Below are 72,089 nucleotides of genomic sequence, written 5' to 3'. Positions count from 1 at the left end.
TCCTGTGGGAGCTTTTCCAGTGCTAGTAGGGTGCTGCTCCCCAGGGTGTGATGTCCTTCAGAAAATACACTGAACTGAAGTCCCATCTGTCTGAGGTGGTGGCAGCTCAGATGGGTATAACAATCTCACATCACCTATTGAAAAGGGAAGGGAAAGTTCCCAAACATTCTGCCCAAATGTTCTATTGTATTGTAAATGCCTTCTTGGGTTACTAAGTTTCTGACTTCATGTCCTTCAAAAATGAGGGAAGGGGAAGTTCCCTAATGTTTTGCCCAAATGTTCTATTGTATTTGAATACCTTCTTGGGTCCCTAAGTTTCTGACTTCATATCCTTCAGAAAAATGTATATTAATGCAAATGACATTCTAGCAACTTTCTAGGTTTACTGCTTTAGTTCCACTGCCTCTCATTATTTTTGTTTTTCTCCAGAATTCTTGAGTAAAGAAGTTTGCGAGGTATGGTGGTGTATAGCACTGAAGATGTTACTGTGTGAATGCGCTAAAGAGTAAGTGTCTGTGTGTATCTGTGTGTGTGTGTGTGTGTGTGTGTGTGTGTGTGTGTGTGTGTGTGTGTGTGTGTGTGCGCACGTGCATGCGTGTGTGTGTGTGTGTGTGTGTGTCTGCGTATGTGCGCACGTGCATGCGTGTGTGTGTGTGTGTGTGTGTGTGTGTGTGTGTGTGTGTGTGTGTGTGTGTGTGTGTGTGTGTCTTTGTGTCAGTGTGTCTGTGTATAGCTCCTGCTCCCATCCCTCATAACCAACACTCTACTTCATTCACCCTCTCCCTTCCTTTCTCAAATTCCAGATAACAAATTCTTGCCTGCCTCTAGTACCTAGTAACTCCTGACCCTACTCCATCTAACTACCTATCCTCATTCCAACTGGAAAAAAAATATATATATATATCATTTCCTTTGATTGAAATACTTTTGATCAGTCTGTTTACCTCTGTAATGAACCTGCAATCTATGTGTGTATATTAAGCTTAGTTTGTTTACCTCTGTAATCTTCATGCAATCTATGTGTGTATATTAATCTTTGTGTAACATGTATTTAGGAGCTTTTAAGAGTATATTAAGCATAGTTTGTTTACCTCTGTAATCTACATGCAATCTGTGTGTATATTAATCTTTGTGTAATATGTAGTTAGGAGCTTTTCTCCCCAGGACTCCATTGAAAATGGGTTCATTAGGCCCAATGGACTATCCTGGTTAAACAACTGCAAATAAATAAATAAATAAATAAATAAATAAAATCTTAGACAAATAAAAATATGCAAACATTATACTAATTCAGCTAATTAAAATATAGTTATAGCTGACACATATACTAAGGGTAGAAAAGAGGCATGTGTTTCTTATTACAGTGCAGTAATGGAACATATTTCGTGTACTGCTCTATAGGTACATATTTGTTAACACCAGAAGGGTCCTGATTTTATCGGCAATGCCTACCAAGAGGAAAAATCTACACGTTTGCTCCCCAACTCCACCCCCATCCATATGTATATGCAAATTTTGAGTGCTGCGATTTTGGACCCCAATTATGGTTTTGGAAAACATCTCAACAACAGTACATTTCAGGAGATTGTTTGGAGGGACATGACATCATTATTTTTATGTTTAATTTCACAGAGATGACATATTTTCTTAGGTATTTTGTATTGCAGTGATAAGTAGTCAGGTAAAAAATGGCAACAGTGACTGGCAGCAGATTTCAACAGATATCCCTCAAACAACATCAAACTGTATGGATTTGTGTGACATATAACCTCCAATACTTGCTGCAGTAAAATCTCCAGTCCTGACTCTACTCTGGATACTAGCTTCAAATCCTAAATACTATAGCTCTCACTGAACCCTCCCAGACTCACTCAGTGACCACTGTCATGTCTGTGTCAAGAGATTAATAAACCACAACTGCAAAGATCAACTTCTTAACAAAATGACGTAACCTTACCTACTTTCAAACCTTATGTTTTCAACAATGTTCTTCAATACATTAGTCTGGCCTCTTTACCTTACCGCTGGACTATGCTGAACTTAAATTCAATTCAGTGTTTCTCAATAGCCTAAAAACTTTCAAAAACTGTATTACTTAGATCCACAAATAAACCATAAAAAACCCCAAGAAATGTTGGTCCACTTTTAACAAAATCTTACACCCTAGAACTCCTACTGCTCCCAACCCATAGCTCTCCCATGCTAACGTTTAACAAATTTAACTCCCATCTATAGCAACTTTAACACAAAACCCCATACAGACTCACAGCAATCCTGATGACGCTCCCACTTCCAATAAACCTCTCTTCTCCTTAAGAACTGTCTCTCCTTCATACATAAAACATCTACTCAGTAAGCTCAAGCCCTGTTCACCGTACATTGACAACATACCTACATAATATCTTAAGCTTGCAGCTACTTCCATTGCATATCCATTTGCCATCTTGATAAATCATCTATCTCATTTCTCTGGACAAATTATTAATATTATACCTTTTCACAAAGGTAGCAACTCCTCTGAAATAACAAACTTTAGGCCATAACAAACTTTAGGCCTATCACTACCTTATCCTCTCCTCTCTAAAATTCTAGAAAAGTATATACATCAGCAAATCTTACAAAACTTTTTCAAGAAAAATTAACTGACCTCTACCCAACACAGTTTTTGCCCATACTTTAGCACAATAACTGCCCTGGTTGCCTTCCTAGATATAATCATCAAAGCTAAAGGTAATAATAGCTTGGTCTCTTCTGTGTTTCTAGATCTCCCAAAAACTTTTGCTACAATCTCTTACTCCAAATTACTCTCTAAAATGTCTGCACTTGGTGTGTCTTATAGAAAACTCAGCCAGTTTGCTAGTTACCTTTCTCATTGGAAACCATCTGTAAAATGGTTCTATACATACTTCTCTTTTCTCCCAGTTAATATCAGTGTTTATAAAGGTTTTATACATTGACCTCTTCTCTTTAATATCTTTATTAACAACTTATATACAGGCTCCAAACAGGTTATCCTCATCCAACACCAATAGCTCAACCATGATCTGTCATCTCCTCAAACATTATTCTGCACTAATAATCCATTACTCAAAATGCCTTCAACTCCATGGAACACTGGCTCTGTGAAAATCAGCTCTTCCTAAATCCCAATAAAACCAATCTATTACTATTTCTCCCTTAATCTCTAACACCTCTCAAAAAATTTTCAGAATAACTGCTCTCAGTCATAGAACTATAGAAGTCATATATCATACAAAGTTACTAGGCAATACAATGGATGATCAACTGAAATTTGATCTTCATATACAAAATTATATAAAAACACATCAAAAACATGGTATGCTCTACAGATCCCAGAAATTCCTCACTAACTCCTCCAGCATCACACTAGCAAATACCTGCCTTCTGTATTGTAAGCCTTACCAATTCTTATCAATATTCAAATCTCTCTCATTACAAAACTATAACTATGTTATAACAAGGTAGTTAGATTTGCAACTAATATGTCATATAAAAGTTGTCATTGCTTTGCTCTGAAAACATTAAAGTAGCTTTGAGTTTCCAAATTACTTCAAATACATTCAATTTCTACTTGCCCACAAAGTGATATATAATCCTTTTCACTGTCCATTTAGTAACCATCAGTAAGATTCTCAAACAGTAAATTCCTAAATGTTCATTTAGCTCATCTGAGAAACAGATTCTTGAAACCCATAAACTTACAAAAAAAAAAAACATAGAATATAACTTACTTTCCTATATGGTAGCCAAAACCTGGAACAAAATTCCTACAAACATTAGATCAGCACCTACAAGTCCCATTTTAAACAAACCTGAAAAGAGTACCTTCTCATCTCCATAGTCTGTACTTGCCTTTCTCCAGTTCAAGCCAATCCTTTTATTTTTCTCTTCCTACATTCTCTCTTACACACTCTCTCTCATCAAATTTTCTTACACAATCCTTCCTGCTTTCAATCTGTTATACACCCACTATCACTCTTCCTTTTCTTAGTACCTACCTTTACTTATCTCTTATTTCCTTCTATATCATCATCTTTAAATCTCTTGTCCTCCACCTTCCTTTGACCTTTTTAAATCTATATTATTCTCCTTACTGTTTCTATAGTTCCTGTGCCTTATTACTTCTACTCTCACAATATATTCATATATGTTTATATAATTATATATCTTTATCTATCACTATATCTATCTATATGTATGTATGTATGTATATGTATGTTTTTGCCTGTCTCTAATTTTTTTCCTCTGTTGATCTCCATGTTTCCAAGATTTTATAGCTATATATATATATATATATATATATATATATATACATATATATATATATATATATATATATATATATATATATATACATATATATATATTCAGGGAATATTTTTTCTCCACTCGTATCTTTAAATTAGTTACCATTTGAAATGTCAGGACCCACAAGACTGAGTTCTGAAATACAGAGAGGGTTGGGAGGGTGGCCTAATGGTTAAGGTATTTGCCTTACAAGCACAAGATGCAGGGTTTGAGTCTTACAAGGGATAATTGGCTAGGCTTAAAATGGCTCGCAAGGGCAGTTAGCTTAGTACTAATATATATATATATATATATATATATATATATATATATATATATATAGAGAGAGAGAGAGAGAGAGAGAGCTGTATTTGTATTATGTGTTATGGAGCTCTCCCCTCCCCGGGCCTCCACTGAAAATGGGATTTATGTGCGGTTGGACTTTCCCAGTAATGAAATGCCAAATAAATAAATAAAATGCTTGTGTGTGTAGGTGACAAAAAAAAATCAAAAGCTACACAAATTCCAGTTACTGAATGACACAAGAAAAGAACATTTACACTCTTCAATAAGGCAGTTTTAACTTGCTAGGAATGGGTGGAATGCACCACTTCACTCCATCTTTTTAAAAATAAAATTCAGGCAATATTTTTTCTCCACTCATATCTTTAAATTAGTGACCATTTGAAATGTCAGGACCCACAAGACTGAGTTCTGAAATACAGAGACTGAATGGCTGAAAGAACAGACTTACATATACCAAGTCCAAGATGTCATTACTTGGAATATTCATTTTTCTCCGAGGTATGGTGATCTTGGATTTAAACATTTGGGTGGGATGCAGGGGTGCTTGCCTTCTGCAAAAAGAAGTTTAAAGGAGGAGAGCAGGTTTCCAGATTTACTCTTCTCCCCTGCTTTTGGCCTTTTATTTATGCTTGTCAGCACTCAGCATTTTGAGTGCCGACATTCAATAGGGAGCCTTTTTAATTGCATACTATCTCTAGTTACTGCATGCACATATATAATTTTTAGAGTTCAGGCAAGCAAAAAATTTAATGCAAAACAGACCTGCTCTCTCAGTTTAATGGCTTATCAATCACATTTTAAATAAATGTGAGTTTCCATGGAAAATCAGATAATTGTTTCTTTACTTTCGGTGTGAGGGTTTTCTTGAATGGCTGCCAGTGTCTTTGCTGTTAAAATTTGAAGTACAATTTTAAAATTAAATCCAAATCTCAGTGATTACATAATCATTTCTGTATGGTACCTAGAGAGAGATGCATACGTTTTTTTTTTCCCATCCACCCATCATGATCATCATTCCTTTGTCACCTACTGTTCAGTTTATTTCCCCTCTTCTTCTGGAATCTTACAATATTGGGCTGTAAGAGCTGCTCTATCAGCTGTGTCACACACACAAACACATGCATATACACAAATGCACTCGCACACTCACACACACATGCACACACACACACACACACACACACACACACACACACACACACACACACACACACACACAAACACACACGCGCATGTGTGCACGCACACACAAACACATGCACGAGCATGCACATACACATACACACACACACACACACACACACACACACACACACACACACACACACACACACACACACTCTGCCTTGGTCTTTCTCAAGTCTAAGAATTCAAGCTTCACTGCATGATTTTTGTTTTCTTATACACTAGTATTTTAAAATGTCTCTCAAGAAATGGAAGATAAGTGATATAGCTAGGTACAAGTGTATATTAATGCACTCTGTCTGGCATCATTAAGTTATTACCTCAAAAGAAAGGGCTTGTATTAGACCCTAAGCCAGAGCAGCAGTATTGTAAACTCTAAAATGGCAGTCCAATAAAAGGGATCATGCTCTTGTTAATGAGTGCTGTCTGTTTCCATTTATGATATCTTCATCTCTGTACTATCCATTCTGCATTATACTACTTTTAGACTGGATCCTTCTTTTCTAGAAACCGTATCTCCAGTCATTTACCAGATCTTACCTTGCCTCTCTAGATAATGTTTCTAGCATATTTCAAGGAGACAATGATTTATCCTGTCCTGTGAAATGCTGAACTTGGTCATGATAATCTGGAAAAGTTATAGCCCAATCTCAAACTTACTTTTGTGGATAATATTCTTAAAAAAAATTAGTATCTTCGCCTGGAATTGTATTTAAGAGATAATCCCATTAGTCCTACTTTCCAGCCTTGGTGCTGGGAGAAACAAGTCTGAGATGGCAATAACAAGAGTTTCTAGTGATCTTGTTCTCCTGAGATGCCAATATCATTAATCCATTTTGGTCCTGCTGTTTTTGTCATTAGTGCTTGATTAAGTGGGACATTTTATCGTGCTGCACCGACTGGGACATAACTGCAGAATCTGTTGCTGATGGTATTACAATAATTTAAACTGGCATTTGCATAGCTTCATTTATCAAAAGCACTGTTACTTATTTGTTTTGCATTTGCATTAAGGCAGGATTTTGTTTCATTTTTTTTTGGTTAACTTTTTAAAATCTTGCCTTGTTATCTATTTTATTATATTTATTCTCTAAATGTTGCCATGTTATTTGCTACTTGTTTTGTTGCTTAGATTATGTTTGTAAATGACTGTGTATGGGCATTTAAATAAACCTAATTATGAATTTGGCCCATACCCTCCTTCCTTGACTCTCTGCTCATCAATTATGGTCTAATCTATAAGTCCTTTTATTCCTGGGTGGGAGTCCTATTTGTTCAATGGGACAACAGACATGTGATCTACGTGTGGGAACTGTTATCTGCATGGCAGGAATCAGATTTTTTTTTTTGTTATATTGTGTGTCAGCCCTGCACATTTTCATAAGATTCTGAGGGGGTGCATAGAATGGAGAAGTGCTATACTGACAACACCTCAGCATATGGCACAAGCAAAGTCCTGGCCTCTTAAAGCCAGAATCTCTGCATGATCCCAGTCTCCAACAGTGGTTTTATCACAGAAAGTGAATTGGAATTTTTCACATCACCTGTAGTTGTCTGTCTAGTGTGCCTGCTTAACATTCTTCATTCATTATCCTATCTTCTCAGCTTTTACAAATTTCTGATGATCCACATTCTCTCTGTCTTTGTTTCTGCTAGGGCATTAAGGACATCCACCCACCTAAACAGCAGAAAGTAAAGTAATCTGTGTGGCCTTGAAAAATGTCTCTGTTCTGTATCAATGGCATTATAGCTCCTCTCAGAAAAAAATCCATACAGTAATTGAAATCAAGCACATAAACAAAATGAGAGAAAATATATTAAATAGTACAATTTCTTTTCAGTTTTTGAAAAAGAAGAGGGAAAGCAATCACAGATAAGCTGGGATCTGGAATTGTTTATTTGTTTACCATGCATTGTTTTGAACTGCATGATTCTAAAAGACTTCCACTCAGTATAAGTGACCATTTACAGTGAGAGGAGGCTGAGAGCAGGTGTGTTGGAATCTGGCCACTGTAGTAAGGACAACTTACCCATAAGCTATAACTAAGGCTACAGAGTGTTCATGTTTTTGGTGCATTGGCAAAATTCATACCTCTTGACTGTCCCACATTTTTAGGGACATCCCTGACATTGACTCAGATTTTATCTATGTCCCTCTTAATGTTGACTTTTGGAGAAAAGGTGATAAATTACACTTAATAAACAATGACAATAATTAGATTTATAGACCTGTTTTGCTTCAGTAAACATATAGCTATTCACAGTTTTTTATTCTGTCAGGTTATTGGAACAAGTCTTGAAGTCTGTCCCTGGTTTTGGACATTTACCTTCCCCAGTGTTTTGGTTCTGTACAGTTTCTGCTGAAAAGCAGAGATGCATGGGATTGCTGGTTCTGTTCTTGGGCATGCTACAAGGATGGTATGGGTCCTGTTTTACTTTCTAGTCCAGGTGTCACAGTCACACTTGAACATGAGACACACCACATTTTTTATATGGTGCTTAGCAGACTTGCTTATGGTGCCCTATGCAGGGGGTTTGTCTTTGAAGGAATGTTCACATCTCTCAAGAGACCATTATTTTGGTGTGCTTTTCCTTTAAAAAGGGTTGGTTGGTTTACATGCCTTCCTTGGGTGACAGCAATGATGCTTAAGGGTTGGATACATGAGTTGGTTTTCAGTGATATGTCTCTCATCCGTCCTTGAATTTTCAGGGACTTCCCTGATCATAAATCAAAATTTAGCTCTGTCCTTCCTATCTCCTTTAAACAGGTGTCTTTTAATGAGAGGTGGTGGATTTCACTTAATAAATAATGACAATAATTAAAGTGACTTATTTTCTTCAGGATATATATAGTAATCCATATTCTCTTGTTTTGTTAATGTTTCATCGTAATAGGCTATGTTTCAATGTGAAGGCAAAATAAGGTGTCCTGTGTAGTAATGTGTCAGCATTCTAGAACTTCGCAGCAACATGTTATGCAGTCTTATATGGAATTTTGGTGCCATCTCCTAAAATTCAGGCATTCATCACCATTAGCTATATTTAGTGTAGTATTATAACACAACTTTACTTTAATGAAGTTAATTTTTTTTCATTTGGGTAAAGTTGGAAAGTATGGAACAAACTTTCTATGTTTTGTTTAGTTCTTTCTTCATTGCAGATTTTTAATGACAGATGGCTATGCCTATTGCAGGAAGTCCAAGGTTTGTCTTCTGACTTGTAGGCAACACAGAAGATGGTACAAAGGCAGAGCAACTGGAAGAGACTGGTCGCAAAACCTAATGTGCCCATCCTTTCCAAGAAATGAAGAAGGAAAACAAACAGAGATGTCTTAGGCCCGAAGGTTCAATGGTGGTAGATGCCCCATCAGAAATTTAAGGTAATTATGCAGGAGGTGCATCAGATAAATGGCTAAATGATAGAGGTCAGTCTTCTGAAAAAGGCATAAAGGAGTTTATAAAATCCTTGAAAGATGAAGGTAGGGCTAACTTTATTTGACCTAGCATTAGAGCGGAATTTTGGTAGCATGCCTTCTTTCTCATCTGTAGGGCTAGGAAGGGTAGACATGGGCCAGAATTCATTTTCACCTCATGTAACCTACAGAGTAGGCCCAAGCCTGTAATTTCTTCAAAGGGTGTTTGTGTGTCAGACTCGGACATCATCATTATTCAGTTTTTATTGCTCATGGCCACGTTAAATCTTGCAGATCCCTCCTCCCCAAGGTCACACAATCATGACGCATGTCCCAGCAAGAGTTAAATAAAAGATTCTCAAATGTGAACTTGTGGAGATATTTGATTTGGTGGATACAGAAGGAATTCAGTGCATTATTGATCCTGATAATTCTAATAACAAGGATTTGATGGTGGCTCTTGCAGCTTTTGGAAAAAATGCAATAGTAAAAAGCTAGGATATGTGGCCTTTAGGCTTTGTGGTCTTCATGGGAGTGATTATAGAAAAGGATGCAAACCAGCACCTCAGCAATCAGCAATCCACTACCTGGATGATTTTTGATTGTGGGTGAAAAACAGAAAGGGGCTCTGGAGGGGATAATGGTATTCAAAGATTTGTGCTAGCTTAGGCTTTCCTTTGGCCCATGACAAGTCAGAAGGGCTTGAGTCAGGTCTTAACCTTTTAGGCTTAGCCCTTGATAAAATCAATAGATTTTTTTAAACTTCTACCAAGCAAATTACAGCAGGTTACGCATTTCATTTGGAAGTTTTTGGAGGTCAGAAAGGCCTGCATGGTGGAAATCATGCAGCGTCATTGGCTATAGAATTTTGTCTGTAGGACAGTTTCTCCAGGCAGGACTTTCCACCAGTTCATTTTTGAGTTACTGAGAGGAAACAAACCGGGTTCACCTGACCTGAAGGTTTAGAGAAGACTTCCATCTGTGGTTCACATTTTTGATCCAGTTCCATGGTGTGTCTTCTGGCAATTTCCCTTGGACTTTATCCAGAGACCTAGATCTTTTTATGATGTTGCAGAAGGGTTTTACATGGAAGATTACTTCCAAGGTAGCCGGTTCATGGAAAAATGGCTTGAGTCATGGTCAGACAATAGAAAGGGGGATATTACTTACCTGGACATGTTTGCTAGATGGGTAGCCACTCTGGTGTGGAAAGATAAATTATGCAACAGCAGATTTTCATTTTATTCAGACAATACTGCAGTTGTCCATGCCCCCAACAAACAGTCTTCCAAGTCCAAATGGATGCACTGTGTCATCAGGCTTTTAGTTTCATTGAGTTTGAGAATGAATTTGACTTTTCTAACTTGTAAGTGCCTGGCCACCACTGTCTTGTTGCTGATAGCTTTTCCCATTTTCAGTTCAGCAGGTTTTGGTGACTGGCTTAGCATGCGGAATTGATTGCCACTTCAATAACTCCAAAAGTCTAGTTAATTGGAGAAGAGTAGCTGTATTGTTGTTGGCAATTTGCTGGGCTAAGAGTACTAGGAAGGTTTATTAATCTTCAGTGCAGACTGTAAACTGATTTTATAGGTCCTTGCTCTATTACCAGAGATCCTGGGGATTGCCTATCATCCTACTTTTCCTGGTTTTTAGATTCTCACTAGGAAATTCTCCCAGCATGCATCATATTCCTCTCAGTGACATTTAACTGGCTGGCACACTTTTTCAGCCCTAAGGAATTTTCCAGTCATTGGCTGTCTGGCAGGTTGTTCAAAGGCTGGCAGACTATTTGAGGGGCTTTGAAGGTTTCCAGAAAGCTGATAGGGAGGCACACCCTTGTCATTACTGTTCTGGGACTGTGTAGCATAGTTAGTGATTTTCATACCTTATCTATGATGGTTGTTTTTTCACTTGCTTATACACAAGTGCTTTCCATGCTAGTGAATTATTAAATTACCTTTGCTGGGAGGATCTTGTGATTCACAGTAAGTTTATTTTGAAATAAGTTCAAAAAGCCAAAGTAGAACAAGCTGGTAAAGGCAACAAGTACATATAGATAAGTTGAGGTGGTTGGCCACTTGCCCAGTTCACTGTTTCAAACTACTGAACAAGATCAACCCCAGAGACTTTCAGTCAGGCCTGGTCTGCACTTGGTAGGGTGGGAAACCTGTCAGGGTCCCAGAAGTCAATATCCTCTTATGCAAGGCTATTAAAAGGCAAGGCATACATTCTCAGGGGTATTCACCCTCTCCTGTAGAATAGACCGTACTTTCAACTTATCCATGGAGGGCCATTGAGCTAAGGTTCTGCAAAGACTAGGAAGGTAGATGTCTGATGCCTTCTTCTCAAACATCAGGCACTAACCCCTTGACTTTTATTTCAGAGAATGACATTATCTAGATGGTGGAACATTCGTGCATCAAGACAGCTGCAGTTCAAGCTTTGGTTAATTTGGCTGGGCACGCTGGTTTTTAAATCATAACAAATGGGTCGTTCATCTTTTTGGTTTTTCGGGACTTTTATGGTTTCAGTTTTGGGAGATTTGGTGTCAGCTTATAACAAATGGAAGATTGACCATGGTTATGGTAATCCTCTGTGGAGGAAATGTCTTGATCATTTTTCTGAAAAAAATCCTACTAGACAGAATCTTATCTGATCTGCACAGGCTTTATTTTATATCCAGAAGTAGTTTTGTTTAGGTCAACAACTGTGCAGATAATCCATTGAGAAGGATCTAGGAGTTCTGGAGCAAAAGTGATGTCCAGACATTTCATTAACCACAGGGTGACACATCTGGCCTGCCTAATCACATTTCAATTCATTCAGCACAAAGACAATCAAACATTGGACTGTGATTTTTTTTTTAGTATAGGTTTTGATTTGTTTAATTTAGACAACTCCATGGCCATCAATGATTTTTTTTTGAGTTCACTGTGTAACCTACCTTAGGGAATTTGGTTGTTATGGGATTGAGAGCCACAAGCATGGGAATGACATGTAGGCATGCTGGTTGGTGGCTGCCTTTTGGTTGGATTCAGTTTAACCAGTGGTCATGGGAAGAAGTGTTTGGATTGGCAAGCAAGACATAAAGGCCTTTACAACCAGGTCCAATGTAGCTTGTGTCATGCAACTGGACCTGTAATGCTTATGTGTAACAGACTTAGTGACTCAAACCTGCTCAATGGTTAATGGTTATTGGCTGTTTTTATGATATAGTTCCATATAAACATATGGTGGCATCTTTAATGTTGTCTGTTGTATTGAATAAATGGTCACAACATTATTACAGTATGGTTATTGTTTCAGCTTTGAGGACAAGGATGACTTACCAGTGAGTCTCTTTCTCTGCAAGGTGGGTCTAGAGGGTGGGTCTTCGGTCTCCTAGCTTTTAAAGTTCAAGAGGCTGCTGTCAAGGCACTTTTCATGAACAGTTGAAAGGGCCTCCAACTCAATCCCTCAAAGACAGGTTTTTTTCCTCCCCCCCCCATTTCCCCCCCTGTTTGTGCTCAACAACCTCATCTTGACAAGCATGTTGGATTTAGTTTAACCAGTGGACATGGCAAGAGGTATTTGGATTGGGAGGCAAGACATAAAGGGCTTTACAACCAGGTCTGAGATAGCTTGGGTCACGCACCAGGACCTGTAATGTTTAGACAGAACAGGCTTAGTGATCCTAACTGGCTTAGTGTTTAATGGTTACTGGCTGTTTTTTTTAAATGGTTATATATGAACATACTGTGGCATCTTTAATGTTGTCTGTTGTATTGAATAAATTGTTGCAACATCATTACTGTGTGGCTATTGACTCAGCTTAGAGGATGCCGAAGTACATCCCTTAAACTGAGAGCATGTCTTTCTGAATCAGGACAGATTTGCACTGAGAGCATCTCTTTTGGAATTTGGACCAGTGGATTTTTCAATTAAGTCATTTGTTACTGTATTGATTGTCGGCAGGCTATTTTCTTTTCTTTAAGATGTTGTGAAGTCATAGTTGTTTATAGTATTCTTAAAGTAGATGGAGCATGGGGGCTTAACTCCTCACAGGAAACAGTCATTATTTTAATCCAATATATGCTCAGATGAAGAATTTCAGCAGAAATTTGTTTTTGTTTTGGTAAATATAAGACAAACAAACAAAAATACAAATAGGTTCATAGGAGGTTACTAGACTAACGGCCCTAGAGCCCTTAGAAGCCTAGCCATATTTATCCCAAGTTGCCATAATTGTCGTGGTTAGGTGAATAAAGTTCAGAAGTTAGAGTCTATGGTAGTTAATACTGACTTCCTCTGTAAAGGAGGGACATGGGCGCTGCCCCTGGAGTGAATTTGTGGTCACTGATCTACTGATCTTGGTTGTGTTTGAAGAGGGTTAGGGAGGAGCTTTGTTACACATGAATTTGGAATCTTGTTCCAGAGAAGTGGCAGTCTCTGGGAGATGTATCTATCTCTCCAGCATGACCTGTTCATGTCAGATGCTAGGTTAAGATCCCAGGAGCAAGTAACTCTCATGCAGTTTGATTTATGAATGTGTAGCATTTCCATCAGGGCTGGATCAGAGACTGCCATGTAGACTATGCACAGGTCACTGCTTAGTAACCTGTATGAGACAGAATACAGTGACAGGGCTTTCAGTCTTTCTGTAAGACTTGTTTTGTGTAACCCTGTAATTTCTTGATGAGAAAACTCTGTGGTCTCTCCAATTGTTGCAGGTGTCTGGTGAGGTACAATCAAACGGGAGCACTGAACTCAATTATTGGTCTGATGAGGGCTGAGTATAATGGAATTAGAACATCCTTAGCTCTAGATGTGATGCCTTTACTTATAACATGTGCCACTTAGAAGGATTTCCTTACTACTGTGGATACGTGGTGGTCTAAGTTTAGATTGCAATCAACCTGATCATGTACCACTGGGTCTACACTTAGGCGGTGCTGTCTATAATGTAATTAGCAAAATTATCAGCTTTCCCAACTGGAATACTAATGCTTTTTTTTTTTTTTTGCATTTAGCTTTAGTCTGTGGCTTTGGTACCAATCCTTTGTCTGTGTTAACACTGTCTGCAGTATATCAACATCATTGGGGGACTCAGTGATGGCTCCCAGTCTGCAATCATCAGTGAACTTGGTCAGTCACAGGCCATCCATGTTTGCCTGGACTTCTGAGAAATAAATTCTGAACAGTAAGGTGCCCAGCACAGAACCCTGTGGTACACCACAATGATTCTTTTCATGGCCTTGCAGATGAAGCTAGTCAAGCTTATGGGCCTATAATTCCCAGGGTCGGTTGATGGTCCCCCTTTGTGCAGAGGGATTACTGTTGCTGTCCTCCATTCTGCGATAACAGCCAGTTCTTAGGCTGTGGTTAAACAGGGATCCAAATGGGTCTGCTTGGTCATATTTTAAGTTGTTTAAAAAGCAACCTGGGAGGTTTTTGGCCTTGGAGATCACTAAGATGATCTACTCTCTTGAGATAATAGGTTGAGGAATGGAAACAGGTGTACTTTGGGGGGTGATTGGAGGGGATAGAGGGGTGGAGTTTTCTCCAAATCTTTCATCTAGCAGGTTGGCTATTACCTCTGTCTGAGTATGGGTGGTGTCATCCACAACCAGTTCAGTGCATAGCTGGTTATTCCCTTTTAGATTTCAGACATAGTTAAAGAATGCCTTGTGATTATCCTTAGCTAGAGAGGCTATTTTTATTTCAACATTAGCTTTGGAGGACTTGAAGAGATCTCTAATTTGTTTATTTAAGTTAGAGTGGGATTTTTTTCCTCTGCCGAGCCAGTTCCCTCTTGTTCTTGTACATTAGTTTTTTTCTCCTGTTCTATAGGCTGTTTGTACTAGGGGTCCACCAGGGTGGCTTATTTTTTTGGCAAGACCTGGTTTTAATCTGGTCAAGTACAGTAGATTCTATACAACTACTTACGTGGATATATAGGGAATTAGTGTACTCCTCTACATAGAAGTCCATGTTATCTGCTTTTGAGGGGGCTTTGAAACTTTTTATTTTTCTTAGAAAAATTCTTAAGCATTTTTGAGCTTGATGGGGTACCTGGTCTTATAATTACATTGAAGAAGACTGATTTATGGTCTGATCTTACCAGGGACGACATCACATGGGGGGGTGCAATGCTCTCCCATGTTAGTGATTACTACGTTCAGGACATTTGAGCCTCTTGTGGGTGTGTTAACTAGCTGTTACAGAGCATTTGCATTGACAATTACTAAGAACCTCTGAGCCAGAATGTTTGTGGTCGTGTATGTTTCCCAGTCGATGGTAGGATAATTAAAATCTCCCATGAGTAAGGTGTTGGGATGTATGGCAAGTGTCTCCAGTAAGTCCAGGTATGCGGTATACTTTTGCATATGAGGTCTGGTAATTATCTCATAAAAATCAACATTGTTCAACATTTCATGCATTAAACAATCATATTCCTGTCTATCAAGTAAAACAATCCCCCCACCTTTATCAGCTGGTTTAACTACTAAACTAACATCCATGATGACTAACATGATTTTTATGAGATAATTACCAGACCTCATATGCAATCAATGGTTGCTTTAGTTAATAAGCAATTAGAGTCTTTATTCCAAATAGGGTTATTGACAGAAGATCTTTTTAAGTTTCTTGGGGTATTTCATTACACTGTCCCTATTATACAAGGTCTACCTAAGCTGCATAAGAACTTGATTAGACCCCCTATGCGTCCTATTGTTGCAGGCAGGGGATGGTGTATGGAATGTATTTCAATATTTCTAGAGAAAAATTTTAAACCCTTAATAGATAATTCAAGATACGTTCTTAAAGATACTGAGCATTTCCTCTGTGATCTGTATGAAGGTACTAATTGTGGCATGTTGAATATGGAATATCTGTTTGTCACCCTTGATGTTGTTTCATTATTCATAGTAATACCCAATGATGAAGGGCTTGCTTTTTTGAAGGAACAGTTGATGAAAAGCAGTTTATACAGTATGAATGAAATTCAATTATACATTGATTTGATGTCTATAGTTCTTTTGAACAATGTATTTTTATACAGTGACCAGATATATTGGCAGAAGAATGGTATGGCGATGGGTAGTGCTTGTTCGAATAGTTATGCGAATGCTGTTATGATGAAATGGGAGACAGAATTCTTGGATGAAGGGACTTTTAAAGAATCAATTATTTTCTATAGAAGGTTTGTTGATGACCTTTTTATTTTGTGGAGAGGCTCTGTTTCTGAACTTATGAGTTTTGTTGAGTATATTAACAGCACTACCCCTTTTTTGAGGTTCACTCTGAATTATTCAGATGCTAGTATACATTTTTTGGATGTGATAGTGGAAAAGGACAGTTCAAATGTGATATCAACTAGATTATATAGAAAGGATTGTCATGTTAACAGTCTGCTATCCAGGGATAGCATGCATCCAGACTATGTTTTTAGAAATGTAGTCCAGAATCAGTTTTATAGGGTTTCTAGATTAAGTGTAAAGAACAGCGAATTTGAAGAGCAGAATCTTAAGACCATTGATGAGCTTACAGAGAGAGGTTATGATTATGGACTGGTGGAGTATAATGCTACTCAAGTTACTAAATTGAGAGAGAGTAGGGCCAAACCCTATTTTTCAAAAAGATTAGATTGTGGTGATGTCAAGAGGGCTAACAATATCAAGGTGTGTATTCCCTACTCCAGAGATGTTAAGAGGTACACTGAAATTATTAGTCAACATTGGGATATTTTGTTAACTGATCCGCAGTTATGTGAGATTCTAGGCCCCAGACCACAGTTCACATTTAAGAATAAGAAGAATTTAAGAAGAAGGTTGTGTAATGTCAAGGAAGTTAAGTATCCCTTGCTAACTCCTGGCACTAGACCATGTGGCAAATGTTCACAGTGCACGTATATTAATAAAGAATGCTTCTTTGTACATCCAGACACAGGTAGGGTATATGATGTTAGGGTGCAGGCTGACTGTGAAACCATGCATGTGATTTATTTAGCCAGCTGTATTGCCTGCAAATGTTTTTATGTAGGCAAGACAGATCGTACCCTTAAGGATAGAATAAGAGAGCATTATTACCATATAGGTAAAGGGACCAACACTAATGCTTTAGCCAAGCAAGTACAAAGTATGGGGATACAGCATAAGTTTATGTTTATGGTTGTTTCTAGGACTTATGAGAGTGCAAGAGTGGGTGACATTAGAGCCAGAACCGAGGAAGTAGAGGCTAGGTGGATAGTTATGCTTAGAGCTAACTATGGTCATGGTTTAAATGAACATGTGCCTTTGAAGCCAGTTCTTAGAAAAAGGGCTTTGCATAGGTAATTTTCTGTTTTTTTATTTATTTTTATACATATATATATTTTTTATTATATTTTATACTATTTTTTATTATATATTTATATACATAATGTTATATACATGTCTCTTTCATAGGGTGTATGTTTTATTAACTAGTTTATATATATGTATGCTTTAAAGTTGATTTCAAGGTTTTCTTTCAAAATTAATTAGAGTGCATCATGTGATTAATTAACTTGGCTATTTAAGGTGTGTTCCCCTGTATCAGCTTTACACCTGAAGAAGCATTTTGTGAAAGCGCTAGTGTGTTGTAATAAAGCAGTTCTGCACAGATTTGTTTCCTGGTATCTTTCAAGTTTACCGTGGATTCTGGAGCCTATTCTCAGCAGCTTTGTGTGTATTTTGTTCTTCGTTTTTTATAGTTGCAGAGGTTTCTGGTGCTTGGCCTTTTGTGTTTTTCATACTTAAGTTCTTGTCTTGTGAACTAAAGACCTGTGGAATATAATTATCCTACATATATTGTGAAATCCCTACTTATTTGGGACCTGAACTAAGATATAGACTTTCTAGACATTGTTACATTGACTTTGACTGAATGTAACAGTCAGAACAAAAATTCAAAAAATTATTTCATGCTTCCACAACATATGCACTTCTTAAATCATTGTGTACAATCTATAATGATTTTGTTACCAGCACACAGATAGCAGGTGGGTTCTTTTCTGACTGCATAATCTGAAGGATCTCCTTAACTGGAATATTCAGTCCTAGTGTAGCTAGTATTATTGTGTCACAGATCCTGCTTCTCCAGTTCGGTTCTCAGCTGAGTTGATTTATGTTTGAGTCTACACATTCTACCCATGTCTGTGCTGTTTTTTGCCAGGTGCCCTGTTTTTCTCCCATATCCCACAGACATGTCATGGGTAAATTGATAATAATCTAAGCTGTCTTTGTGCCATGTAACAGTGCATGTGTTTTTCCTGTGATGGTTTGGCACCCTACTTAGGATGAGTTTCTATGGGTTGTACCCAATGAGTGCTGGCATAATCTCCAGTTTCTCCTTTTCTTGTATTGGATTCAGTGGTTAATTGATAAACAGACAAATGAATGACTATGATGAAGCAAATACTTGAGAGACAGAAAATAATTCAACTGTATCCATGACAACATGGCAGTGAAAAAGGTTCCATTCAACAAATCTCAGTGAAACATCTGACTTATTTTCTAACACTCTTTAAAGACTTTACTTTTGTTCTAATGCATTTAAGATACTGATAGAAGTGTGCATTCTTGCAGTGAAACACACTCCTTTGTGGACTGCCTCCAAGATATGTGTAATAAGAATGCAAACTTTTTCAAACTACATCATTTTAAAGTTTTAAATCTATATGAAGAAGAGTTAAGTTTGACAGCATACAGCTCTCAGAAATAAATATGGCTGCTCAATTTTTTTATTTGTCTTTTGGGTTTCTAATACCATGATGGGAATAGACCCGATTCCTAAATCAAAGTATGATTAAATTTCATGAAACTGTTACTGTTTCAATCTTTGATGTTAGCCAGAAGTGCTCTTTGCAGCACCCACAATGTGCCCAGTAATGACTCCTGCAATTTGCAAGGAGTTACATGTATCGGTAACATTTCTAAGAAGGATTGTAAATTGTGTTTTATAAGACCCATTGCTCCTACTACTAGTGGAACTGTCTGGGTATCTTTCTTCCACATTGCCCTTGTTTTTGCCTTCAAATCCTAATATTTTATGACTTTGTGTCTTTCTGTACATAAGACACTGTAGTCACTGGGTATAGCAATTTCAATGATAAATGTTACTTTTGTCTTCTTTTCATGGCCTACTACATGTGATTTTCTTGCATCTATTTTTGAATTATTGGTAATGGATGATCCCAAGTGATATAAACTTCATTTTCTATGATGTTTTGTAGCTCATAATGCTTGCACAATGCAACAGCCTTGCCACATTATTATGCCTTTCAGTATACCGTCCTTCTGCCATTAGTATATCACAGCCAACAATACGATGTGTGATGGTTTCCATTCTGTTTTACAAAACCTACATTTGTCTGTTTCTCCCACATATTCAATGGACTTTGTAAACCAATGTGTACATAGTCCACTATCTTTGACTGGCGATATTAACCTTTCGTCTTTTGGTTTAAATTCATCTCTCCTTAGCTATTCCTGCATTCAATCCTGATCAACCTGAGATTTTTCTAAGAGTATTCTATACTTGCAACTATATTTATGCATTCTACACATTTCTTGCCTTCTCATCTGGTCCTTCACCTTATATTCTTTCTTTTGTTTTTTGGCACATTCAGTTGCTGCCTGATTTTTATTTACTTCTGGTTTAATTTCCATTTCTGCTTGACACTGATATCCTTCTGCTAAACTAAGCAGGGAAGCCACCGTAGACTTATTCACCTTATGTTTCAAAACTTTAACTATGTTTGGGTCATGTGAGGTCAGCAGATATGTATGCAGTTCAACTGTTGCAGCTCTATACATGTAATCAGTTTCAAGGAGGCTTATACCTGCGTCAGAACTGGGACTTTATAATATTGGTATGCGCTGATTATTATAAATAATTTGATGAGCATGAAGCATCCTTCTTGTTTTCCTGTCTAGCCTATCCAACTCCTGTGGGCAAGAGTCAATCACTCTAAAACTGTAAGTTAGAACAGGAAGAGCAAATTGCTTTATAGCTTGGACTTTATTCCTAGGGGCCAATGCTGTTTTCAGTATTAATTCAAGTCTTCTAAAATATTCCTTACAAAGTTGTACTCACATTGGTTCATATTTTATTGCTGATCCATCTATAAGTTCCAAATATTTATACACTTTCTCTTGCTCAAGTTCTTTTATATCACATTCCTGTCCCAAACTGTTGTTTTCTTGGTACTGCAGCTTTCCTGCTTTAAAGGTTTCTTTTGCATATTTGTCAAGACCAAATGACATTCTTATATCATCTAAAAATGTTTTGACAACTTGCAGTTGTGCTTTCAGTTCGGGTCTATATTATATTGTCGACAGCTGAAAATGCTGACTTTGAATTGTTTGACACCAAAATGTCAAACTACAAAAATAGCGAACAGCCAAAACACCGATTTCTTTCCAACGGAAAGAAATCGGTTGGCCAAACACCAATGGCACACATAAACAAATATATTGAAGTGAGGGGGCTTTGCCCCCACACCTCCCAACATGGGGGCTGTACCCTCCACACCCCCCTCACTAAATATTCTAACTCTGAGACCGCACTACACTCAGGGAAAGGGCAGGTGTCAGAGAATGGCCAACCGATTTCTTTCCGTTGGAAAGAAATCAGTGTTTTGGCCATTTGCTATTTTTGTAGTTCGACATTTTGGTGTCGAACAATTCAGAGTCAACATTTTCAGCTGTCAACAATATAGTATAGACCCTTCAGTTCCTCATCTGATGAACTATACAGTTTTAAATCATCTACAAAATGAAGATAAGTCTTTACACTGTTGTTTTCTAGGAGCCAAATTGTAGTCATGACCTAATCAGTTAAGTAAACAACTTAATGGGTTAAGAGCAAGACAAAACAGCAGCAGTGACAGAGAGTCACCCTGGAATATCTCCCTTTGAATTTTTATTCCTGGAATAATAATTTGTCCTTTATCATGTCTTAACTGTAAAGTGGTTTGCCACTGTTTCATGTCCACTATAATGTAATCAATCAGTGTAGGGTGTATCTTATACATTTTAAAGCAATCTTTTATTGATGAATGTGGGATACTGTTAAATGATTTTCTATAGACTATCCGTGCCATGCTTCGATTCTTCCCCTTTTTACAATTCTCCATTATGACTTTATTTAGCAACAAATGATCCTTTGTTCCATATGACTTTCTTTTACTACCCTTTTGTTCTATTGCGATGATTGAATTTTCTTCTAAATGACTATAAACTCCATTGGCATCAATTCCAGTGTATAGTTTATATGTCAACAGAAGGCATGCTATTGGTCTAAAGTTTTTAAGGTAGCTTGCAGGTTCACTCTTGAGTAGGAGTATTGTTTTTCCTATTGATAACCAGGCTGGTGTCTGGTTAGAGTGTGCTTATAAATAGTTCTTACTCATGGCTAAACCTTTATGTAAAGATGCTAATACCTTTAGCCAAATGTGAGGTACTGTATCTGGGCCTGGGATTTTCCAGTTAGGAGCTTTTCTTAATGTTGTTTCAATCTCTGGTTGTTACTTCATCCCATTTCATATCCTGTACATTTGATCATCTTATTATTTCTTTTACTTCTTTTATCCATTTAACATCTTTGTTATGTTCCACAGGATCCTCATGTATATTTCTCCAAAATGTATCTATTTCTTTTTTTGTTGGTGCTTCAATTCCTTTTCCCTTGTTTCCCATTTCCCTATAAACCTTTTTTGGGTTGTTAGTAAATTGCTTATTTTGCACTTTTCCTTTATATTTATCTGCATATCTTCTATGTTTTTCTACCTGTGATCATATTTTAGTTTATTATTTGCAATAGTACATAATAGATCCTGGTCTGTTCCAATCCTGTGCATTGATTGCATCATGTTTATCTTTCTGAGTATTTTTGTTGATATTTTCCCTCTTCTGTACTCTTCTAACTTGACAATTCTTGACTTAGTTGCTTTATAGTTTTCTCTAGTCAATACTTCCAGGATGGCATTCGATTTCTCCACTTCCTTTTCCTTACCACACTGTGTTTTTGTGGTAAGATTTTACCTGTTATTAATTTAGCTGCACATTAATATATCCAATTTACTTCTATTGTATCACATAAATCTCTATGGACAGTCCTATTTACTCTGTTCATTTGTTTTATCAAACTTCTAACTTGTTGGGTTTTATTGACTTTCTGTAGCCTATTTCTTTCATTGATCCCAATATGTCTGTCCATGTTTATTAAATCAAGTAACTCTTCTATTAGATCATTTTCTTCTAAACCGAGGGTACATTCTTCATTCTCCATTTCCTGTGAGCATTCAATAGTAAGTTCCAGAGTATCTTCCTGTGAAACATTATCTTCAGTTTCATCCTGTGTCATCCATTACCCTGTCATATGGGAACTCACTGGCCTAGTACTCCACAAAATTGACTGCATCAGAGTTGCCACAGGTTCTTGTTCCTCCCCTTGCTTTACAACTCTAACTGAACTTTTGTACTGGTTTCCTATGGAAGGCTCCAAAGTATCTTCATATGGCAACTGATCAGCTGTTTCCTGCTCCAATGGTTTCTCCTTAATTTTGGGATCCATGGCTCTATCCTGGTGTGATGTTATCTGAGTTAGATTTTCTACACTAAATCCTTCACTTCTCAGGTAATCCATAACCTCAGTTTCTATTTCTTTAAACTTCTTCATTACTAATCATCTTTTCTACTTTTCCTCTTTGTTTTCTTATTTTTTGTATTGTAAACATTTCCACGTCAGGATGCTTTGGCCAGTATTTCTCTTCAAATATCTTTGGTGCTGCTCTTTTTGTATTTATTAGTTTTGCTTTCTCCTTTGCATAGATATTGCACCATATTAAATCTCTTTTTCTTTCTCACATCCATATTTCTTTTTATACCTTTCAAAAGCCTCTAGATTTTGTTCTTTATATTTCTGCACTTCCTCAGTTGCTTCCTTTTTCAAACAGCCCAAGGTTTCTTGGTCTCTATAATGTTTTTTTATAAATCTGTTGTATTAATGAACACAAATTTTTATTTGAACCTTCTGACAGTTTTTCTTGTGGAAGCATTTTTCTTTCCTCTAATTTCTCTTAGTCTTTTTGTATATCTTCTGTCTGGGAATAGTGGACTTCTTGCATAATATTAACAATACATAATTTCTTTCTTATCAACAATAGTCCATTATATTGCCTTTATGACTCTTTTTTGGCCTATCAGTTTTTGTGATTTTTGTGGACTGTTACTTCCTTCTACAATGTGGGAGGCATCTTCCCTCTGAGCCTGGCCTAACCCATTGTAAGAATGTTTCTGTGTCTTAAAGGATTCTACACTGTCATTTTTTTCAGTCTTGGCACCAGTGCACCTAATAAAATTTGGCACTTTTTTATCCTGGGTCTTGTTCAACCAGCTATCTTTTTTTTATTTTTTAACCTACTTCTATCTATGATATATGCTATATAAGATACAGTCTATATATCAATATTGTCTTGGTGAGATTTTGTGAAAAACGAGGTCCACCTCATGAAGGGAATCACCAAGACTTGAGGATGAATTGAATTCCAGCAATACTACCCTCCTTTGCTTGCTGACTTATCATCTCTTCATTCAGACAACTGGCTGCATCATGGGCAGCCTCACGGTGTAGTATAACCTCCTTTGGTCCAATCTTGCAGTCTCTAATATTACTTCTGAAGAAGGTCCAGTAATTTATGCTTTATGTTTCCAAAACACCTGGAAAAGACATTTTATACTTTATGGTGTCAAGCTATCCAGTTATTAAACTTGAGGTTGATAAAAATAGGCTAGAATGCATTTGTCTTTTACCATACCAGATGTTTACAATAGAAGTAAGCAAGGGTTATATTGACAGGAGTTTCCCCCTCACTGAAAATAATACTTGCTGCAATGTCATCAGAAAGATCAGTGTTGCTATCTGTAAGTGAGATTGCAATTGATTGCCTTTACCGCCCTCCTCCTAGTCATATTCGGAAAGAGATTTGCGTACAACAGTGAAAATAATCATCAACACAAGCATGTCTTTTCACGAATAATAATAATAAGAGGTTTGAATTCCTTAAAATCCATCTGCCACATCCTAACACCAGACACTACTATAACACTGTAGTGATGTGATGAAGAAGAGCAATGCTAATCATCATAATGAGGATGACTATAATATAAAAGGGTCCTGATGCCATTGGGGGTCTATATTACCAAATTGAAGCTTTAAACAGGTAAATACCACAATGTCAACCCATAATGATCGAAATAGCAAAAGTACGAATGGCCACGTCAGCGATTTTTTTCCCAGGGAAAAAAAAATTGCTCGGCCGACCAAAACCCAAATACACTATCAAACCTTACAAAAGTGAGGGTGAAGCATCCCACACTCCCTGATGTGGTATGTCCCCCACACCCTCCCATCTAAATATACCAACCCTGAGATCACTCTACAGTGGAGAAAAGGGCATATTTCTGATCACGGCCAAGCAATTTTTTTCCCCCTGGGAAAAAAATTGCTGAAGTGGCCATTCATACTTTTGCTACTGTGATCATTATGTGTCAATGTTGTGGTATTCGCCTATTTAAAGCTTTGATTTGGTAATACTGCCATTTCCACAGTATTTTTCCATATAGTATTACCTATAGAGACAGTTGTTAAAGCAAAGTCTGTCAGTGGAGAAAGTTGAATCAACTAAGATGTTCTTTGCAGAAGCTTTTCTTATTCTTGTCTATTTATACTCTTAGTTTCCCTTAACATTTTCAAGTCAAAGATATATCTGTGCATTCCCTTACTCTGTATAATATTTCATCTTATTACTTCTCATCTTAGGAACTGCTGACACAAATGCAGATGACATTCAGATCATGACTAATTGACTACTACACATAAAATAAGGCAACAAACTCAGACACGCAACAAACACAGACACCGCACATACACACATGCACAAGTATGCAAACACACAAACACACACACACACACACACACACACACACACACACACACACACACACACACACACACACACACACACACACACACACACTCGTGCACATTCACACACATTATTATTATTATTATTTACATTTGTTTACCGGGAAATTCTAAATGGACACAGGTCCTTTTTCAGCAGAGGTCTGGGGAGAAAAGCTACACAAAACAATAAATGAGCAGCAGAGTACATGAAGAGCAATTGAGTATACATACAATAGCAAATAATACATACTCCAACAAACATTAAATATACATACAATATGAAATATAGTAATGAACAGATATACCAATATCTAGCTAGAGGCTAGGAATAAAGGTAGAATGTATTTAAAGATAAGACTAAGCTCAAATGGATACTGTTCTAAACTCATATACATAAATCTTATATACAAATATTGCACTAAACTCAAACAGATATAAAACAGATGCTCCACACAAAGGTGGAACAAGCTATAAGGGCTAATGGGATAGAAGGGGAAGACAGAGGCGTAAGAGAGGAGACTAAGTGGGTAGTATATGTGGTAGTGAGAGAAAGCTAGGTGCAAGTCAATTGGATATGTATTTGGAGTTGAGATGAGGTGAGGTAGTTAAGCATGTTATAACAGGTCTGAGAGATTGAGTGAGGAGGGAAGGGGAGGGTAAAGGGTGAGCCAGAGCCTGCAGAGGAAGGACTGTAATGATCAGAAGGTGTGAGACATGGTGGCTAGGGGAGGGTAGAGGAAGGGGAGGTAAAAAGGAGGGTTAATAGTCAGGATTGGTGCATGGGCATAACCAGAGACTTTTTAAATGAGTTTTCAGTGCAGTCTTGAAGTGATTGCAAGAAGGTAGATTGGTAATAGATGGGGGGAGGGGGAGATTGTTCCATAATCTGGATATGACACAAGAGAATAGTGCTTCTTCTGCTTAATTCTTGGGTTTGGTCACTAGTAGATTTTTGCTCCTGGAGCGTAGTGGTCTATTGAAGAAGTAGGGCTGGAGAAGGTTTTGAAGGGATGGGACTTTAAGAGGATAGTTTACTAACTTGTAGGTGAGAGAGAGTTGATTCAGGTGAAGAAATTGAGGGAGTTCAAGCCAGTCAAGTTCTCTAAGTGAGATACAGTAGTGGCTGTGATAAGATGCACCAGTGGCAAACTTAGCAATTTTATTGTAGCAAGCCTTGAGCTTGTTTAGGTCTATTTGTCTAAGGTAGGTAAGTATAGGAGAGGTGTAGAGTAAAGTGGAGATTAGGTGAGAATTGGCAGCAGAAATTCCGGCTGTCTGGGTGAGGAATTGTTTGTTTGTTTCTGTACAATGCACCTAGTTTTTGTGAACCTTTTTTTATGGTAAGAGAAATGTGAGTGTCAAATCTGAGATTGTTATCAGTCTCAACACCAAGGAGTTTGATGTGATCTGTTGGGGAAATGACGGTATTGTCTTTGGCTAGAATATTACAGTGGGCGATAATCGGGTTAGATTTAGTGGGTTGGAAGATAAGGAGTTTAGTATTGCATGGGTTGAGTAATAACTGGGCATTAGATATCCAGCTTTCTACAGATGAAAAGGCTTTGTGTGTGATTTTTTGAAGTTCAGGTATAGTTGGGGCTGAACAGATGAGGGTGGAGTCATCTGCATAGTATATAAGAGAAGCATGCTTAGTGGCTATGAATAGATCACTGGTGAAGAGTGAGATTAGTAGGGGACCAAGCATGGAGCCTTGGGGAACTCCGAGTGTTACAGGAAGTCGAGGAGATAGGTCATTATGCCAGAAAACTGATTTTTGGTGGCCAATTAGATAGCTGTGTAATCAATCAGTAGCTGATTGGAAAAAGGATAGGTTAGTGAGATCAGAGATTAGTGGTTTGTATGTTACCATGTCAAAAGCCTTGAATAGATCCAGAAATATAGCAGAGGAGAACAAGCCATTATTTTTATGATGAAGGGTAGCGTTAATGAAAGAGAGCAAGCTTCCCTATTAAATAAGCAAATGTTCAATGTCTCGAATGTCACTTAATCGACAGCTAAATGTCGAACACTCCAAATCCCGAACAAACAGAACAGCGATTTTTTTTCCTAGGGAAAATAATTGCTGGTCTGGAAAAAAAAAAAAAGCACAAATACAAAACCCCACACCCCCCTACTTAAATATACCAACTCCAAGATCGCACCACAGTGGAGGAAATGGCAAAGTCCCAAAAACGTCCCAGTGATTTTTTTTTCCCCTAGGAAAAAAAATGCTGTTCTTTTTGTTCGGGATTTTGCCTTTTTGACATTTAGCTGTCGACAAAATGACATTCGAAACATTGAAAGTTCAGTTGCATAATTGGGACCTGAGAGCAAGGTGGTAGTAGTGCTGTGGTATGGTGTGAAGCTATGGTGAGTGCTGGAGAGGAAGTTATTAGCTAAAAGGCAGTCTAAGACTTGAGAATGGATGCATTTCTCAAGTATCTTGGAAAGTGGAAAAAGGATGGCTATGGGGCAGTAATTGGAAAGTTCAGTGGAGGAGCCACCTTTATGAAGGGCAATGATGTGGGATATTTTCCACAGTGTGGGGACATAGCTTTTTGATAAGGACCGATAAATTAAGATAGATACTGGATAAGCTAGGGCTTCTGCTGCTGTTTTTAGGTATTCAGAGGGGGAGATTGTCAGCTGCAAGTTTTGTAGGCTTAAGCTTCATTATAAGTTTTTTTTACATAGGAGGTACATATTGATGAAAAAGAAAAGACTGGGGGCAGAGTATTTGGTTTTTATGTAGGGAGGGTGGGTAGTGGTTGTGTTGTTTAGTCAAAGACAGAATGGTTTCAGTAAGGTGTTTATTGAATGAGTCAGCAACACTGCTGGAGGAAGGGGGAGTGGTAGGTGGGAGGGGGCTGCTTTACCTGGGTGGAGAATGGCGTTTATTGTGGACCAGAACTGCTTAGGGTTGTGATGGGAGAAGTTTAGGGCAGACTGATAGTATTGAGTTTTATCTTCTTTTATCTGCTTTTTGACTTTATTGCACATATCTAGGAATGACTGTCTAGAGTAGGGTTTTTTTGTTAAGCACCAGTGCTCCCAGGACTTAGCTCTATTATAAAATAACAGAGTGGGTTTATTTAGAAAAAAATGTGAGGGACTAAAATGCAAATTCAGGAGCAGCAGAAATTAAATAAGAAGAAATGAAAAGTTTTTTTTTTTTGTTGAAGGAAATGTGATTACTAGAAAACATTGTGTCATTAAGGATAGAAGGGAGTTTGCTTTTTTTGCATTTAAGAGTGTCTAACTTTGCAGAGGAAAATTCTCAGTTTAATGCATTAACCTCTTTTTGAACTGTCTTTATGTCCACTCTGCTGTACATTTTCCCATGAGATAGGCTACCACACCTTATGCTTCAGGGGAACAGCAGCTAAAGTGAGGGGCAAAAGGTATCACAAGTACAGCATTTCTATACTGGAATCCCACTATCTTCACACTACAACTGCAAACCCTGATGGACTTGATTTGCTTTAGACAATACTAATTATGAATCTTCCCCGCTAACAGAGTAGTACAAAATATGTAAACTACTAATAGGTTTTGGACAGTGGTAATAATAACAATGGTTGCATTTCACAATGCCTTCTATCACAACATGACAAATGTTGCATTTAAGTATAATTACCGCAAATTAAATACAATGACTATAATGAGTATTACAGAAATAAAGGCTGTCCTTTTTCCTGACAGGAAAACCTATTAGTGAAAGCCTGTTTACAAGGAATTAATGTTTTTTTTTAACTTGTTTTCTCTACTTGAGCCACTGCAGGTCTATTGGTTGATCCTTATTGCTTCACTTTCGCCTCTTTTTAGGTACTCCTATAAGTCCTTTTTTCATAAACGTAGTCATATCCATATGTCTGGTGTGCCTCCTGAATACATGCAAAACCTGCCTTGGAGCATAATTTTGAGATCTATAGAGCCAGAACACAATTCAAAGAATAGTGGGGGCCAGCATGTGGTGGTATCAGCCACTCCCTCTTCCCCATTATAAGTTAATGTGTCCAACAAAAAACAGTTGGCCAAGGCTTGATCAGATAAAATGACTATTAAACCACAAAAAAAATCTGACCAAATGTATTTTTCATAAATTCATAATGCAATCTGTAAATCTTTTCAGTTGGGGTTTTCTGTTTTTCATTCTTGATTGAATGTTTTAGGATTTTTTTATTCTGTGACTTGTATTATCATGTTAACTTAATCATGTTTTGTACTGAGGGTTAAGTCAGAGGAGTGTTTTACATTTATTCTGAAGATGTTCTTGTTAGGATGAAAGCACTTAATGAAACATGTTTTTGTGGTGGATTAGTATTGCTTTTCCCTTCTCACATTTCTTCTGGAGGCAATTGTTTGGTCAGCTTTATGTGTGGTTCACAAATCAATGTATGCAATAATGTCAGATGTTCTGCCACTTACCGAAAGGGTTTCTGCTATTGCTGGTCTGTATAACTCCTGATTTCCACTAGAAGTTGCACAACCACCATGCCCTTTTTCCACCCTCTTCCAGGATAGGACAGGAGGTTGCTGGTGTATTGCTCCTACCTGAATTGATTCTCCATTCCCAAATTCATGTCTCTAGCAGCTCAGAGAATGGCCCTCTCTTTACAACATCGAGCTGACTACAAGTAATGAACAATTTCAGAGCAATCCTGATGGAGTGACTCATTTTCTGGCATGTCTCAGGGTTATATGTCACACTTTCATGTACTAATTATTTGAAATCTCTAAATCGCAATTTGCTGAAAATTTGAGTAAAAAATTACTCCAGTGATGGTTTCTCTACTAATTGTTAAGTCACTTGACTAGTTGTGTGTACATAGGAAATGTGTACATAATTTTACAAAGAAGGAAAAGAAGTGTCCTTAGTGAAACTGGCAGCTATTAAGATAAGTCTGAACATCTCTCTAATTTCCTGAATGTGTTCCATACTTAGGAGAGGTTAGTACTTCATCAGCCATTCAATAACAAATGTTATGCAGACTCTGTGCTGGTACTTGCCTCTATTACAACACTTTAGTTGTTACTTTTACATGTTTTACTAGTCATCCAGTCTAAACAGATGTTATCAAGCAAAGGAAGATGTAAAGCGGCATGGTGATGGGAGCTGATAAAGGCAGCCTTGTACAAAGGTACTAAGTGAAAACTGTATAAATTCATGTTACATATCCAGCAAGTGAAATAGTAAGGATCTGCAGGTGGTTTACTACATGCAGAAATGTGAAGGCCTCACTCCACTAACAGCATTTTCCTGCTATGACATGACAGCATATGTTTCTATACTGTAATGACTCATACATATTTTTTCACAGGGTCTGTATTACATATTATGTGAAATATACAGCTTTTACACACTTAGCATTTCATTATCTTGATGTAACCAAACCATCTCATGCATATCAGCAAGCAGATAGCTAAGGCATCTGTAGTATTCAACCTTCAAAATTATTTAGCATTTACCTTGCAATTCCTTTTTTTTCAGTATCCTGTAAAGTTTGTTAAATTCTAGAGCTAACTACTTCCTTTCAGATGTGAAGGCAATAACTCTTAATGACACTTGTCACATTTCTCTTCAGGCATTATATATCAATGAAGAGAAGTTAGCAAATACCTTTGTATGTGCTTTCTTTTACAGTATGTCCATAATAAATGAATGAACTATTATTAGCTACTTAACACAGTAAGAACATTCAGAAAAACACACAGAGTGAGAAAGAAAAACAGAGCTAAGATGATGATTTCAACTAACTATAAAACATCATACATTAGCATATCATTTACTGCAAGAAAATGATAGCGATTTACATGTTCATATGCTCATATCTGTCATATGCACTGTAACAGTGACACAATGTAAACATCCCTCACATCCACACAGCATCATTGAATCACTCAGTCTGAAAACAATTGGACCTCCAGTTATACGGACAGAAACTGCTTACCATGTATCTTCTTGGTGGCTAGCTGTATTTCTAAAATAGTTTATAACAGTATTACAGAAATAGCGTATGTGAAGGTATCAATATTTGGGATGTCTAACCAGACTGAACTAGACACACAGCTGAATTATTTTTTAATGTGTAACATGAAACAAGCAAAATAGAATCTTACCTCATTCAATGATTCTGTTATTTTCTCAGTATTACATGGGAAACATTACACTTGGTTACAGATTAAAGATATAAAACTATAAAAAAATCAGAAAAAAGCACATATAAAAATAAATATGGTAAATACTACCAGGTATTCTTTTTAAAATCTGATATTATCTACTGCTGAGATGTTACCTTTCATTGAAATCTAGATCACTTCAAAGAAGATGGACTGTTTTGCTTTTCCTGGAAGTTACTCAGGTCGTACTGGTACTGACTCTAGTTTTACTTTATTTGTGGTTCCTCATGAAGCAACAAGACACACAGGAGGAAGGAGAGAAGCAGAAAAGTAAATAAAATAACTGCTTTATTAACCTGATAAAGCAGTTATTAAAACAATTATTTTATGTGCTGCTTTATTATCACAGTGAATATTTATGCCATTCTTGTAAGAGATACAAAGTAAAATAGGCCCGGTCTCCCAAACGTATAGTCTATGCTATTAAAAGAGAATGGCGGCTTGTATCACAACGCTACCTGTTCCCTTTACATAATTAATGTGTCTTTAGATGGACATGTTCTTTCAAGCAGGCACCCTTGTTCCAGAATATTATTGCTGTCTTACTAGACAAGTTCATTATGCTACATTTCCTTATACATTTGCCATATTAATATGATCTTGGCACCTTGTGAAAGAATGCACAAAACTGTGAAAATGTCATGTATAGCTGTGACCCTGCTGACCTGGGCTATAGGAATATGAAACTCCAGCTAACAAACCACCCGCTAAAGCCCAAGTGCAATAAAAGCTCCTAAATACACCAAAAGGTGACAAGGTGAAACAAAAAGAACAGCTCTTAAATGTTATCACTTGAAAAGAAACATGGCAATTATTATATTTTATTGTAATCACTGAAAAATATGAAAACAGAGATGAAGAACAGCAGTGGATTTTATGAATAATAATATTGGCTATATAACAAGGTTTAATTAAACTGAGTGAAAAAAGTGGATGGACAGATTGGACATGATGCACTGAGGATATGATTAAAGGAAAAACAAAGGAAATTCACTGTATTATGAATATAAAGGTCAAGTCTATTATACATATGAAGAAAGCAACATTAGTGATGTAGGAGACAAGAGAAACACTAGTAATTTATATTCAATGAGAAAAGGTTATTTTTGAAAACAATAGTAAAATATGTTATTATGCTTTGTGATAAAAACCTTGTCAGATATTTAAGTCGTAGTAATGATTTAGACAGGAAAAGAACATATTAGATGTAAAGAATCTATGAAATTCCCAGATATCCTTACTGAATATTCTGCCTTCATCTTCAAAGGACTGTCTTTTGGGAAAAAAAAATATGTTCATTGAAAATAAATGATGTGCAGGCAGAGGAACAAAACATTTTCCAGGACATTGCAGAAACGTTATCAGACAAAGAATTGGAAATTATCATCCCAGGGACCGCTGCTTTGCCATCCAGAGTTTGAATGAGTGAGTACATTACAGAAGAATAACCACCAAACTGTGGGGTGAAAGTAAGACCACAAATTTATGGTTTTACCATTTGGATAGGGCTCTGAGTAAAGCCTAATTATAGTGAGCCTATTCCAGAGTTTATTCAGTTAATCTCTTATGACTGCAGAATGACAAATGGCATTACAATCAAGGAGTGTGGCTACTGAAGCAAGGCTGACCCTCTGGTGCAGTGACGGTAAATCTGTCCCCAGTGACATGGATTCTGAAATTGATATTGGGTGCTTCAGGACTGACTGCTGGTATTAGTCCTCATGGTCAGAGTTCAAGACTCTGGCCTACTGCCAGTGACACCCAGTTGAGGGCAATGTTTTGCATCTAAGGTGGTTAGACAAGGAGACAGAAAAGAGGGAAAATGGTTTACTTATCGTAGAGTCTCCATGACCTTCTCACTGCTTACTGATCTCCTTGCACAGCCAACACTAGCACCAGTGTAGTTGTAGCATTTGGGATAATGTCAAGGCAGCATTCAATAAACATGTAAGTCCCTGCCTTCGGTGGCACACTTGTGACTGTTATAAGGCACCATGCAGTAAGATGATATAACTGGAGGAACCAGACACAAGATGGAGGAAATAAGACATATCTATGGAGTAAAAAAAAACAATCTGAGTCAAGTATGACAGAGCCTTCAGTGGGAAGAAACATCTCTGCAAGTAGCAAAATGGGATTTTTGAAGTTGAGAAAACTGATACATATTCACAAAAATTACAGAGGATCAACATGGAAAAATATGAAACATAAGGACAAATGGAATAATAGTTTATAACTAAAATGTATGCAGAGAAATACAACATTGGCAGGCTTAAATAATCGAAATTTACCTGTACTTCATCAATGTGCTCAGTTCTTTTCTACAAAAAAGAATATAATTATTCAGGAACATACTAAAATTTTGAAGTCTATTAGTGAGTTAGACAAGGAAGACAATATGCATAGTGGCAACCTAAAATGTCACTCTACCACTGTAACTGCTGTTTTAATTTATGGGTAGATTCTGTGCACTCATTTTTATGTTTTCTAATGTAAAGTGTTTAGTTTATAACAACTATAATGAATTAGACTTGACTTGAATTTCAGGTCATTGGACACTTCCATGTCCACTCAATACCTCAAAGTTTAATGCCGCACTGATGCAGTCTGTAGATTTTAATACTCAGATAATGGATGTGCTGAGAAAGAAAGGCTAATATGTTTCAGGAGTAACTAGTTGTTGGGATTCAGCTGCTGAGACATCTGAACAGGTTGTGTTTTTAAATAGACACTGAGAATAGATTTCATTTCTAAAACATATAAACAATCACACTTTGTTAATTAAAAGAGGAGCTTCAGACAGCAAACATGGAGTGGAAGAAGGGCCCAGTGGTAATAATGAAATGTGAAAAGAACCATATAGCCTAGTGAAACTAAGCAGTGGTCAGAAACAGCAAGAAACACATCTGCATTGCTGGTAGTATAGGTTATTGCCCAGATTATTTGTCCCATCCCCCCTTTATATAACCACACCACACACATAAAGACACTTGATGACCTTTTATTAAACTGTATTATACAAATGAACTATATACACAAAAACCAACATTAATTATCTTCCTCAGCAATGATGATCTCCGAGCAGTGTCACCACTCACCCTGGATGAACTTTACCTCAAGGCAGTGTACCAACTCACTCTGATTCCTTCTCCACCAGGGCAGCGTACCTACTCACCCACATAAAGAGGCAGCGTATCTACTCACCTCACCACCATACCAAACCATAAACCAATAACCACCTTCTTTAGAGGGGGAACAGAAGAGGACAATCCTGTCCCTCTTCTCTGCCTCAGATTGCCCACATATTCCATCCATATATAAATGAGGAGGGTGGGAGGACCACCAACTCACACCAAATGTGCCTACTTCCTTTAATCCCTAACCCTTAGTACTGTCAGAAGTCCCACCTACTCCTACCTCACTTCCTTTTACATCTCCCTCTCTCCTTAAACCTTTCACCAACACAAACCCGCTATCCTAAGCAACTACAATCCTTACCTTACTTTCTACCTCCATGCCCTCCCCATACTCCTTTACCCTCTTACTCGAGGGACCGGAACAACTTAGTTTGTCCCAAACTGCACTTGTCCCATTCCCCCTTTAAATAACCACACCACATACATAAAGACATTCGACAACCTTTTATTAAACTGTATTATACAAATGAACTATATACACAAAAAACAACATTAATTATCTTCCTCAGCAACGATGATCTCCGGGCAGCGTCACCACTCACCCTGGACGAACTTTACCTCAAGGCAGCGTACCAACTCACCCTGATACCTTCTCCACCTGGGCAGCATACCTACTCACCCACATAAAGAGGCAGCGTACCTACTCACCTCACCACCATACCAAACCATAAACCAATAACCACCTTCTTTAGAGAGGGAACAGAAGAGGATAATCCTGTCCCTCTTCTCCACCACCAGCCTGATCCCAGGCTGTTGGCCCTCCTAAACCCTAGCCGCAATCATATCCTCTAAAAAGAGTTTCAGATGCAAATTAAAAAATCCATTTCCACGTCATTAAGGTGTACTCCATCCTTTCGATACCAAGACTCCTCTCCATCCCCAAAATCTCTATGGTCAATAGTATACATCACCAAAATCCTTAATTGCCTAGCCAACCTTTGATTAACACACCTTCTGACCCTTTCAATCACCTTATAACTATATGCAGCCCTCCAACACAAAAGCAGAACCAACTCTGACCACACAATTTCCATACCCGGGTAAAATGCCTGTAATCTCATCAAATCTCGCAGCATAATGTCCATCAATTGTTTTTTAGAAACAATGCTCAAGTCATTGCCCCATAAATGAATGACTTGTATACAAGGACAACCCACCTTCAGTTTAGCCCTCTCAAATTCATGTAACAACCCATCCCACCTAAGCCCCCTAAAACCATGCCAGGACACTGACCACCCTAAATGTGCTAAACCCAAATTTACCCCATCACCCCTAACTAAAGCATGCTTCTCTGCCCAGTGGATGAACGAATGCCCCAAGATGATAATGTGCAGAAAAGAAGAAAAATAAATAATCAGACCACAACTTATCTAATATAAGACAAAAATGCATTTGAAGACCACCTCCCCACCCTTTTAATCAATTCAATAGAACTACCATCTCTAGCTAAATCTGAAGCCCTACCTATCCTGAACGAGTGAACTGCAAACCTCTCTGGCAGAAATCCCATACAACGTAAAACCTTCCTCACCAAAAGTATGAATCTACTACTCGATACCACCTTCCCATCCACTGAACAAAAAATTAACTGATCCACACTCCCCTTCCGCCTCCTCATAAATTATTTTGCCCACATTACTGGACAAATGCAAGGATTCTTGTCAGTTTTAAGCACCACCACACATCCCCTACCCAACTGATTTGTCTTACTCCTCCTTAATGCAATAGTAACCTCGCCCTCCCCTATAATGACATCCTTCCAACATAACGAGCCTAACAACTCTGAAATATGAAAAGTGCCAAAATATAACCATGTACATAATGTACCCCACATAAAATAATCCATAGACCCCTTTTGCAACAAACCTAACCCTTTCAACAAAACTTTCAATATAACCCTCATAAGTTGCCATCGAATATCCTTACGTTCCACCACCATTCTCCCCCAACCCCTCAAAATACTCCATAATGTCCAAGTCTCAGTGAAATCCTGCAACCCTGCTACCTTAGCAAAGATGCTAATCGCAGCCAAATCCACCTTAACTGTCCGCAAAGCCCTGCCTAACCCCCAAGCATGAGCTACATATCGCAGTAGTAATTCCTCTGACCATACCCCTTCCTCCTCTGGCAGCTGCAAAATAAACTGATTAAAATCAGAAAGAGCCCTACCATATGCCTTCCTTGTAGAAGGGGCCCAGGAATGCCGTACCAACTGCCTGGCTACATCAACCCAAGATTCCACACCTCCTCTGGCAGGATTTCTGGAACCTCATCCACCCATGGAACCAACCCTCGAAACCTGCAAAACTGAAACCGGGACAAGCTATCAGCAATCTCATTCCTTATACCAGGCACATGCACTCCTGTAAAAGAAAAATTTATTAGAAGGCTCTGCAAAACCAATTTACGTAATACCAACAATAAAAAGCCCGACTTAGCTGTCTTCTTTTGCAATACCCTCACTACAGCCATATTGTCAGAGTGAAAGACTACATGTTTGCCCCATAATTGTTCCTTCCACACCACCGAAGCTGCCCATATAGGCATCAATTCCAAAAAGGCCACATCCCGCTTCCATACCTCCTCCCAATCCCGAGGCCATTCAGCTGCAAACCACCGACCCCTGAAATAGGCCCCCATGCCAGCACCCCCAGCTGCATCCGTAAAAAACTCAAGTTCCTCCTGCCCCACCCAGTCTGACTGCCAAAAAGATATCCCATTAAATTGTTGCAAAAACCCATTCCACAACCCCATGTCCTCCTGCACCAGTTGGGGTACCTTAACCCAATGGTGTTTGCTCTTACCCCCTTTCAGCAAATACGCCAGTGACCTGCAAAAAGCTCGCCCTGGGTGTACCACTCGACAGGCAAAATTCAAAATCCCAAGCAACTCCATAGCTGAATGAATCCGAATCTTATCCTTACCCAACACCGAACTTATCACCGACCTAAGCCTCTCTATTTTATTCTCTGATAAACAAAACAGTCCCCACTCTGCATCAACTGTTAATCCCAGAAATTCTAATGCCCTTGCCAGACCCTCCATCTTATGCTGAGCCAGTGGTACCCTTAACTCCTCGCACATAACGGTAAACTCCCGCAAACCCTCCTGTGTTCCTACCCTTCCTTCGCCCACCAACAAAAAATCATCTAAATAATGCACTGCCTTTTGAGTCTCCACTTTCTGCTGCCAAATTCAATGCAATACTGTACTGAACTTCTCAAAAGTCGCACATGCCACTCAACAACCCATAGGCATAGCTTTATCAAAGTAATACTTATATCCTACCCACATCCCCAATAGTGGCCAATCCTCACTCCTAATAGGCAATACTCAAAAAGCCGACTTAATGTCGACCTTAACCAACCATGGCTCCCTAAATTCCCTAATCGCTTTCACTGCATCATCCAAGGAAGCGTAATGCACCCTAACCTCCTCTTCTGCAATAAAATCATTTACTGAATTCCATTCCAGATAAGACAAGTGATGTATCACTCTGAATTCCCCTTCTTGCTTCTTCTGCACCAACCCCAAATGTGACACCCTGTAAGCACTAAAAGGTGGACTGTCAAAAGGACCCAGTAACTGTTCCGCCCTAATCTCTTTCTCCATTAAAGCCTCCAAGATGTCCTCTTTACCTTGAACAGATCGTAAATTCTTGCAACCCCCCCACCCCTTCCCATGGTGGACTTAATAGGAAACCCCCCTTGAAAACCCTGTATTATCTCCTCTTTGATGGCCAAGCCAGGAAACCGATGAAGCATACTCCGGAGAACCTCCACCTTAATAGGGAATGGTGCCCCTCCCTCTATTGCCTCTAAAGAACCTGAGTCCAAATCCCCGTGACCCACGAAAATGACCTCTCCCCCGGGCCGGCTGAAAGCCTTGCCCACCAAATCCACTCTCACAACCCATAACATTAGAGTTTCAGGGCAAATCCTGCTGACCACAGCCAGTGGCTGAATGACCCCCTCCACATCTCAAACAAACATGGGCAAATCTGCGCTCCACCCATGAACAGGAGCCACTAATAAATGACCAACACAATCCTGTTGTTTCTGGCCCACTCAACCTTCTGTTAAAGCCCCCATGACTATCCATCATCTTAGCCAACCATAGATCTGGATGACGCACCTCCCAACAAAGTGACTGGTCCACATCCTTCTGTTTGCAGAAATGCTAATCATACGAGAGACACGCATTACCTGGCATTAACCGTTGTGCCTCAAGAATGGTAAGGAAATAGCCTAGCAGCAGCAGGGCCAAAGACCCTTCCTTCTCCAGCTGCACTGCCATAAAATAAATAAAGCCAACCACCCAAGTATCCCATGTCCTAGGGTGAAGCTTACCTACCCTCTGCCTTCCCAATGCTACTAAGGCCACTAACAAGTCCTTACTGTTAGAGGACTCTGCTTCCACTAGCCATTAGACCCCCTCTGCATCGATCAGCTCAAGCAAATCCACATACTCCCCTTTCCAAATTTTTTCCTTAATCGAACCCGGAATGTGCGGAGTCAGAAAGACTGCTCCTGTCCCCTGCCCCAAAGATTGGGTCGTCAACCAGTCCCCAGGCCACAGCTCAAAATCAGAGCCTACCTCCGAGCCCAAGACTGAACTGTCCTAGGAACCCACCACCCCCCAGTCGCATCTCTAACCGGGTACCTGGCACCCTGTGCTAGCTGCCTCTGTGCCTCCTCTATCCTTTGCACACTGCCCCTGAGATTCCCAACTGACAAGTTGTCATCCCTCCCCACCCCACAATCCTCAACCTCTAGCTCCCCCGACAATGCTGCCATAATAAAACCATTACCTGCACCTTCATCTTGCGATGTGCTTGGAACCGGTGTCTCCACTGCTACCACCTGCTGTGATGCCTGTTGCTTTTCCCCCCCGGCTGAGGTTATCATCGCTGTGCATCACCTCTTCCGACCTGGGGTCTGTTCAAGTTCCTGCACCACCTCCGATGTTGCCGCTCCTGGAACAGCTCCTCTGCTTGGGCCACAATTGCTTGCCACCTCTGCCTTAGCTCTGGTAATTTGGCCATCTGTAAAAGAGAAAGAAAATATTAAAACTATTCTATAAGCCCGACTGCCCTACTCCCCCCCAACCCCTAGCATGGCCTTGCCCCCGCACTTTAACTTACCCCTGCCTGCCCACACTTCAACTTTCAACCACCCTGTCAGCCACGCCTCCTACCATTAGTACCCCTTCCTAACCCTAGCATATCCCATATTAATATCCCTCCCCATGTGTATCTATGGAGAAAAAAAAAAATAATAATAATTAATTAATTGATTCTGTCCCTCTAACTATATCCCTATTTACCAGCCACCCAAGCCCATCACCATTCACACAAACAAGCCTAAAAACACTTACCTTCCCTCCCAGCATGATCCTCCATAACGGTAATGGCTAAACAACGCAGTGCGCATGCGCAAACCGGTGCTCAGACCTAACGGCTGAAAGAAAGACAGAAGCAACTCACTACACCACCAGGGAGTATGGAGAAGATATTTCACCACCACCACCACCGAAATCCAGGATGAAGGGACACCCGATCAACCGTGATGCCATCCTGAAGCCAGAAGGACCGAAGAAGACGGACTAACACCCACAAACCTACGAGGGAGCATGAACATAAATCCCTCACTACCACCTATGATGATGAAGCATGATGGACCCCCGAACGTCTGGCACAACCACCGGGATAGTGTATACGGACACAGCAGCCCAGGAACCCACCAGGGAGAAGATATTCCACCACCGAATCCCAGGATGGAGGGACACCCAGACGACCACAACGCCATCTCGAAGAGAAACCGGAGAAGACAGATGGACACCCACAAACCCACCAGGGAGCACAAACAAAAAAACCCGCCACTACCACCAATGTTGATGAAGCCGGACGCAATGATGGACCCCCGAGGAGATGATCTGCCACTATACCTCAACGCTACCACCTGCCACGACCACCGGGAGACCCATTTTCCCCAGAAACAGACACAAGCATCCCACGAACCCACCAGGGAGCACAAGGGGTGATCCACCACTACCCCTCAACCTAAATGGGACCGGATTACATTGATACACCCCCCCTTTGCCTATCACGACCACCGGGAGAACATCTTCCTCTTTTCTTTTTATTTTTTATTTATTTACTGGCACTGACAGCTGACGGAGCTAACGACAGGCCCAGCCTACCCCTATGGATGTCACTCGACCGCACGGCCACACCAAAAAAAGGCCCGATGAATCCCCCGGAGACCAGCGAATGACAGGGTGGAAAGAAAACCTCAACACACAGGTAAGCCTAGCACTACTCCCATCCACTTCATTATTTCTATATATATATATTTTTTTTTGAGCACCCCCCCCCAGCCATTCACCCACGCACACATACACCCACACACACAGTACTCTATCACCCTTTCCTACCAATAAGCTCAAACTATATTCCCAGACTCCAGCCCCCCCCATAAATTAACCTCTAGAAAACACCAAAGGGGGGACTGACCTACACAACCTAACCCCTTCTCTCCCCACCATCCAAGGCTTACCTTCATCCATGATACCTATGGTCGTCTGGATGTAAGCTAGTTGTTACTCCACCAACTCACGCCAAATGTGCCTACTTCCTTTAATTCCTAACCCTTAGTACTGTCAGAAGTCCCACCTACTCCTACCTCACTTCCTTTTACTTCTCCCTCTCTCCTTAACCCTTTCACCACCACAAACCCACTATCCTAACCAACTACAACCCTTACCTTACTTTCTACCTCCATACCCTCCCCACACCCCTTTACCCCCTTACTTGAGGGACCGGGACAAATTAGTTTGTCCCAAACTGCATTTATCAAGCAGAGGTGGCTTCATCTGCAGTTTAGCATTTAGTGCTGGAGACTTTATTTCAAGAAAGAGTTAAGTCTAACATGGTCAGAAAAGACACTGGTGGGCAGCTGAGTAAGGACATGAATTTCACCATGATGTTATGTCCAAATGTAGTATTTTGAAAAAATAAAGTTAACCTAGTAAGTGTTTTACCTTCTCCATGTGATCTCTGAAAGTGTTTGATACCTCAAGCAATGTTGTTTTTGTTTTACCTTTTTAGGTCAAAATTATACAAGTAGTTTTACTTCATGTGATAGATTTACTAGTGTTTTAGTATATGTTCAGCAAAATAAGAAAAGGAGCACCCAGGAAGCAACACACAGTAGGCAGAAGAAAATCCATTTAATAATCACACCAAGTAAAACGATCTACAGCAGCAGTACACACATACACCCAAACAGGTTAAAATGCATTTTCTTCAGAATACAGACTTCATCAGATGAATACATACCTCACATATCTAACCTAACTTATACGACCAACAATGTAAAACAGCCAATCAGAAGCTAATTGACAGATTTAAAAAGTGCAAAATATACAATACTCCTTCCTTAAAAAGTATATATTTCTGTATCTAAAAACAATAAATAGAAGATATAAATGCATAAAACTGTAATTCATTAATAAAAAATGTTATAAATGTAAAAATGTAAAAATTCATAAAACCTTCATGAAAGTAAAAATAATTGCAAGCAGTTCATTAGTCATGGTAATGCCAGCTGGTGGGCTAAATGAAAATGACATGCTATAAGTTAGCTTTAAAACAGGGACCAGGGAGACTGCTTCATTTAAACCTGGCAATTTTGTAGCTTCAAGAAATAACTGCCAGAACAATTTTCTATACTCCAGTCTTGTCTCCCATGGACCCACCCTAATTTTTTTGCACAACTTCTAAAACAAAAAAGTGAAAACAAGCATCTTCATATACTATTATGTTTATACAAAGCATTGTTGACACATTTATTTTTTATATCATAGTCAATAAATCCTGGTTTTTAAGTTGCGTTCAGTTTTGCCCACATAAAAAGAAAAACATTTTTCACATCTTGTAAGGTATACAAGACCACTTGTGTTGCAATTTGCAAAACTAGATCTACAAATCAATTTCTCTCTACAAGCTAAATAAAGAATTTCACCTTTATAAATAAAAGGGCACTGGGAACAAAGTCCACATTTAAAAGTGCCTACCTTTCCTTCTTTACTTAAAACTTTGTTTGTATTATTTTCTAAAATGTTTTTAATATGCCACTCTTTCCTATAAATTAGTTTAAAATGCTCATCAAAAATCCCTTCCAGGTCAGAGATGTTCTTAAACCTGTTCTATTCTTTCTCATGGATGCCCCTTATTAATCCTGAGTCACTACTAAAATCTATCACAAAAGCTTCATCCAAGCCATTAGTTTGCAAATCATTTTTTGGTTCCCTGCTTGTAGATGGAGGGTGTCCCTGCCCCTAAAATGGGTGCAAATCTACCTTTCCTTCCCTCAAGAACTTCATGTTCAAAGTCTTTTATTAAGTTGTCAGTGTAACCTCTATCCATAAAAATGGAAGTCAAAAGCTTACATTCTTCTAAAAAATCTTGGTCTTTACTGGTCATTCTACAACTGCACACAAATTGTCTTTTTACTATGCCCCTTTTCTGATAAGGGGTGTATGCACTAATATAGAAAAGATATGAAATGGAAAATGTTCCCTTCCTATATACCTTGGAGACAAAATTACCTTAATCCTTAGTTATGGTAATATCCAAATAATTCATTTGTTCATACTCGACCTTATAGGTAAACTTTAGGAAGGAAGTGGTTCCAGAAATATAGTTAAAAAAACAAGGAATCTTTCCTCTGTAACTATATTTCTGGAACCACTTCCTTCCTAAAGTTTACCTATAAGGTCGAGTATGTCATCCAACAAATGTTGGTAAAAATTCCAACATCCAGCAAATTCTGAACCCAAAACGTATTTCTTTTCCCAAAAAGAGAAAATTATATTAGCGTATGTGGGAGCACAACTGGCCCCCATTGCTACACCCTATAGTTGCTGAAAAAACTCACCTTCATAAAAAAAATAAAATTGTTCTTCAGAACTAATTCCATAAGGGTCAAAATTGCACAAAACTCATTACCATTGTATTTACCATATTCAACTAAAGCCTCCTCCAACCAACATATCTCCTCTATATGTGGTATTGAAGAGAACAAATCCATTACATCAATGGTAATGAAAATAATCCTGTCACTATACAACTCTGGTTTAATGTTTTTCAACATGTCCAAATAAACTTTTAGAACACTGGTCCCCCTCAAAGATATAACATTCAACTTATAATCAAGAAATTTTGGAAGTGGGGGGCAGTGACAGAACCCTCTGACACAAATATAGGGTGCAAAGGAGGATCCTGGACATTTTTGTGTACCTTAGGAATTTGAAAGATGGAAGGAACCCTAGTTTTTTCTAAATGCAAAAATGTGTATGTATCCAAATCAATTGTTCCTTCCATCAATAAGTCATTTAAAATAAGTGAAATTTTTGTTTAGAAATATTGACCTCATTTAGAGACACTCTAGCATACTTAGCCCTATCATCTAATAATTCCAACATTTTCGCTTCATAAATAATATTGTCCATAAAAACAGCTCCTTCCCCCTTATCAAGTTTCATAATTCTTAAAAATTTGTTATTTTTAAGTTCTATCAAAAGTAAACCTTCTTCTCTTGATAGGTTGGGTGTAACTCTATTGAATTCAACCCCCCGAGTTCATTCTCTATAAATGCTTCAAAATTCCTTAACTGCAGATGGAGGAGGGAATTAAAAGTACTTTTCCTTCTAGGCACTGTGCTATTTCTTAAATGGTTCTCCTGTCCTTGAAAAAAAGTTAAATTCTTCTTTACTAAAAATAATTTTACATCAGTTAATACTTTACTAATGTCAGCCTTCTTACAGGGAACAAATTTAAAACCTTTAGAAAAAAGCTTAAAATGTGTTTCATTTCAAACCACATTGCTGTAATTAAAAATATGATAGCCATCCAAACTATATTTGCACCCTTCATTTAAAATAGCTTTACGTCTTTGCACAAGTTCATTTATCTGTTCCACTGTTTGTTCCAGTTGTTGCCCTTCCTCTTGTTGTAATAACAAGAGTTCTGTTATCAGTTTATTATTCGCTCTAACCTCCATAGGGGCGGATACTCTAATGGGTTAAACTCCTCATACCCATTCCCCCCCCCCAAGGTACCGCCCCTTTTCTGCTCATTATAATTGTTAAAATCTTCACTTTTCTCTTTCCTGCATGTCCCATGAGAAGCAGTATTCTTTGGGTCTGGGGTCCTGAATCTGTTCTCTATATTCCCCAATGTCTCTATTAATTTTCTTCATTTTTCTGTCATAAACATTTTTACATTTTCCATCTGTCTTCTCTAAAATACCATAATACTTACGTTTTTCATTGTCAACCGTAAGTAACAAATAAATAATTTTCTGATTGGTCTGCTCAAGTTTATTATGTAAAATATCCATTTCTTTTTCATTTTCATTTATAATGGCTTTCATAATCTCTGTTCCACACTTATCAAAGATTTGGATTAGTTCTTTGTGAAAATCAGAACCTTCCCTAACTTTGTTAGGGAATTTGAAAACGTTGGTACGATACTAATCTTAATACATTCTTTTGAGGTATGAATTCTCTAAGTCTAACATTTTAAATTTGTACAATAAATCATCAAATACAGCCAAACTACTGGCATAAAAATCACAGTAGTCAGAAACTTCAGACTGTAACAAATTGTTAAAAACAAAGCTTTTAGACATAAAAGAAACAAAATCAGTAATTTTAAGCTGTGCACCATGAGAAAAACAGTCACCTTGTCCACTGGATTCATTGGCACACTCAGAATTAATGTCTGTTCTCTCCATGCTCCTGAAACTTCCTTCTTCCATGAAAGTTCTTGGAAGCTCCTCACATCCATCATTATTGGCATTACCACTCTGTCCTGAATGACTGAGTCTCATATTAAAACTATTCCAAGCTCCATTTTCTGGTTTCCTGGTAGACTAGATGCCAGTGTAATCATTGATTGACAGGCTGGGGTAAGTAAGGCTTTATTCTGACGAAAATGTATTTTAACCTGTTTGGGTGTATGTGTGTGTACTACTGCTGTGGATCGTTTTGTTTGGTGCGATTATTAAATGGATTTTCTTCTGCCTGGTTGTTGCTTCCTGAGTGCTCCTTTTCTTGTTTTGCTGGTTATTTCATTTTGAGCACTTTTTCCTTCCATTTGGTGTTATTTTATTATATTCTCATTTGCACAGAACCAAACATAGATACTTTTCATAGTTCCAAGTCTGTAACATCTAACCAGTAGACAGAAAGGAAGCTATAATATGGATCTGATGGGTACTGGGGAGAATGATGGATCAATGTAGACCAAAAATGTGAATTGTAAAGTAGAGGAAAGGCTTAGCTGGCAAGCTGAAGGAGCAACCTTAGTGTAGGTCTAAGAAGCTATCCAAGGGCTTGCACAAGTGTATAAATACTGAGCATGTGTGAGCCTGACTGCCATTTTATAGTTAGCTGTTGAGATGTAAGCATGTATGAATGTGGTCTGTCTGTTAACTAGCTCATTTATATTTTATGATGCTGCTATCCATCCTAGTGTGTTTCTGTGTATTAAAGCATCTAAACAAAATACCCCACCTGCTTGTGATCTATGTTAGAGAAGGACAAGCAACATGGTGTCAGAATGGGATCCAGAGTTACAGCCATGAGACAACCAACAGAAATGGAGGAATATAAAGGAGTGAACCATCCCTACAATGTGCATGCAAAACAGGTAAAAAATAAAAGTTCAGATATTAAAACTTGCTCAGCACTATTTCTTATTCATAAAATATGAAATGGGGCATACAGAACATTTTAAACAATATTTGCATAAACTAATATGTCTGATTTTGATAAAAATATTTGAATTACTATGGAAAATGTTTGAAATAAAATCATAATTGCATAAAATGAATAAAATAAGGGGAAATTACCGCATTTTTGCAAAGCATGTATTTTCATATTAAGCAAAGATATCCAAATTATCAGAAGTGTATAAAGTGTCCACATGTTTCTGCAGTGTTACAGTAAAGTTATTTCACAGAATACAGCCATTACAGAGCATATTTCACAAAGTACAGTATTTTGAAGAGTATATTGTGCATTTGAATGTTACTACAAGCTCACAGAACAGTTTGTTCATACGTAATTACAAGGGCCATATTTTCAGTGTGTTTGTGCATACTTTGTGGGCATGGCAGACAGATTTCAAAAACCCAGTGCACTTGTGTTTATTTGGTGTGAGGAATCGCAATAAAGAAGTGACAGTACTTTTTCTCCTTGGTTCTCTTTTTTTGCTATTATTTTGACCATAATATTGCTGAGAACTGGAGAGTGTTTGAGCAGTAGTACGACATTTTCATACAGGCTACATTTTCTGATAAAGATGACTGTACAAGGGCATTTATCCTGCTTAGTTTAGTTGGGTCAGGAGCCATAGAAAGGGAATGTTGATTTGTGTATGCACCTGATATCTGTGCAGGAGAAGGGGAAAACAGTAATATTGCTGTACAGGCTGAGTCAAGGGAGGACCCTAGGTGCTTAAAATGTAAATTTACAGAAATGTGTCACCCCCAGACAAATGTTACAACAGAAGGCACTTATTTTACACAAGGGACCAAATTGGTGAAACTTTTGCAGCATATATAACTGACATGAGAAATAAGGCTAAAACGTGCAGATTTGGTGATTTAAGTGATCAGCTGATAAAAGACAGACTTGTGTCTGGTATTAAAGATGATGCTGTGAGAAATATTTTGCTTTGTGATGGTGATTTAACTTTGAATAAGCCCATTGAGATTTGTCAGATATATAAGCTCACAGAAAATATGCTTACAAATGAGAATAGCTATAGACGGCACAGTGATGAAGCTCATGTTGATAGTATGCAGCACATGGTTAAAAGAAACAGGTCCAAACACATGGCAGCAACTGTAGCCCCTACAGTACTTACTGGTAAACTTCAGAACCTTCCAGCAAATTCCAGAGTTCACACAGTCTTAGTGAAACATAAGAGTGAGTCAGCAGACTCAAAGCATGGACCTCAACCCAGTTTTAATGCTGTCTAATTTTGGTGGAAGTCATGAATCTAAAAGGGAAGAATGTTTAGCTTTTGGTTAGCAATGGCACAAATGCAACAAATGGGATCATTTGAAAAGGTTTTGTAAATCAAGATGCTCAAATTCTTTTATTAAAAGGGAACTTTTTAAGAAATTAGTTGATCAATTAGAGAGCTGCATTCCTACTCTTTATGTTGATGTTGTGTCAGTGCTAAATGAAACAGTTGATGCAGTAGATTTAAGGGCAAAGAATGAAGTTTTTTGTACTGTTCGGACATATGGCAAACCCATAGATCACAAAGTTGATACAGATTCCAAGTGCAATGTTATGTCAGCAGAAACATTTGCTAGAGTGTGTAAAGGTGAAAGGCTTGATTTTGCAAGGTGTGTAAGGCTAGTTGCTTTTGGAGGTGATGAAATTCATACTGAAGGCTCAGTAGTGCATTCGTGTTACTCTGCTGGAAGATGCAATGACTTATTATTTTATGTGGTCAAGAGGCATATCCAGTTATTGTCAGAGACAGTTTTAAATTGGGACTGCTTTCATTTAATAAGGAAGCCCACCAACTTACCTTAAAAGACTACTACTACCGTCATTTCACCCAGTACATTTTGTCTACCTATGCTCTTTTCAAAGACAAACTAGACAAATTTCCAGTTGTGTAATCCATGAAGTTAGACTCAGATGTCAGTCCAGTTATCAGGCCAGCATGTAAAGTTCAAATAGTCATGCAGGACAGAGTCAAAGCTGAGTTAGATAACATGGTGGGACAAGGTGGGGTGTGATTTGTCCAGTTGCATCTCCAACTGAGTGGGTATCTTCCATGGTGGTAGCTCATAAGAAAAGCTCAGATGACATCAGAATATGTATTGATCCATGAGATTTGAACAAACCACTAAAAAGACCTCATCATGCAATGTGCTAAGTCAAAGAAGTTGCAGCCCTGATGCCAAATGCCACTGTTCTTTCTGTCTTAGATGCAAAGAGTTCATTTTGGCAAATTCAGCTTGACAAAAAAAATCCTCATCGCTGACTACTTTCAGTACTTGGTTTGGCAGGTACAGATTTTTGAGAATGCCATTTGGGGTACATTCTGCAAGTGAAGTCTTTCAATGTGCAATGGAGCAATTTTTTTTTTCTGGGTATCCTTGTGCTATCATAGTAGATGACATACTAGTAGGAGGTAATGGTGAAGCAGACAGAAACCTCAGAAAAGTTTTAGAAAGGCCATGTCAAGTGAATCTTAAGCTCAATCCACACAAATGCAAATTCAGGCTACAAGAAGTTACTTGTGCTGGTCATTTATTTACTAGTATAGGCCTACGACCAGACCCTTCTAAGCAAACGGCCATTCTCGAGATGCCAGCTCAGACAATGTTCAAGCCCTGCAATGTTTTCTTGGCATCGTCAACTATCTAGGCAAGTTCATTCCAGACTTGAGCCAACTTTCAGCACCACTCAGAGAGCTGACACATAATGATATATCATGGTCTTGGTTAGAGCAACATCAAAGAGCATTTGAATTCCTGAAACAGAGAATTGCTAGTCCACCAACTCTCAGATGCTATGATGTTCACAAACCAGTTATACTTTCCTGTGATGCTTTGAAATTTGGGCTTGGTGCAGTCCTTCTACAAGAAGATCAACCTGTTGCCTATGCATGAGAACTCTTACCCAAACTGAAATGCAGTATGCCCAGATTGAGAAAGAGTTTTTGGCAATTGTGTTTGCATGTTCAAAGTTCCATAATTATGTTTATGGTAGACCTATCCATATTGAAACAGACCACCAGCCATTAATCATAATCTTGAGAAAGCCTATGCATTCAGCTCCAGACAGATTGCAATGCATGATGTTGAAACTGAAAAAGTATAGGTTTGCTCTTGTCTAGAAGAAAGATAAACTTCTATATATTTCTGATACATTATCCAGGTCACCCAGAAACACCACAGAACAGTATGAGAATGAGTCATGGAAGTGCATAACATTTCTTCTACATATCTTGATGAGCTAGAGAGATCACACAGCCACAGATCCAGTTTTACAGAGAATCAACCACTTTATTCAAAAAGGATGGCTGTCAAAGCAATCTAGTTTACCTCAAGAAATGCTCCCTTATTTTCCATACAGAGATGAGATGTTGTCTGACAATGGTATCATTGTGAAAGCTCCAAAAGTAATTGTTCCAAAGTCCTTACAACAAGAGCATATTACTAGCTTGCATCGTGGTCACCCAGAAACTGACTCTACTAAAAAAAAGAGGTGAGAGGACTAGTATTTTGTTCTTCTAAGTCACTAGACATTGAGAGAGCACCTTTATCTTGTTCCATGTGTAATAGTACAAAGCGACATCAACAGAAGGAACCACTTCAGCTAATCCAAATTCTGGAACTACCTTGGTCGACAGTAGCCACCGACATCTTCGAATGGAATGGTCAACATTATTTGGTGTTAGTAGACTCTTAATCCAATTGGTTCAAGACATACTTACTAACCTAGCATCCAATACTGTCATAACTAGTATGAAGTGTAATTTTGCTGTACATGGTTCAAAGGTTCATAGGTTCATAGGTTCATACTAGGCTATCTGCCCTAGGGCATTTATAAGCCTAGCCAGAGTGTGTTTGGCTTTCGCCACCCATTTTAAATTAATTTTGCTATGCCCTTTTTCGAGGTTAGTATACTGTGCCTCTGTCTAACAGTGACACAGAAGTGATACCCGGGGTAAACCTACGATCCCCCATCCACTCATCAAGATTCCTCTTGAAGAAAGTCAATGAGGGACTCTGCCTAACCTGGACTGGGATTTTATTCCAGAGTGAAGGGAGACTCTGGGTTATGAATCTGTCCCTCCAGCATGTCCTATTTATTTCAGTGCTGAGGTTCAAGTCTCTCGATCGCGTAGCGTGATGGGATTTGGATTTTCTGAGGTGCAGCATGTCCATTAATTCTGGGTTGGACATGGCTTTATATGTCAGGCACAGATCGCCTCTGAGCAGGTGGTATGCCACTGAGTAGAGCTGGAGTTTCTTTAAATGGGCAGCATATGGCATCTGTTTGAGCCCTTTGATCCTCTTGGTGAGGTACTTTTGGGGTCTTTCCAGTTGCTGCGGGTGTCTGGTAAGGTACATCCCAAAAGGGGCATTGTACTCAATTATGGGCCTGATGGGGGATGAGTAAAGAGGCACGATGACCTCCCCTGATCTAGATGTGAATCCCTTCATGATTAGGTGGGCTATATAAAATGTTTTTCTAACCACTTTGGCCACGTGGTTGTCAAATGAGAGATTGCTATCAACTTGGGTCCCCAGGTCCCTAATTACTTCTTCCGTACTTAATGGATTACCACTTATGTGGTAATTTGTGGGCACTTTGTTTTTGCCAAAGGGGATGACTATACACTTTTTGACATTAAGCTTGAAGCCATAGCTCTGGCACCAGTTGTCTGTTTCTATGAGGCCCTTTTGGAGGATGCTTTTGTCGGCTGGAGAGTCGATTATGGCACCCAGTTTGCAGTCATCTGTGAACTTGGTCAGCCACAGTCCTTCCGTGTTGGCCTGTACCTCTGAGAAATATATACCAAACAAGAGAGGTCCCAGGACTGAGCCTTGTGGGATGCCATTTGTAACTGGTTTGGAGTCTGACATGGCTCCAGCAATTCTAACCATGTGGGTTCTGTCCTTGAGCCAGTTTGCAACCCATCTAGTGACATTGGGGTTTATATTTAAGCTGGTGAGCTTATCTATAATGCTCGAGTGGGGTATTGTATCGAAGGCTTTTGCAAGGTCCAGGTAGGCTGTGTGGTCCACCTTCCCCTCATCAATGGCCTTGGTGACTGTTTCAAAGAAATCAACCAGGTTTAAGAGGCAGGATCTGCCCTTAACAAAGCCAAACTGGGTAGGATCCAGTGTCTGTAGGTCCCCAATATCTTTATTTATAAGGTCCATGATGATCCTTTCCATAGTTTTGCAGACCAAGCTAGTCAGGCTTATGGGGCGATAGTTTCCAGGATCCGTTGAGGCACCACCTTTGTGGAGAGGGACCACCGTTGCTGTACGCCACTCTTTGGGTACATATCCTGTAGTAAGGCTGAGATTGAACTGTAGTTTTATGTTTGGGTTTAGCTCTTCTTGGAGTTCATGTAGGACACAGCCCGGGACACCGTCTGGTCCCATTGATGCTGTGTTTTTTGCTTTGGAGAGGGCGGCTCTTACCTGAGCATCTGAGATGTCAGGGGGGCAGCACTCTGCTGGGATAGATATTTGCTCTTTTGGTGGGGAGGGGGGGAGAAGTTTGCGCTGAACCTGTCAGCTAGGATGTTGACAATGTCTGTGGGTTCGGTATATTTTTTGTCATTTTGGACTAATTCTGAGCATATCTGGGAATTCCCACCCAGGTTCCTAACATAACTAAAGAAGGCCTTGTGAATATCCTTAGTGTCCTGTGCAATTTTTCTCTCAAAGCTGGCCTTAGACGATTTTATGAGTGCCCGTAGTTTTTTGCTAATACTGATCAGAGATGCCTTCCCTTTTTGGGATTTTGCTCTATCATGTAGTAGCTTCCTCCTTCTATTGTATAGTTTGCTTATGGCTGGGGTCCACCAGACAGGACGTCTGCCTTTGGAGGATTGGGTCTTGGTTTTATTTGGGATTGCATGATCCATGCATTCCTGAAGGTGTTCATAGAATGCGTTTATAAAGGATTCTGCAGTCTGGTCCGTATTTTCCACAGGCCCTGGGGCTTTGAAGGATTCCACCTCGGTTTTGAGGAGTGTGAAATTTGCTTTAGAGAAGTTTTTCACTGTGAATTTCTGGGCAGGGGGTAGGGTCGGGATGTGAATATCCAGTGAGATTAGTTTATGGTCTGATCTTACCAGTGAGGGATACACATCTGTTCTGGAGCATAGAGTCCCCATGTTGGTGATGATCAGGTCCAGTATGTTTTCCCCTCTTGTGGGAGTGGTAACAAGTTGTTCCATAGCATTTGAGTTTATAAATTCTAGGAACCTTTGGGCTAGGGTGTTGGAGCTAGAGTAATGCTCCCAGTCTATGTTTGGGTAGTTGAAGTCGCCCAATATAATGGTGTTTGGAGAGACCTTCATATTTTCCAGTGTTTTCAGGAAGGCCAAGTGGAGTTCCTGGGTTTGGGAGGGTGGTCTGTAGCAGGCTATAAACTGGAAGGCAGTTTTACCCACTGTTAGTTGCACATGGATAGTCTCTGATGCTTCGTGCTGTGCCACCAACCTGGAGTTGTGTGTATCTTTGACAAATATTGATACTCCCCCTCCTTTTGTGGTTCGGTCCAAGTTTTGGGGCCGAAAAGCATGGTATGAGGTATAACCTGGTAGTGCTGGGGTGCTCTCAGGAGCCTTGAACCAGGTTTCTGTTACTGCACAGATATCGATGTTCTCTATGCTAAGGAGAGTTTCGAGTGCATGCATCTTGAGGTTTAGACTTCTGGCATTGAGTAGCACTACTCTTAGTTTCTTATCCCTTGTGATACCTAAGGAGGTGGGTTTGTCTTTTGAGCCTTGCCTAAAAAAGGCACTATGGGGGTAGCAAGAGCCTTTGCCAATATCCGAAAGCCCAGGGGTGATAGGTGCAAGCCGTCCCTAGTGAAGCATCGTGGCTTGTCGAGCATGTCATTTCAGGCTGGCAGGCATTGGATCCACTTTGAATGACACCAATACTTAAGCCAATTGCTGAAATTGATCATCTTGTCTTCATATTGTGGCATCATTCTTGGTGAGGGTAAGATGCTACTCAAGGTCAGGGTCATACCGGCCTGGGCTACATGCTCAGAGAGCTCCTATTTGTCTCTTTTCATGTAGTCCAGGGAGGTACGTCTCAGGTTATTCACACCAGCATGGACAATGACTGAGTCATATTTGTACTTGCCTTGGAGTGACCTGAGTGCTCGTGTTATGTGGCGGATCCTAGCGCCCGACAGGCAACTCACCATGACCTTCTCCTTGTTCAGCCTGGTGAGCGGGACGTCAGTGTGCCTGACGATAGAGTCACCTATTACAAGTGTATCAGGTGTGTTGTTTAGCCTTAAGGGCTGTGACTGTTCGGGACACTGGCTTTGTGAGCTATGTGTTGCACGTGTTTTGTTTTGGGTGTGCGGTTGCTTGGGTGTCTGCTTTGGAGGTCTCTGCTGCTTAGGCAGATTTTTATTTAGAGCCTCCGAGTATGTTTTTGAGTGTTTATGTGTTTGGTTTGCTGTCGTGGTAGGTCTATGTAAGACTGGAATTGTAGTGAGTGTGGTTTAATTTTCCTCCTGACTGGTTGCGCCAGTACTGAGTTGAGAGAGCTTAGCCTCCAGTTTGGCTATATGGTTGCATCTCTCACATGTGTTGGAGTTTGTTGGGAGGAGGAGAGGGTTGTCTGTGTACATGAGGCAGTTGTAACATTGTCTCAAGATTCCCAGATTCACCAGCTGGACCGGAGAGGAGATTGACAACTGACCTTTGGACATGCTAGAATAGTATTGGGAATTCCTTGCATCTCTAAACCCTTTAACATATACAAAGCAACTTGGACACGAGCATTGTGTTTTGTTTCTAATGTATATAATAGTGCATGTCTAACTTGAATGTTGTTTTACAAAGGGCAGTCTTTTTAAGAAGGAGGATGTAGATCAATATGTGTGTATATACCTTTAAGAAGCTATCCAAGGGCTTGCACAAGTGTATAAATACTGAGCACGTGCAAGCCTGACTGCCATTTTGTAGTTAGTTGTTGAAATGTAAGCATATATGTATGTAATGTCTGTCTGTTAACTATTTTGTTTATTTTTTATGATGCTGTTATCCATCCTGATGTGTTTCTATGTATTAAAGCATCTAAAAGAAATACCCCGCCTGCTTGTCATCTATGTTAGAGAAGGACGAAGGACACCTAGCATGTAAAGAAGAGATCCTATTCTAAGGAAAATGTGATGGAACATAATAACTACTGGGATATAGATGGGAATTCCCTGGGAAGTAATGAAGATACAGCACCTACAAAAAGAAAGAAAGAATGAAAGGAAGAATGGGTAGATGGATGGATGAATAGAAGGAACAGAGTATTATTTTTTTTAAAATATTTGTAATTTTTTTTCCAAGTTTATAACCTATTCGGCAGAGAAGCTTTTTCCATAATCATGGAATATGGGTCCATACTTACATAGTTAAGTATTAGGCAATCTATCTGCAGAGCATACCTGTGCACTGTCCCTGATTTCTTATAGTATCCCTGACTGAGCCTTATATTTTATCCCTGCCCTTCATGACATTTTTGATTTTCTGACAAAGCCCTGAGGTTTACAGTCAGACAATAATGTCTTTCATTACTTTGTCATACTTTGTATTCTTCAAAAGATGAATGCTGATCAATACATGTTGTTCTAGAAACTTTTAAGCAAATTATAGCAATATTTAAAAGTCACCCTTAATTTTGAATCATTGTCTACCTAGTGTTTTTTTTAGTTTGTCCAGAATTCTTGTGCAAAGAAGTAGTGAGGTATTTTGCAGACCATTACAAGCCTATGCAATAAATCATGTACAAAAGCTCCTTTCAGTCTCAGGGAGCACAACAAAAGACAGAACAAGGCAGAACTAAGACTGCTTATATAATTATCTAGGTTTACAAAAAAGGTAGAAAAAGACACTTCTTTGTTTGACACATATGAACATTTGTTATAGTTGTGAGGGATCCACTTTGATATGAATCTATCATGTCAATGTGTCTTGTTTTTTTTTGGTTTTTGTTTTTTTTTTTTTGATGAAGGTTTTGTTCCTTTAGTCAGTTATAGCAGACTGAAAAGTTTTCTGTCTGACTCATTTAATTTCCAAAGGCATGTTTTTTAGATCCAAAGAAGACTTAATTTCCCTAGTCACAATTCACAGCAAAAGAATAAAAAGTCAAGGAGTGCTGGATGCATCATGACTCAAAATGCTAAAGACCAGATTTGGCAGCTCGGTAGTAAAATTAGTATACAGAAAGAGCTGCCAGTCTGATCAGATAATGGAGGATCTTGAGACTATTGAACTTTTTAATTCAGAGATTTTTCAGAAGTTTCTCAAAATGAGTCATGTGTTTAGGTAAATCCATGCAAAAATGACATGATTTTCAGCAATGCTGCTGATGTGAATCAGACAGAAAACTTTTCAATCTACTGAAAAGACATGATGGTCAAATGATCAGAAATCATCAACATGAGTACCTTGGATTCCTTACTACAGTATCTGACTGGAGGGGTGTGTTGCCTGTATACTATCTCACTGAAATGTATTGCTTATCAAAAATAAACTGCTTTGATGTTTTTAATGAGTTTTGAAACTACTGTCTTTGCACAAATTGTTAACATAGCCTAACTTATGTTGCAGCAATTGTAAAGGGGTATTGGAATGTATAACAGCACTTAATTTGCAGTCATCTGCAAGCTTAGATAACCATAGGCCAGCACTGTTAAGTTGAATGCCTGAAAAATCGATTATAAATAGGAGACGGTCCATCACTCAGCCTTGAGGTGTACTATTTTTAACATTTTCTTTCATAAGTTGAACCTGTAACACAAACATCCTATGATCAGTCAGGCAGTTAGTTATCCACCATAAAATGTAAGGATTTATATTCAGGTGTAGTAGCCTGTTAATAATGCCTGCATAATAAATAGTGACAAAAGCCTTGGTCTGGCCTGGGCAGGTCCAGATATGCATTTTGTACTGCAGAGCTGCTATTCAATGCCTCAATGATGTTTTCAAAGAAACTACAATGTTAAAGAGATAGGATCAGTTTGTGACAAAGCCATGGTGAGGATATTCCAACAGTAAGAAAATCAATGGATAAATAAATAAATAAATGACGATCTTCAATGCCCACATTCATGAGGTCTGAGATGGCATGTTACACCAATTTACTTAAGATGCTAGTGAAACAAAAGTGTCTGTATACTGTTATCAGGGTTTGTAGTTAGTTCAAACATGACCCACAAAAGAATATAAAATACACTTATAATAATGAACTTCATCACAAACGCAAACAAATTACAAACTTGTATTAGTAGGTCAGCCTGTGGATAAGTCAATGTGGTTTAAAAGTGTCACAATAGCTGTTTCCAGGCCTTGATAATGCAGACAGGGGAGATGACTAAAGAACCTAACTAGGGGTTGATGTAAGCCATATTTGATGTTAACAAGAAGACATACTCTATATTATCAGGGCCAATTGATGATGTGTTCTTTGCTTTTGAAAAGAGTGAAAGACTTGATCTGTATTAATTATAGCAGATGTCTGGGAATGTGAAATAGTAATAAATGTGACTGTAATAAAATTTACAGTAAAAATGTTAGCTAGGGTATTAGCTATTTCCTTTTAGTCAGAGTGAGCAGTTTTATTGTACATTTGCTCGTAACACTGCCTTGTTTTAATTCTTCACTTTCTGACATAGTTAAAGAAAGGATCATACTTTTGTTTTTTGGGTTTCTTGTCTGTTTTAAATTCATATTCAGCTTTAAGCTTCCAAATGGTACCCTTAAACTCTTCTCTAGTTTGTTTAACTGTGCTATTAAAGTAGGTAGAATTACACCTCTTCTAAGCAATAAGTAATTTTTTTATCTGGCTATATAGTTTATTGAGATGGATATTCCACCATATGAGTCTGTTTTTAAATTTTCCATTATATATTGCACAGATAAGATCTGCCTTATCAATGTAACTATTTAAGAAGTAGATAGTCATATAGGTAGTGGTTTAAACAATGACTTCTCGCAAATGATCAGATGAGGATTACAGCAGATGTTATTTAGGTCATCAAGTAATAGGATATGGTTTGCTTTTGAGAAGTCCCTAAACATTGAGGTATTTTGACAGGAAAGACTACTAGCTTTAAAGGAGAGGTTCATTGATTTATTGTCTGATTTAACAACAGAAGATGATATTTATGATGACATGCATGAAGAAGATATATTTATGAAGATGGGATCAGGGGTGTTTGGGTCTCTAGTACGATGGATAACTATCTGTGCAATGGAGTTATTTATAACGTCAAGGAAGTGTTGGCCATGCCAGCTATTGGCAGTGTAGTTCAGAAAGTTTATGGATGGATAGTTGAAGACCTCAGTAGAAAGGTGTTCAGATTATTTGGGTTTATGGGTATGGAGTTAAGATAGCTACTTGACAAGGGTGCCGGAACCATAGAGTGAGGGGGAGGGAGCAACCCCTCAACTTTTACAGCTGCAAGACCTGTAGCAACATAGGCAAAAACTCTATGGTGGAGTTTTTTCTTTAAGGAGGACTCATGCATGCATTGCACGCTAACAGGGATTTAAACACAAAAGGGTGCGGGAGTTATGCTCTGAATTGTGTATGACTACCTGATCACACATTGCTGCCAGAGTCAACATTTGTGCTCAAGAGTCATGCTGCCCCTCCCCCTCCGAGTGCTGATCACTGCTGCCAGAGTCATGCTACACTTTCTTAAGGTAAGGAGAGCTTTGCTTTTGCTGATTCATGATTCTCTTATTGCCTGAGAACAGAGTTTTCTGCTGCTCTCCAGTGTTCTCTTATTGCCGAGGGGTGTGTGTGTGTGTGTGTGTGTGTGTGTGTGTGTGTGTGTGTGTGTGTGTGTGTGTAAAATGCCTCAGTTAGGTGGATCACGGATACTGTACTGTGTTTTACTTTAAAGGGAGTGGATGCTGCAGTCCTATGAATGTCCACCTCAAAGATTTATCACTATATTCTGTATTCTACAGAGTGCTTAGAGATGACATGTCTGGCATACAAGGCATCCTCTGACCTAATACAGACGGACCTACTGAACATCAGCAAGTCAAATGGCATCAGAAATACTCAGTCTAGGTATCTAAACTGAATGTTGTGGAGAGGTGGATATATATCACAGAGGCTACCACTGTTCCAGAACAGACTATCCTTTCAAGTAAAACAAAGCTCATCTTTGTCCAAATTCAAATGCTTGGATGTAAGGATGGGTGATAGAAAATGTACTCCAGGATTGCACTTCGTGCCACTAATAGATAGAGGCAGTTCCTAAATGCTGCATTCCTTACATGGGTTCCCTCAAATTATTTATGCTATGATTACAGTTATTTTCACTAGGGCTAATATAAAATTATCAGCCACAGGATAGGTAAGACCAATGAGGAAATGTTAATTCAAGCACCAAAAGGGAAATTGGCTAAGCTTAAAATGTCCTCCAAGTGAACCTATGTTGTGATAGTAAATAGTTGTAAGAAAATGCCCTGTTTAGATCACTAGGTGCCCATCTCACCCTCAACCTCCCCCCCCCCCCCCCCCCCCAGCCTTCAGCAGCTTCCGGAACCTCTGGTACTGGGGTCAGAAGGAGAATGGAAGAAATTTTTTAGCCAACTATGAAGTGATAATTAATCTTGTTAAGAGTTACTGGGATATATATGAGTTAAAATCTTGGGTCCTGCAAAGTCAATTTTTAGGTGATAACTGCTAGTAGGACAGAGATATGATAGACACTAAAATGAGGAAAAAGAGATGTACATCTACTGATTTGAAACCATTGCTCTGTATTTACAAATGTAAGAAAATGTTCAAGTTGCAAGAAGGCTTCAAGTCTAGACATTTTTTTTTCATTTATTTTATTTTTTCCTTTGCTGACTGCGTTAGTCCCATGAGGTTTGTGGCCTCTTTTTAGGGAAGACCCAAGGTGCGTTTTATACTACTAGGGGAAGCTGAGCCAGGAAATCAAAGAACTTTGCCGAATCATTGCGATAGCTGCCATGGAGTCTTTTACATTGATTTGGGATACAACTAACTCAAGCCGATGGAACCTTGTTTTAACATCTCATCCAAATGCTATCTCACTAAGCAGTACAGCAATCCTCTAATGCTGCAGCATAGTGTCAGCAATCGAATTACCTGGAGTGTAAAAGAACCCACATCCTATTTGTTGTCTAGCACCAAAGGTGAGTGTGCTATCTGTTGAACCAGTTGCACCGATAAAGATTCCTGGCATTGAGTAGAGCCAAGCTAATGAGCTTCAAATTAAAGTTTATTAGGTTTGTCTGTCCAGCAGATAGATTCTTCCTAAAGAAAGGCACTATGGAGGTACCAGACATTTCAGTTAAAATTAAAAGTCATGGTTATAGAGGCATAGCTCATCCCTGACCAGCAGGAAATATCCTTTTCCCAAGCTGAAACATATTGGATCCCTCTAGTATGATAGCCAGTTGTTATAGATGATTACTTTATCTTTGAATCCTGGCATTATTCTGTGTGATGGCAAAATACCACTCAAGAGCAGTGTTTTTCTTGCCTAAGCAACATGCATTATAAGATGACTGATATCCTTCTGCATGTCCCTCTGAGAAAAAAGCCTAAGGTCATTAACCCCAAATGTGGAGCACAACCAGATCATAATTATATTTGCTACGATGAATGGCTCTCAGACCTTTTGTTATATCCAGGATTCATTTCTCTGGAGAGCCTAACTGTAACATTATTCTTATCCAATTTATAGATAGATAGATAGATAGATAGATAGATAGATAGATAGATAGATAGATAGATAGATAGATTTTTTGCATATTTGTGAACAGCTGACCATTAGTTACTCCCAGGACCTCTGGTCATCTGCTGGGTCTAACAAACCCAGTTAGCCTCATCTAAACTAACTCAAAAACAAACAGAACGAGGCTCGCCACAGCATGCAGTCCACCAAAAAGAATTTATTAACTGCAGTAACCAAAGTAAGTGCTTTCACATTTTACAATGCTTCATCAGACTTTTACAACTACTACTGTTTCTGACCACATTTAAATAATGCACCTTATACTCAATTAATCAATCACATCATGAAGAAAACACTTATATTCTAAAAGCGACAGTCACATATTCACAAACATTGAAAGCATATGCATCCATATAAAAACATAAATCAAAACATGAAAATTGTCATATATTAAAAAATGCATATGTAAAGACATGTTAAAAAATAAATCTAAAAAACATACCAACATATATTGTATGTATGTATCAAAATCATAAACACATATATAAAAAAAGTATATGAAAAATATAGAAAATATATAAAAAATACATATATTTATATTAATAATATATTAATACTAATGGACATAGGGACGTGCTGCTAAAAATGGTTTCATTTAACCCATGTCCCCTGTGCTTTGTAATCTTATTATCCATCTATTTTCACGTTCTTCAGTATAATTCTTTATATCACCCAACATATTTGTTACCCTAATCAGTTCTAGAACGCTAAATTTCAACATGTGTCATGCCTTTATCTAGGACGTGCCGGGCTAGGGCATTATTTTCATCTTCTTTATTTATTGCATAAACATGTTCACGAACCCGTTCCCTAAGACTCCTATTCATCTTACCTACATAAAAACATGAGCATGTCTGACAAACAGCTATGTATATCAAATTCCTTGACTTACAATCAGCATAAACATTAAATTTATAATTATAATTTGTGTCTGGATGTACAAAATAATCATTTCCGGACATATATGAGCAATGATTACAACCTCTGCAAGATAATGTGCCCTGTCTACTTGATTTCATAAGTGTGTTTTTGTTATTACTGTCTTCATAGCATAACAGCCTCTTAAGTGATTTCGTATTCCTATATGAAAAACAAGGCTTTTGACCTACTATTTCAACAATCTTCTCATCAGTAGTCAATATTCCCCAGTTTTTTTCTAGTATTCCTCTAATTCCTTTATTCATATTTGTATAGGGAATCATCACTCTATTTTCATCATTAAGTTGATTTTTATTATTATTATTATTATTATTATTATTATTTTATTATTATTATTATTATTATTATTATTATTTTTATTATTATTATTAATAATCCCACCATATTATATAGATATGGTCTCCCTTTTCCTTTCCTTACTAAATTATTCATTTTATGCACAGCTTCAAATTCTTGTTTACTATATCCTCTTGACATTAAATTTTTCACTAACATCTCTTGTTTTTTATTATAACTTTCATCACTTGTAGTGAGACGTGATATCCTTAGTGTCTGACCTTTCACTATGTTGTGATATATATGTTGAGGATGCATGCTGCTTCTATGTAACATATTATTTTTCCGGCATGGCTTCCTATATATCTCAGAGTGTATCTCACCATTTATCTTAATCACCTGAGCATCCAAAAATTCCATCTTTTCATAAGATTGTTTCTGTTCAAATCTCAAAAAATCTGTGGTGCCATTAACATATTTAATAAAGTCATTCAACTCTGTTTCTGTACCTCTCCATGTCAAAAACACATCATCCACAAAAAGCTTGTAGAATTTAATGTGTTTATTATATATAGCATTTGAAAACACATATGTACTTTCCCAATATGGCAACACCAAGTTGGCATATGAGTTAGCGCATGGAGTACCCATTGCAACACCTTTTCTTTGTAGATAATAAACACTCTCATATAAAAAAACATTATTACTTAATACTAATTCAAGTAAAGCTAAAATCTTAATGATGGAACTTCTGGATATCCCTTTCTCAATCAAAAATAATCTCAAAAATTCCATTCCTGTATCATTTAGAATTGAAGAAAAAAGGGAAGCCACATCTAATGTGACCAATAAATCACTATAAGCGTTTTCATTATTCAAAATGTAGTTACCATAACTTTCCAAAAAATCTTGTGTATCTTTCAATATTGAAGTAGTCTCATTTACAACTGGTCGAAGTTGCTTCTCTATAAATATAGAGGCCGGTTCCATAAGCCAACCACCACCCGAGACTATAGGTCTCATGGGTAGATTTACAAAAGTTTTATGTACCTTTGGAAGTCCTCTTATGGTGGGAATAAGGGGATTCTCAACTAATAAATATTTATACAAATCACCATCAATCGTATGACATAAAAACCTCATAAATATGACTACAGGCACACGTACATAGAAATCACATCAGGAGTGATTTGCAATGAGGAGCACCTCCTCAACTTTACACTTAATGAGTAATAGAAAGACTACCTGGAATTCTGTTATTAATGTTAATTTTCAGAACTGTAAGTTATATGATTTTAAATGTACCACTAAAGCTTACAGAAAAACCTTAGACAGGATCACAAAATGGCATTCAGTTACATTGATCTAACTGTGGATATTGACACTTCTCCGTACACATACAGGGATGTAGCCAAAGTGAAAAGAGACAAATTCAAACCCGATTTGTTTACAAGGAAAGCAGTTCAATAGAATTTGACTAAATGGTTGACAAACCAGGACTATGACTGCAGTACCATTGTGCTAGCTGGTGCTTACTGGCCTGTGATGTGCATGCTACACTTACCCAAGTTTGGCCACACAGAATGGGCGGATGGATGTATTTGTTTTCATTGGTGGCAGATTTTTTGTGATCAAATTGGAAATGTCTGGCTTCTGGGACAGACACTGACCTAGGATATGAAGGCATTGTAGTTCTAACCCAGTTGTTTATTAGACATTTAGTGGTTATAGAGGTTACAAAGTCCATAACTCCACAGGAGGAAATAATGTGTGACAACAAGTGCGACAATCAGAGGAGACTGTTTCATTTCTTACCTAAAAAGATGAGACTAGCCACAAAAAATTATACTTTATGAGCATATTCAAAGTCAAACCTTCTATTGTTAGGAAATAATATTCTTTATAATGGCAGTTCATTATATACATGATGCTAGGAGGCATTTGATTATAGAAAACACTGACTGTAGTCTTTCTCCACTGAAACAGTGGTAAGAGGATCAAACGCATAATTGTATTTGATACTATTCTTACAGAAGTATTGTTAACAAGTATATTTCCAATATAGTATTCTGTGCAGTTATGATTATATACTGCTAAGTGTATCAAGAGTGACAAACATTCGAAACAATGAAAGCCAATACCTCCTCTGCTATTTAAGAATATGGATGCTTTGTTGGAAGAACAGAGCTCCACTAATCTGGCTCAACAGATAATAGAATATGTTGAGCTTCCTTTGGAAGGGTGGCTGGGATTTACTACATATGTGGAGACCACAGCTGTAATGTATATGTATGTGCAGGCTGGATCACAGTGCTATTCCAAGAGCATTTAAAGACAATTAAAATAACCGTAAACTAATGTTTAAACTCAAGGCAAACATGGATCCATTGGCAATGAAGCCAGTTCACACATACAGCCACTGTTAGTATTTGAAACAGAGCAAAAATTAATAAAGCAAGTGGAAAGGGGACCAGGTTGTGCAAGTAAAGAGAAGAAAATATTTTTTATGACCACACTGGCAGACTAGATGGTTATATGAGTAAAACATCATCAAAAGTGATAAAAATGTGCAACAAATGTCACTCATGCTGTGTGATTTTTGGGTACAATTAACTATAATGATAAAGCAGTCATTCATTTAATCAAAAATCTCTCTCTCTCTCTACATATATATATATATATATATATATATATATATATATATATATATATAGATATGTATATACATACATGTGTGTGTGTGTATATATCTATATATCTATATATATATATATATATATATATATATATATATATATATTTATTTATATATATATATATATATATATATATATATATATATATATATATATATATATATATGTGTGTGTGTGTGCATGTGTGTGTGTGTGTGTGTGTGTGTGTGTGTGTGTGTGTGTGTGTGTGTGTATATATATATATATATGTGTGTGTGTATGTGTGTGTGTGTATGTATGTATGTGTGTGTATGTATGTATAATATATATATATATATATATATATATATATATATACATATATATATATATATATATATATATATATATATATATATATTTATATCTCCCAAATACCACAACAATTAGTATTTGACAAAAGTATTTATTTTAATGGGGCTTATAAGTTGTAACTATAAAAAGAACAAAACAGTGGTAAGTAATAAAATAACTACATCCTGACAAGGTAATAATAATACACAATAATAACTGTGTTAAAAGGTAGGAAATTAATGGGCAAAGGAAGAAATGAGAGAGTGATTTTTTTCAATGGCACAAGCAAGGCACTGTGTATATATTTCTTAAGAGCTGTAAGTGATACGGTACTTCTTTTAAAATTGTGATTAGCATTTTAGAGTAAAAAAGACAATCTTTTGTTTAATAGTTTAAAAGTTTTTTTACATGGCATGGGAGCAAAAAAATTGTTTGAAAACATTTAAGTGATTAGCAGCTAATTAAAGTAAAGAGCAGCAAGTTTCAGAGTGAGGATAGTCATGATAAAACTGTTGCTTTCCTGCAAGACCCTGACAGAATTTTTAGTGAATGCCTATACCTTGAAAACAGTCCACTGAAACAAATGTTGCTGACAGAGGAATTTTCATCTGTCCTCACTGTTATGCAAAAAGGGATGTTTTCAAGGTTCAGTGCACTTAATTTTGGTGAACGGTTCTTGATGTATGTGTATTCACCAAAACTTATGTTAGTAAATTGACTTGTATCCAAATTATTGCTAGGATTTAAAAACATGTGTAACATGACCACATAAGGGCTACCGCATGATGTATAACATGGCTTGATGGCAATTATCAATTAACAATGAGGCATTCAACACCTCAGCTATTAAATAATTAAGAAATCTGTCCATTCAAATGACAGTTCCAGTAAATAAAGAAGTCCGTCGCTAGTACAGTTACAGAATTCTTGAACAACACAAGCAGGTAAGTTGCAGTCATATGTTTTTGTGTGTTCATACATGCAAACTCATAATGTTATGAGAATTGCTGAGAGCCATTATGCGTGACTCACAATAAGGTCCGTATGAAGTTTACTCTTTAAATGGGGAGGAAATGAGACTATAGTTAAGCCACAAAGAGCGAAAGGCAAAGAGAACACACAAACAGAAGAGCACAAGGAAGGAAGCTGTGGGAGTCAGGAAGGATAGAAGGGAATTCTTTTGGGGTGGGACAGTCCTTTTGTTTTCAAGAAGGGTATATGGGGAAGTATATAAAGGGAAACAAGACCAAAACACAAGGCCAACAGTGGAGGTGCTGACATAAAGGGGCAGGGGCTGACAGTGGATAGACACAGGTACTAATCTCATTGAAGACTAGTAGTGAAGGTGAGGATTGGACAGCTGACAGCAGAGACTGATGACACACAAGGAAGGAGAACACCATGACTGATGATAGGGTGGGTTCCTGGCTCCATGTCATGTGGCTTTGGGTTGAACCCAGGTAGAGGCAATCTCTTCCATGACTGCCTCTCCACTCGACTCTGCCTCTGATGGCACACTAGTAATCGTCAGACAGTGCTACAGCTCTGTTATTCACATAAGTATGTTCTCCAGAGATAGCCAATAAAGCTGCCAAGTTGCCAGTCCTAAAATTCCAGCATTGCATCCTCCAAATTCTGCTAGGCAATATAATATGACTTACCAAAGGTGTTATCAGAGAGTGTGACAGCACATCATCTAGTGCTCTACTACTGGAGGTCACCAGGGACCTTTTCAGCCTACCCTTCATTGCATAAACATGGCAAATCAATGGAGAAGGAGGCCAAGAGGTAGAAGGTCAGCTAGCAGGTAAAGACAGGACAGGTAGACAGAGTTGTGATTGAAACTGCATAGAAGATTATCATAAATGTTGAAAGATAATACAATTAAAATATAAGAGCTGGATAGCAGCAAAGAAAAATAAAGAAAACAAAATTATTGCTTTCATATCTGTCTCTGAATATCAGCCTTAAAGGTGGATTAAACATCTGCTAGATGTGCAATGATGACTCAGGGTAGAATATAGGTTCATAGGTTCATAGGTTGGTACTGGGCTATCTGCCCGTAGGCATATATTAGCCCAGCCACGTTGTGCGGTATTCACCGCCCCTTTAGTAGTTCCCTAGACCCTTGTACTAGCAGCTAGTACCCTTGGCCCCTATCTAGTAGTGCTGTTGGTGTGATCCCAGGTGTGAACTTTCTGTTACCCATCCACTCATCAAGGTTCCTCTTGAAGAGTGATAGTGAGGGGCTCTGTCTTATGTAGATAGGGACCCTGTTCCATAGTAAGGGAAGTCTCTGTGAAGGGAATCTATCCCTCCAGCATGTTCTATTCATTGTTGTGTTGAGGTTTATATCCCTAGAGCGTGTAGCTCGAGTAGATTTGGTTTTGCTAAGATGGAGCATGTTCAACAATTCTGGGTTGGACATGGCTCTGTACATTAGACAGAGATCGCATCTGAGAAAGCGGTATGCAACAGAGAACAGTCTTAGCTTTTTCAATCGTGCTGCATAGGGCAACTGTTTGAGGCCAGTAATCCTCTTGGTTAGGTACCTCTGCGGTCTCTGCAGCTGCTGGAGATGTCTAGCCAGGTACATTCCAATTAGTGCATTGTACTCAATAATGGGTCTGATGAGGGAAGAGTAGAGGGGCACCATTACATCCTTAGATCTTGATGTGAACCCTTTCGTGATCAGATGGGTCACATAGAAGGATTTTCTAACCACTTTGGCAACATGGTTATTAAAGGAAAGCTGACTATCTACTTGGGTCCCTAGATCCCTTATTTCTTCTTCAGATTTCAGGGGATTACCTCCTATGTTGTAGTTTGTGGGTACTCTGTTTTTTCCAAAGGGGATTACTACGCATTTTTTGCATTTAGCTTGAGACCATGGCTTTGACACCATGCATCAGTCTCATTTAGGCCCTTCTGGAGGATCTCCATGTCAGCCGGAGACTCTATTATAGCACCCAGTTTGCAGTCATTCGCAAACTTAGTCAGCCACAGCCCTTCCGTGCTTGCCTGTACTTCTGAGAAGTATATGCCAAACAGGAGGGGCTCCAGGACAGAGCCCTGAGGCACACCACTCATTACTGGTCTGGATTCGGACATAGATCCCGCTACTCTTACTTTATGGGATCTGTCTGAGAGCCAGTTTGTGATCCATCTTGTGACGTAAGGGTTTATGCCCAGGCTGGTGAGCTTATCAATAATACCTGAATGGGGAATGGTGTCAAATGCTTTAGCAAGGTCAAGGTAAGCCGTGTGTACCTCCTTTCCCTTATCTATAGCCTGAGTAACTGTCTCAAAGAAATCCACCAGGTTCAGGAGGCATGATCTTCCCTTGCCGAAGCCGAACTGTGTGGGGTCCAGTGACTGGAGGTTCCCAATCTCTCCATTTATGAGTTCCATAATGATTTGGTCCATAGCCTTACAGATCAGACTGGTCAGGCATATTGGTCGGTATTTCCCAGGGTCAGTTGTGGCCCCAACCTTGAGTAGCGGGACCACAGTTGCCATGCACCATTCTATGGGCACATATCCTGTGGAGAGGCTGAGACTGAACAGGGTATTAAGATGCAGGGTTAATTCCTTTTGGAGCTCGCGTATGACACAGCCTGGGACACCATCTGGTCCCAAGGAGGCAGTGTTTTTAGCTTTAGATAGAGCCTTGTTAACCAACGTATCAGTAATAATTGGACTTACACAATCCCCTGGAATGGGATATCATATATGGATATATGGATATCATATATTCCTATTGGAATGTACATGTACAAGGATGCAGTAGCACATTACCAATGCCCTTAGGGAAGTATGTGAGATATTATTATCAGTAATGCACTGGCAGTCATCAAAGCATGTTGAAATCTGTGTGTGTGTGTGTGTGTGTGTGTGTGTGTGTGTGTGTGTTCACATGTGTGCTTCAGTGTGGATATACCATGTAGCATACAGACAAAGAAAGGCCATATGGACATAGACACTATTACAAAGTATACAGACCACAGGTTTACCATGCCAATTTTTATATGAAAGACAGGTGAGACAAAACACTGGCAGCTATCTTCATATGTTTCACAGCTACTGTTATGTAAGATTCTATTTACTATGGGACACAGCTATTGTAATGTACAAATGCCATGGGTATGCTGTCCTAAAGTGGCGCATGCATGGGTATTTACTTGTGTGATGCACATCCAATACAGTAAGATATATACCTTGCTCACTGCTAATGCCCTCAGCATGGTAGTAGGCCTGCAGCCATTCATGTTTTTTACAGTGTGGAAGTGGGACATGATGTAAGGCCGATACTGTGCAGGCCAGATATTTATAAATGTTGAATTTGTAGACCCCCTGAAGATGTCATTTGTACATGTTGCCTATCATGCTGACATTTATACAGAGGATGTGCCAAGGAATATGCAGGTGTTCCATATTTGAGTGTCACAGTAACTGTTGTGCAATTCTAACATTGGTAATGTACTGCTGCTATGATATAAAAAACTTATCTACAGTAAGGCAGTAATCACATTCACTCCCGCATCTGGAGAGATGCTCCATCTGCTTCTGAAAATAGACCCTATTTGCCTCTAGTTTCTGGAGCTAAAAAAGTAATAAAAAAGACAAGCATTGTGAATTCAATTTCCTGCAAGGACCCTTTTAACTATATGTAAAGTGCAGTGCAGTAATCTATCTTCCATATTTTCTGCACATGTCAGGGGGCACCTTGTCTCGTCCTCCTTTACATTTTGATGTAGATGGTTGAGATGGCATAATTTCAGGTCATCGCAGTGGTGCCTGCATTGCTCACCAGAGCAGTTGATGACAGTAGCAGCAGTGTCAACTCTGGCAAAACTGTGCCAGACATGCAGTTTATACAGGGGATGCTCATAAGAGTTATTCTGCAGCCCTTGGTGTCATTACATAATGTACATAAATATTTCACTCTCCTTAGAGCATAATGCAGAAGCTCAGCAATCTCAGTTCTTTCAGAACCAGAGCCACTTAGCAGGTCACACAGTCCAAAGGAATGCAATAGCTGTCTGAAGTCCACACATGATGCTGCTGTCATGTCTCATAAGAGTGGGCACACAGTTTGGATGACATATCATGCCTCCTATATAATATATCACAAATTTACATGGCATGGTAAGATGATGTTAGGGTGTGCACTATGCTATGTATAGCATATAATAGCAACACAGTACCCCCATATGTTTCAACTTCTGCACTTTAGCACTTCTATTGGATATAATAACACAATAGTTTCACCCATGTTCCACTAGGGTCATTGACCAGCCTACACATGTGCACTGAGTTTCACTCACATGAGTGCATGATGTTGAATGAGCCTTATTGTGCAACCATGATCATGTGCACATTGTACAAAATGTACGTCTCAGAGACATGTATTCAGTACATTTATTAACATTATGATCTCACAAACAGCCACAAAACTGTGAGCTGAAAATTGCTGCAAGCATAACTTTGTTTACTGACTTAAAAATGTGCTACTGAGACAGCAGTGGACTTCTTATACTTCAGCAAGCATACATGTTTCTTCATTCCTCAAGAGTACATGTGAGGTAAATGAATGGGGAGTACTGTCTGCACATTTTGGTTACTGCTTTATACATGTGCTGTAGTTGTATATCATTTGTTGACCTACATGACCCTGATTTTGGAAAGGGCGGTTAAATTTGTGGGTTTAGCTGTCAACTGATTAATTTTGTATAGGTGATATGAATATGTACAGTTTTTTTTTACAAAGTGTGACAGCTGTGCATACTGCAGGTTATGACTTTAAGTGCCACGTGGGAATTTTGTGTGTGTATTGTTGCTATTTTGTTTGTAGGCAAAGGACTATGTGTATCATACTCATTGATGACATTAGTTGTTACATGCTCTCTTTGACTTTATGTAACTGACATATGCTGCCATATATCCTGTTGTTTAGTCAAAGATAGGGCTATGGCTGTACAGAGGACATTTCTCAGTGTAAGTCTTTTGTATAGTATGTGTTTGTCTACTAAGGTAACAGTCACACAATAGCTGTATTTTTTTCACTTGGGGGGCTTGTTACCTGCATCTGCTAGAAGCAAGATTACAGTTGACAATGCAGTCCACAGGTCTCCATGACATGACTGCTGAAAGGTTTGTGCTCACACACCTTTCTGAGTCATCTCAATGTGGGAGAGATCATGTATGCCTTGGTAGATGGATGAAGAAATGGTGACTAAACTGCCATTCACTAAGTTCACTGGCCTGTTAATGCTCCCTGAGTCGTTACAGTAAACCCAGATGTTTGCCTGTTCCAGGGACTAATGTGAAAGAAGATGCTCATAAGGCCTATGTAACATTCATGTGCTGCCTTTTACTAAACCTTTATCATGATGTTCTATTTTTGAATTGCAATTGTAGGGATGAGGGGTGATCTTCCATAAGTATCAGCACAGGAAGCCATATCTGGATAATGCTAGAGTGTTGCTCTGACATCCTGATGGATGCTCTGCTGTAGGCCTCAGCCTACTTTTGGGCTACATAAATACATGCATACATACATACATACATACATACAGACATATTGAGAATAGGAGCCATATAACCATTGTGGAGCTTCAGGTATGGACATACTGCACCTGACATTCAAAATATATATTAAGTCTCTGAGTGGTTGAGAAAGAGTGGAAGTCAGCTGCAGTGCTGGGCCATGTAGCACTTCCACAGCACAGGGGACAGACATAGTGCATTAAAACACACTTATAATTATCAAAATTTTGGATAGGTACAGTACGCATGCTGCAGTATGACAGATATGCAGAACACATGCCATGCTCCAGATATCCCTGTGTTCCTGCATGGTATCATTTGCAGGGTAATGAGACCTCATATTCTGTAAAAGTGCAACACCTAGTAGCTCCATACTGACTGCCACTAAATTGTTGGCAATCATATGGGTGAAGTGTGCTTTGTAATAGGAGACACATGATACAGGCCATGGCAAGAATGGAAATATTCATGTGGAGCTGAGATATGAGTTGAACATGTATAACTTTACAATTAGAAGTAAACATAACTGAGACTGACAGATATAGAAAGGAGATATTTTGCCACTTAGCAGGACCTTATGAGCATGGTTAGCAACAAATGGTTGATCAAATAGGTAAACCCTAAGACCAACCAACAAAGCAGTCAATGACACAAAAAAGGAGCTCAAAAGAAAACACAAATGTCTACATATAAAAGTTTAATAAAACACAAATATATAACAATGTTTCACATAAAGTGTTTTTCCAAGTCAAAGTAAAAACATAGAGTGCATCTTAAGCATTTAAATAACCTCTCAGGTCATAGGATCAAAGTTCCAACATTTAAACATTTAAGGAGAGAGTCATTTTATAAACATGCATATTTAACAAAGGTTTTAAACTATACCCATTATTTAATCCTTGTGTTTGATCAGCTGTAAACAATGAAATCTATTCATACTCAATATTTTCTGTTTTGCTAGATATATCACCACCATTTAAATTCTTCTCTACAATTTGTAAAACTGAAAATCTAAAATAATGATTTTCTCCCTTTTCGAGAATGTGTTTGTACAATGCATTAGAGGTTGTCCAGTTCGATTCTCGGATGGGGTGCCTTCTGTGCAGAGTCTGCATATTCTCCCTGCGTCCATGTGGGCTTCCTCTGGGTGTTCCAGTTTCATCCAAC

Source organism: Protopterus annectens, chromosome 1.part0 (genome assembly GCF_019279795.1).
Source record: "Protopterus annectens isolate FY-2018-M chromosome 1.part0, PAN1.0, whole genome shotgun sequence".
Lineage (NCBI taxonomy): Eukaryota > Metazoa > Chordata > Ceratodontiformes > Protopteridae > Protopterus > Protopterus annectens.
Note: the sequence above shows the minus strand (reverse complement) of the source record.